The sequence below is a fragment of the Miscanthus floridulus genome, chromosome 14 (assembly GCF_019320115.1).
Source record: "Miscanthus floridulus cultivar M001 chromosome 14, ASM1932011v1, whole genome shotgun sequence".
NCBI classification, from domain to species: Eukaryota; Viridiplantae; Streptophyta; class Magnoliopsida; order Poales; family Poaceae; genus Miscanthus; species Miscanthus floridulus.
In genome coordinates, this window is record NC_089593.1 from 61424722 (window position 1) to 61496810 (window position 72089).

Here is a 72089-nt window from a genome sequence, read left to right on the forward strand (position 1 = left end):
TCTCTATACTGTATCGTTAAATTTGCAAAGGCGACCCCGACGGATGCGTGAGACGGCGAGGTCTTCTTCTCAGAAGAGGACGACCTCGGCTCGTGCTCTCACGACAACAGACAGCTTCGTCGCGCCTTGTGAACTAAGATAAGTGGCTGAAATATCTTGGGTGGAACCTATCCCACTTATTTGGCCATGTTGGTCAGTCATAGGCATGCTAATCTGTGGTAAGCTATATTGATAATTCGTTACTGATGAACTAAGATGTGAAATATCTTGTTGCATATTAGCAAAACTATTACAGCGTGATGCTTCATAAAAATTGGCCAAACTCATCACGCTAGTTTGCCCTTGCTGATTATACACCGGCTTTTGGGATTGCCGCAACGCCTATATATATATATATATATATATATATATATATGCCCTTGCTGATTATACACCGGCTTTTGGGATTGCCGCAACGCCTATATATATATATATATATATATATATATATATATATATATATATATATATATATATATATATATATATATATATATATATATATATATATATGAGAAAACACATATGGATGATTTGTATGGCTAGGGGGGCACTATTCGTATTATTAAAAGCATGCATATTATTTGACATAGGATTTTGCATATAATTTTCAGATTCATATTTTGCATAATTAAAAATATATCTGAAAATTTTCTAGCCAATGCAAATATAATCGCACTTAATATATCTTTTTTTGACAGGTAGCACTTAATAGATCTAGCAACATTAATTAACATGAGAGTTTATGGTATTTGCAACATAATTATATGAAATAGATGGAGTATTTGTAAATTGTACCTCTGATTTGGTGTTACATGATGGCAACGTAGCACTTTGGTACCCTTCCATGTGATGCTGCTTGATTATCTATTCTCGTATAGGCTTAGCCAAACAGCACAATAGTTCTCTGATCTGTAGATCAGTACAGCGGCACCGTACCAGCTTTTGATCTTCTTGTCACTTGGCGTGTCAACCCGTTGCCACACGGCGCAATCAGCACCACGCAGATAACACGCGACGACGACTGTGTACAGCAGGGGCCTGATGGGGTGTCAAATTTTGGCAAATATAGATCGTTGTTCTTAGAATAGTTCTGAACATTCGGCTCTAACTATTAACCGAGTTTATTAATTAATCCCAGCAAGGAAAAACTACACGCGAGTTGCCGATCAATCTAGTCGCTGAATTCCAGTGGAAAGCAAGATAAACAAAGTCGGCATTGAGGCCTCATGTGTGGCGACGGAAAACAGAGAATAGTTCTATTTGATAATTATATAAGATAAATTCGGCTGAATTACAGCCGAATCAATCGAGTCCCCAGCGGAGTCGGTAAGCTATGTTGATGTCGGAAATCACCACAGGAGATGCTGATAACTAGATTCACTTTTGTAGAAGTGCACATGACTAGTTTTTCAACAAACTAGCAAAGGCATAATTTCTTCACTTGCGGCGAAGAATCGAACCGGCTATTTTATGAGCAAGAACAACAAAGGATGATACTCCGATGACACTGGAGCTCACCGCTTGTTTGCGAGAAACTAGCAAAGTATGACTACTGACCTACATGCGAAAAGAAAGTAAAGAACATGATAGTAATAAATAGATTTTTTTTTCTGTTGATTGTGTGTTCCTCTTAATCGGCCATCACCCTTTATATTTATGAGCCAGTTGGACTTTCTAATACAATAATCCATCTCAGATGAGATCCTATATGAATAAAATACTTCCTGCTATCGGCCACGGTATCGGTGACGAGTCCGTTCCTTTGTTCGATTATGTGGCTGCTTTTGTACCCCTATTAAAGAGCTTGATTAAGTTGACGTACTTAAACAGTGAAGCATAACTCGATCCCACTAAATAAACAAATCGTCTTCGGTTTCTTTGCATGGGCACGATCCGTACCAAAACCGGACTCTAGACCTCTTCTGGCACATACCTGGACATACGTTCCTGTACCTCCGACGTGCCTCACAAGCCTCTCACTCTCAGTTCACGTTCACCGCTCGAAGCTGCATGCATGCATGCACCAGATGCCTGTACGAGCACATAATAAATTAAAGCAATAATCCAACACTGATCTTTATATTTGTTTTACCCTTTCTCTCGTCCTTTAGTTACTGATCAACACATTGTTCACCAGTTGAGTCAATTAATCGGCAAGGGATCATGAACACACTTATTGGTAGCCGAATTAATCAAAGTGAAGCATCAATCATAAATCATCTCAACAGTTAGATTTGGCTACTTAGCGTTATGATTCGTGTCAAAAGGCACGCGCTAGGCTTCTAATTTCAGCATACTTTAGCCAAAGCAGGTATAGCACCCGGTTTTAAGAACAAAATCAGATACACACCATATATGAGCCCAAGAAGTCAAATCTCACATATAGCTACAAATAAAGGTAATATCATAAGACAATGCTTATTACATAGCGTATTAGTATAAAGAATACAACCTCAGAGTATAGATAGCGGAAAGACAACTCCGATCTTCGGGTGAAGACTCCACTTCCACAGGGACAACTGACTGGTTGATCACAAGTCTAACTCCTCCAGACTAGCAACCTGGTACCCATCCGGGATTTTTTTCCAAATATGTGAAATATAAAGCAAGCGTAAGTACATGTCGCACTCAACAAATATAACATGGGGTTCATGAGGCTCAAAAGCTTGACACTGGTTTAACTGTGATTAGCTTTTAATTATCACAATTTTAGAAAAGGAGTAGCAACAAGTTTATCACAAGCCCGTATAAACACATGATCGGGTAAACATGAATAATGAATAGCATAAACAATTAACCATTAATAAGCATTTTCATCATCCATATCATTAGTGTTCATCATCTATTCCGTAAATGTTCCAAGGCCGCTCGTGACCGTGAGCACGGCTGATATACCAGTTTTACACTCTGCAGAGGTTGTACACTTTCACTGTGAGTCATGATTTACCCTTTCGCCCGAGGTCACGAGCCTCTTGACCCACTATCAAGGAAGGTCGATAGGGTTCACTATGAAGCCTTTTAAAGGTTCATCTAACAAGTTAGGGCCGCTAAGGTTTCCCCATCAGTAAGCATAAATCCCCCTCCAAGGAGTGACTAACAAAATACAAAGAAACCAAAGTGCACCCTCTTGGTAGGCTGAGATCATGCAAACCGGAGCCCCTCTTGCGCCATAAAAGTAACCACTAACAAGCTAGAAAAGGTCCTCATACTGAGCTAAAGCCAGAGCCATATAGCCCTCACAGCTGTATTGTAAGTCCTGGATGATCACTTATATATAAGTCCTTAGGGAGATGAATCTAGAGCATTTAGAAAGTAGCTAAACAATCTAGCTCCCTGTTTTCATGTTGCTAAAAAGCATCTTTTAGTTTTTATTGCAAATACTATTAGTCAAGTTACAAGATCATGGTTGTAATTGAGCACTAGCAAAGCTACCCAATGCAATAAACCAAAGGCACCAAGGTACAAGGTACAAAGTACTAGGAAATCCTTAGTGGTAGTCAAGGTAGACACATGCAATATGAATTAAGTGATTAAAGGTGTATAGGACAACAAGGAAGATCCCATGCTATACTTGCCTCAAAACACCGATCTTTCAGTAAGCTTTAATCCTCAACGTACTTCTTATTGTTGTTGTTGTTCACCACGTATATCTCACCGACTGGACACGATCATAAAGCACCACGCAAGCATCCATACAATCATACACGAAGTAAACAATAGATCTAAATTAGAACAGTACACCAAACATAAAATCAAGATGAGGGCTTTGTTTAGATTGAAAGTTTTCTGAACCTGATGAATAGTACCACTTTCGTCTTATTTGGCAAATATTGTCCAATCGTGGACCAACTAGGCTCAAAAGATTCATCTCGTGATTTCCAACTAAACTGTGTAATTAGTTATTTTTTTTTACCTACATTTAATACTCCATGCAAGCGGCTAAAAATTGATGTGATGGAGAGAGAGTGAAAAAACTTGGAATTTGGAGGTGATCTAAACAAGGCCGAGAAGTTTATAAAACGAATCTACATCTTGCTATGAACACACAGTCACAAAAAGCATGCTAATCGGAGCAACGGTGAAAAAGATACATCTACCGATAGATTTTGCTTTATACGTGAAAAAGAAAACTATAGGCTTCATTTATTTTAACTATATAAATTCATATGTATAAGATATTTTATAAATATTACAAATTGAATTAAGTCAAATTTAGGTTTGATTTATAAAACTAAAGTAAAACAAATCATATTTTATTTATAAAATACAGTTACCTATTTATTATTCAAGTTAGAGTTTAAACCATGAAATTTCAGAAATAATGACATGCTAAATATTGTTACTAACACGTAGATCTCATCGTAATAGATCTAGCACAACTTGAACGGATCAATTCGGAGCTAAAACATAGAAGATATGAATTAAACAAGATTTCCTTTATTAAAATAATAGATTAAATCTAACCTCGAATATTAAAAGTTGAAAAAAATATCTAACAATAGCATGAACATGTAGATTATGAGATTACGAACCGAACACAAGTTGAACGGGTTAAATCGGAGTTAAAACGGAGATTTTATGGCCAAAACAAGATTAGTGGCAAAACTGTAAATAGATGAAAACGTATTTTGAATCTAATCCGAAGAAACTACGCTTTCTAGAGAAGAAAACGTATTACAGGAATACATCATGGACTGCGGGTTAATTTGCCAAAAATAGAGGGGCTCTTTAATAAAAATACCAACGAAAGGGTATCTTCTAATCTGGGCCATAGATCTCCAGATGGACGGCTCAGGGTGATCGTAAGTATATGTTTATTTCCATTGTATTTCTGGATTTATTTTTGTAAAGGAAAACGGCCACAAAACATATACATGATATCATGTGATGTCATCAAGCTAGCTAGCAACTTGAATCACGGCAACGCATGCATGGCTCACGGCCGGTGGCGCCATGTACGGCGGCGATCGGAGCAACAGAGATCAAAAGAGAGAGAAAGAGAGTATTGGGGCTTCATCACCTTGAATCAGGGCTCGGCAGCGGATGACGAACATTCCTGCAGTGTTCGGCTGCGATGGGCTAAAGACAGAGAACGAGAAGGAACAAGGAAATGGCTCCGGCAGCTTCTTCACCTCTACGTGGAGCTCGGCAACAGGTCGTGGATAGCTGCGAGAACCACTAGCGCGGCTGCGGCGGCTGCACTCCAAGCTCGGCGAGATCCAAAACGAGCGGCAGAGCTAGCTAGAGCAAGGCGGCAATGGGTAGATGGGAAAAGGAGATAGGGCGGCGCGCATCACTTGGGCTCCGTTTTATGGAGTGCTTCGCGTGGGGCGCACGGCAAGCGAGCGAGGCGGGGCGGCGTGAGACTCTCTACTGCCGTCGCCCTGGTTGGGCCGGCTGGCTTGCTGCTGGGCCGCGGAATGGGGAAGTGAGATGGGCCGCGCGATTAGAGAGAGCTGGGCTGCGAGATCGGGAGAAAGAGAGCTGGGTCGTTCGGCCAGAAGAGAAGGGGAAAAGTTTTTTTTTTCATTTTCAAATCTTTTTTCCATTTTGTTTTTAAATTCAAATCCAAATGCAAACCAAATCAAATTCGTATATGATTTAAAATTCATTTTTTTAATTCTAATAAAAATGAGAATTTTTATTAAGTTTTCCAAGAATAAATTTTACAACTTGTTGAACTCTTTTATTTTCATATTTTCTTTTCCATTCTTTTCTTTTACTCAAAGCTATTTTTAATTTCATTTGCAAAAGCAATTTAAACCATTTTAAACTTTCCGTCAAAACCACTCAACCAAATAAATCAAATGTAAGGGCATGTATGCTGAAACATGTTGCTACCTTATGATAATTTTAATTTAATGAAAATTTTTATTTTCCTATATTTCATGAGCATAAAAATACAGAATTAAATCATTTTAATTCTATTTTCAAAAGAGGCAAATTTTGGGATGTTACAGCAGGTTAGGGCACTCCTAGCCTAGAAATTAGATGGTTTATATAACAACCCTGAAAATCGCAGAACTTAAAATCCCAACTTTCAAAAACTTTTTTCCGAAATCTTGCTTAGTGAGTGAGCATACTAGGAACACAACCCATAGTATGACCCTGTTTAGATGTGCGAGCATGTGCATTAATCAACATGTGTGTTGGTTCTTATTGGTTCTCATGATTTGTTAATAATTAATTAACCAACCTTTATGAAAATAAATTACTTGTGTGTGTGCCAAAGACCTTTGCAAGGCTAGACCGCCTAAGGTTGACCAAGTGAACCACCCTAAGGTGGTATACATGTATTTGCATACATGTATACAAGTGTAGGCTTAGAAATAGGAAAATAGAAGTAGAAAAGAATTAGAAATTAGAAAGGAAAAATAGAAAAGAGGAAGAAGCGCGCAGCCAAGCCAGCGCCAGCCCAGCCTAGCCTCGCGCGCCCTTGCCGGAGGGCGCACTTGCTAGAGTACACCACCCACGCCGAAGACGCCCGTGCAGAAGCCGCTCGTGCCCCGCGCCCGCATCCCCTCTATCGCAACCGCTGACGAGTGGACCCTGCGTGGCCTGCCTGTCATCCCCCTACCTCGCTGCTTTTCCCCTCCTCTCCTTTTCTCGCAATGACGCCGGTGAGGATCCAAGGCGCCTTGCGCCTATCCCTATCATGCGCGGCCCGACCCCACCTCATGCAACCCCCGGATGACAGCAACATCCATGATCCAGGGCGAGGGCACACCGACACCAGCAGGAGCGGCTGACACCCGCTGCCATGGTCCCCCGCCATGTTGACACCACCACCAGCTGCCCCGACCTCGCCCTTGACCGCCCATCGTTCCAAAATTAAGAGTGGTAGAGCCCACGCAAGTTCCCCGAGCACTCAAAACCCTAGCACAATGCCTCTATCTACCCTACACGTGCCCACTCTGCCCCTCCTCGCCATCCGCCATCACGCCATTAGAGGACGCGGCTAAAATTCGAGCCCCCTCAACTACCACTCGCACACCGATGCACCGAAGGACAGCCAGGAGGAGGAGAAGAATGGTTCGCCGCCGCCAGAGCCATTGGAGCTCGTCGGGGCGGAGGACGTCGCCCCGATCTGCTACATCGACGTTGCGGCTCGGCCTGCACTACACCAACCCTCCATAGCCTCGACTCGCCACTGCCCCGCTATTCTATCCCCTTTGAGCCCTACGGTGAGAACTCGCCACTGCCCCGCTATTCTATCCCCTTCGAGCCCTACGGTGAGACCCTGCGCCCTCCTCTGTCTGCACAGCCGCGTGCCGCCATTCCCGCCACCGAGCTTGCCAGCATGCCAATGTCATCAAACACATGTTGCATCGCCCAATCCTTAGTGGAAGGATCAGTAAATGGGCATATGCACTTATGGAATATGATTTGGCCTTTGAACCATTGAAAACTTTGAAAGGTCAAGGTTTAGTTGATTTTATTGTTGAGCATAGTATTGACTTAGATGATGTCAATTATATAAATTGCAGTCCATGGGAGCTTTAGCAGCTTCAGTGGGTACTCTGCCGGGACTTTCGTGCCTTGCGCCTAAGAATGCATGCATGGATTCCTACTACTACTTTCACATTATTGTTGTTATTGCAGAGAATAAAGGTGAGTGCATGTTTCATGGCGTGATGGCACGTACGTACTGTAAGACGTCCTACTAGTATTGTACCGTACCTAAGCTCTATACATGCAGACATGGAAGGGAATAGTGTACGTGCGTGTCCATCTTGCTTGCCCCCCGGCCCGTTGTACGGTTGTGCATGTAATGTACATTTAATTTTCTCTCATGTCCTACCCCCTGCTGGCTCGAGGGAATATTCATGGTATATTTCGTTTTATTATGATACATTGTGCAGATTATATTCCAGAGGCAAGCATCCTGCCTGGAATTATTTCAACAACGTACTCGCTTTATACTCACAAATTGAATCTTCACTGACATGTAGTCGTCACTGGTGCCAAAAAGAAATCCTCTACTTCGTGTTTAGTAATGCCCAAGGCCAGCGGCGGCGAGCAGCCCAAGCAAGATAAGTGAAAGATAAAAAGGATCCTTTAAAATTAACACACAAAACTGTTTGCCAGCAGGTGAAATAAAACATCTCATCTTATCTGTAAGATTGTTAGGGATGATCGTCCTTGATTTTGGTCTAATTGTATTCACGCTCAATCCAGTAGAGGCATCCGCAAAAGGGGGCATTCAGCACCAACAATTAACTGCCGAATGCATCCACTACTACAAAACAGGCAATATGTAACACCCTAAAATTTGCTTCTTCTGAAATAGAGCTAAAATAATTTAATTCTGTATTTTTGTGCTCATGAAAATATAGGAAAATAAATTTTTTCATTAAATTAAAATTTATCATAAGATAGCAATATGTTTGTGCATACCTGCTGCTGCATTGGAGTTTTTGTGCTGAGTGGTTTGATTCAAAATTCAAAAGGAATTCAAAAATCCAATTGAAAATTTGCTTTGGAAATTTAGAAAAGAAAAAAAGAGGAATTCCTTTCTTCCCTCTCCTTCTTTTGGTCCACTCGGCCTGCTTCTCCCGATCCCACCCACCTTCCCCGCTTCCCTCCCGCTCGGCCTAGCTAGCCACTTCCCCGAAGGCCCGCGCCTCTGCTCGCAGGCCGGCCCGCCCAGCAGTAAGCCATGGGCGCCGCTCCCCACTTCTCCTGTTGCTAACGAACCGGGCCCACGCGTCAGCAGAGTCATATTCCACCTCCAGTTCGTGTCCGCGTCGGACACCACCGCCGTGCCAGAGTCCACTGCCGCCCCGTCCTCGCCCGGATGGCGTGCGCCCCATGCTTACCCGCCCCCTTAAATAGTAGCCCACACCGTGTTGCCTCCCATCAAGTCGTCGAAGCCGCCTCGCCTCGTCCCGAGCTCACAGCCGCCGAGCCGCAACCCTAGCGCGTCGCCGTCCGCCCCGCCGAGCCGCGCGCTGCCTCCATCCGCTCCGCGCCGCTGTGACCTACCTTGGTGAGTTCGCCATCATCTCCTCTTGCTCCCAATGCTTTTTCCGTGACCAATGATGGCCCAAGTCGCCGATTCGACAAGTTCCGGCGAAGTGCTCGCCGCCGGCCATGGCGCCATAGCCTCCTATCTCTGTTCCGGCCGGCCGCCCCCTCACTCACTCCCACCTATCTAATCTCCACCGTTCATTTTAGATCTAGTGACAGAGATCGGCCGATACCCCTTCGTCATGGCGTTTTTGCATAAGAGCCCCTGCAGTTTCACGAAATAGAACCCGCAGTCCAAGGCGTACTCCCAGAGTACGTTTTCCTATTCTGAAAGCGTAGTTTCTCTCTATTAGTTTTAAAATACGTTTTCTCTTTTAGAAAGCGTAGAATTCCTCTGTTAGATTCAAAATACGTTTTCTTCTTTCAAAAACGTAGTTGCTTCGATTAGATCCAAAATACGCTTTTATCTATTTACAGTTTTGCCACTAGTTTTATTTAGGCAATAAAATCTTCGTTTTAACTCCGATTTGACCCGTTCAAATTGCGTTAGATTCGTAATTGTGTAATCTACATGTTTATCCTATTGTTAAACATGTTTTCAACTTTTGAAATTTGAAGTTAGATTTAATTTATTATTTTATTAAAGAAAATCTTGTTTAATTCATATCTTTTTCGTTATAGCTTCGATTAGAGTGCTTTTAGCGTCTGTGTGTTCGTAGTAACATGTAGAACATCTTTAAAACCTTTTTACTTACTGTTTGTTATGTTTGATGTACTGTTCTATGTTAGTTTTATTGTTTGCTTCATGTATGATTGCATGGATGCTTGTGTGGTGATTTATGATCATGTCCAGTCGGTGAGCTATACGTGGTGAATCGAGAAGCAATTCATTGAGGCAAGTATAGCATGGGATCATCCTTGTTGTCTTATTCACTTTAATAATTTAATCATATGCATGTGTCTACCTTGGCAACTATAGTAAATTTTCCTAGCTATTTGATATCTTGGATTCCTTATCACCTATGGGGTATTGCATTGGGTAGTATGATGCTAGTGCTCAACTAAAGCCATGATCTTGTAACTTGACTAATGGAATATGCAATAAACACTAAAAGATGCTTTTTAGCAACATGGAACAAGGGGGCTAGAGCATTGGGCTATTATTATGGTGCTCTAGATTCCTCTCCCAAAGGACTTATCTGTAAGTGATCATGCGGTACTTACAGTACAACTATGAGGGTCACATGTCTCTGGCTTTAGTCAAGTATGAGGACCTTTTCTAGCTTGTTAGCAGTGTTCGCCTACATGGCCGTGTAAACCGATTACTCGGCGTGTAATCGCTACTCGGTAGCCGAACGTGCAGTTTAGGCCATAAATGGTAGGTTACACGGGATCGCCGTGTAAATGGTAAAAAACGGCCGTGTAATCGGTCTACACGGCCGTGTAGGCGAACACTGGGTAATATTTTGAAAATAAATTATTTTTAAAATATTACCAATGTTTTATGATGTGTAATAAGTACCATTAGATTAGTTGTGGAATATATTTTCATAATAAAATTATTTGAATATACAAATATTAATATTACTTTCTACATACTTAGTCAAACTTAAAAGAGTTTGACTCCTCGATAAGCGAGATGTGCACCTATTTTAGGATGGAGGGAGTATTTTATTAGGCACTTAGGCTATTAGGTCTAGCACTTAGGTTCTTAATTCTATATTATTGGACTAACCGTTGTTGTGTAATTCTATATTATCTATGTTATAGGAATATATACACATGTTATTATAGTTATTTTTACAAATAAAGTAAAAACGAGTAATCCGTGTAAAACCGTGTACACGCCGTGTACACGGTCTAAACGCTACACGAGACCTCACCGACTGTCTACCGTTTACCGTTTAGGAAAACATTGCTTGTTAGTGGTTACCTTTATAGCTCAAAAGGGGCTTGCCGAGTCGAGTATAGGATAGCCTCTACTCTTATGTGTATAGCTGTGAAGGAATTATGCCATTCGAAAGTAGGGGGTCCTACATCTGCTTGCCAAGTGAATCCTAGCGGCCCTAACTTGTTAGGTGAACCTTAGAAAGTCTTCATAGTGAACCCTATCGACCTTCCTTGGTAGTGGGTCAAGAGGCTGATCACCTCAGGCGAAAGGGTAAATCACGACTCACAGTGAAAGTGTACAACCTCTGCAGAGTGTAAAACTGTTATAACAGTCGTGCTCACGGTCACGAGCGGCCTTGGAACCCTTACGAAATAGATGATGAACACTAATGATACTGATGATACAGATGCTCACTTGAGATTATTGTTTTTGCTATTCATTATTCATGTTTACCTGATCATGTGTTTATATGGGCTTATGATAAATTTGATGCTACTCAACTGCTTAAAATCATGACTTATTAAAAGCTAATCAAAGTTAAACTAGTGTCAGCCTTTTAAGCCTCATGAACCCCATGTTATATTTGTTGAGTACGACATGTACTTACGCTTGCTTTACTTTTTAAATCTTTGGAAAAATCCTGGATGGGTACCAGATTTGCTAGAGTTTAGAGGAATTAGGCTTGTAATCAACCAGTCAGTTGTCCCTGTGGATTGGAGTCTTTACCCGAAGATCGAAGTTGTCTTTCCACTGTTTGTTGTCTAAGGTTATATCCTTTATACTAAGTATGTTATATACTAAGCATTGTCTATTGATATTATCTCTATTTATAGCTATATGTGAGATTTGACTTCCTAGACTTACATATGGTGTGTATCTGGTTTTCTTTTTAGAACCGGGTGCTACAAAACCTCTACATTAATATGACAATTATACCTCATAAGATGGATTAGATTATACGACACAACTCATCTGTTGTTCAGCCATTCCCTTCTTATTTTCACTTGTTGTCCATCATTCCTCCTTCTATAAATAGGATATAAGTCCTTTCCCTGTTGGGTAGTTTTAGAAAAGTTACGAGGACAATGAAAGCGGCAATTACCATCTACCATACATGGACAGTTACGGTTGAGGACACCACATCGTCCATGCATCATATGTTTGCACACAAGCCTATGCAATTCGGGATACTTCTTCTGGTCAGGAAGTTCTGCTGATATATATATTTGTCATAATCATTGGGACTTCGTACTTTGCTTTAGTTTTTCATAATCAAAAGGAAGTGTTCATGTGGTAATCCTCTTTTATGAAATTATGTGACATGGGCCCGTGCAGCAACCCTACCCAAATGATGTTTTTAAGAAGAAAATCATGGAGGTCTCATAGCTTTGCCCTATAAACCCATGCCACTGTATCGGCACGATCTTGCGACATTTGACCCAGTAATAAATGTTCGATTATCTTATCCCAATATGGATTGCATGTCATTGTCATGAAAAAAATCTGGCTTTCCAAACCTAGTAACCAAAGTTATGGCATCCATAAATCTTGAGTGCACATCACGCTCACTCCCTGGGAAATCTTTTGATAGTACAATTCTAAGACCAGCATGTGGCACACGTGCTTCTCCAGCGGCAAGAGTGTCTAGAAGACCCTAGTCAATTTGAATTTAAATAACATGATAACTTCATTTCCACAACAAAACGTTGTAGCAACTCTAGTGAATATGAATTTAATTTAACTTCAATTTCACAACAAAATGTGCTCACCTAATATAGATTAGCACGAATTAGATCTTGATGTGCTGGTTTTGAGTACCAGTCTAAACGCATTGACTCAACCTTGACATACATATCTACAGCCCATTGTTGGAAAAGACTCCCGCCATGAAACATGATATTAAATTCTCCTTCACGAATCTGTTGTCTGAAACATAGATACTCTCTAGTGCTGACGTATTGCCATGACTTTGTAATTTCTTTTGATAGCAACAAATAAATTAATTTCCATTGTTCGGAGAGTTTACTGATTGGCTAAAAATAATACCTTGTCCATCAATTATTATCTTCATTGTCATTTACATTCTCTTCCACTTGTTCAGTTCCATTTATCCTCGAAACATCATCGACCTCAACAAGTGTTGGACCTATAGAAAAGTAAGAAAATTGGTAATTGGTTGACAACTAAATTTTTAGAAGAAAATCAATTGTTTATGCATATAACAAATAAAGTCACCTTTTACTGCACACTTAGTATATTTCCTCTTTAGTTTTAATGAAGGTGAGTCTTGATATAAGATCTTCTTATCCTCCCAACCAGTTTCACTATTAGAGTTGAACAGAGGATATGCTAATGGATCATAGCATCCATGGTAAGACCTTATATAATGAGGTTGATTTTCTTTACCGTAAATGACTGCTTCGCTCAAAGTTTTGTTGTGGGTCAGTTCCATCAAACCATATAGCAACACTTGGTTCATTACGGGCACTTTGTATCTTCTCCGGTCAACAAAAATACTTGTATTCAGCTTAATAGTGTAGCGATCCAAGTTGGTAAGAGTGTCGAGACTCTTAAATATTTGAACACATGGATTATCTTGCATGATGTTCAATATAGTGCGGATGACACCAGTGTCAAGGTGTGGAGACCTTTTGATCCTATGATGCATAGTCTCATCTATGTCATAAAAGTACAACTGCATGTGGCATGGTCACCGAACACCAGGCACAAGTTGATCCAACTTGTGATATATTTGGCCATGAGCTTTAAATGTATAAATACCAATACCTTTACTGTTGTCAAACTATGATCAATGGAAACCCCCATGTTGGTGAAAGAAAAATGTGAATTGAAGTAACGAATGTTCCTTCTGAAATACTTTGTATCCATATCAGTTTGACTTGTGAACAATCGATGGAGCTTATCTGGCACTTCAGATATAAATATATTAACCCATCTGTTCCGATAATAAAATGTAGGGCCTTCACCTTCAAACGTCTTTGCGACAATAAAAACAGTTCTGCACTTTCTTAAAGACAAGATGGGCCTTAGGAAGACCCACATACACAAAGTTATAAGGATCATGACCATTCATTCTTGTTGTGGCTTGTATACAATACTCATACTTGAAATCTACAGTTATAAATCAAATTTTATGAAGTTTGCATGAGCATAAATAAAAAAATAATATATGTTTGCATGAGCATAAATATATAATAATATATATAGCAGAATATCCTCACAAGCTCACCTTTATCGTTAAACGTTCTAGCTTCATCATCCTCGTAGATGTCGGGGCCATCTTCATGTGGGTTCTGTTGATCTAAATCATTTTTTTACTGAAATAAATATTAAACCATTACTCATTCCACATACAATGTATTTTTTAATCTGCAATTACACAGTTTAAACATTTCATGCAATGTGTCTTCTGCTTCCTAAAGGCCAGAGTCGAAAGCTTCTTAATCATCATGGTTAACATTAACAACTTTTTTCTTAGCTCGATAATTACGTTGATACTCACGGTTTTTTATCAAGGATCTCATCCTTTTTTAGTTTTTTTTATTACCAGACACTGCACGCCTATACCTCTCCCTGGCCATGCGCTTTTCACGAGTGTCTTCATCTTCATGAGTGTCATGATCAAAAAGAGTAAAAAATAATTAAAAGTGAAAGTGAAGAGAAGAAACCAAAAGTGGAGAGCAGAAACCGAAACAAAATACCTATATTATCAACTTTTGAAGTCATGTCCCGTTTCCCCTGTTTCCCCTTACAAGTCGCTGCCTTTATCATCCATTATAGTATCAATTTCATCTCTTTGCAAGTTTAAATCATGGATAGCTGTGGTTTGAGATGATGCAATCAATTTGGATGCAACATCCTCGGCCTTTAGATGAGCCCGACGACTACGTTGATACTCACGAGTTTTGGCCCAGGCTTCCTCCAATTTGGATGCGTCAGCCATGGCTTTTAGACGAGCCAAATGACTACATTGGTATGCATGAACCTCGTCCTTCAAACAACCCAGGCGACTACGTTGATAGTTGATTTTTGGCCCGAGCTTCCTCTAATTTTGATGCATCAACCTCGTCCTTCAAACAACCCAGGAGACTACGTTGATAGTTGATTTTTGGCCCGAGCTTCCTCTAATTCTTTGTTTCCTGAAGCCTTTACTTGGCAAACTCTGTTTTTAAATTTTAATAAAGTTCAGTAGGGGACAACACCCCTCGTGTTTTCCCTCAAAAAAACGTTGATAGTTGATACTCACGATTTTTGGCCCAAGCTTCCTCCTTCTCATTGTTAGACAATGCAGCGTACCTCTCTCTACGTTGTTGTTTTTTACGCTCCGAACTTAGGTTGCCAACATATGGTTGTGATTACGTCGAGTTCGCTCTTAATTGGGCAGAATTCAGATTTTCATCGGAATCAACGCAGGTGTGGTTTATTTATCAGGAGAGCGACCCCGGAGCAAGAGATAGCCGGACGGTGTTCAGCTGAGCTGATAGCAGAAGCAAATCGCAACCTGGAGAAGTACGGAGTAGAGAACCTCTTCTGACAAAAACAATGATGAACCACTAATAATGCGACAGCGCGCATACTAACCATGATCGTGTTTTTTTTTTCTCTTGCGAATAAAGAACCATCATAATAAAACTATTAATGGAACAATCAACCTCCTACTACAATATTATTGATACGCGGAGAAAATCGAGTACGGCTCAATTCTCTACAACCATCGATCCACTTGTTAGAAATAATCCACGAGTACTATTTTGAGTCGTATGTGCCTCCTGGAGTCTAGTTCGTTGCACGATGGCATGCAATGGTTGAGTCAAAGTTAGGGAGCTAGGTGCTGGTTTGATAGAGTCTAGTGGGGTGCGTGGTTGCCTATTTGTACTGTGGAAGCCGTATTGTCCGTATGAGCAAGTGGCTCACGGCGTTGCTGAGCGGGTCCTGCGGATCATGGCGCGAAGACAGGCTGACATGGAGGTGTGCTCCGTGGCATGTCCTTGTCTATAAGTAGCCCCTGTGCTTCTCTGTATTCAATTGCCAAGTCCAGTGAATATGTAGCCAAGATACAAGCAAGTTTGTCGCCGCGGCGTTCGTCACCGGAAAATAGTGTCTGTGCTTTTTCTATATCTCGCCAAGAGTGTTGGCACGTGTGTTTGAGTGGTTCTTGGACGAGGCCAACACAACTCGGACGAATAATTTACAATGTTTTATTTAAAGCATGGCTATTAATTATTTAAACGAATCGTTGACCTTGAACTAGTGCCTCAACATTTTGATTCGCAGGATCTCAACTTTGTTATTAGCCACACAACATTTTGATTCGCAAGATCTCAACTTTGTTGTTAGCCACTCGTCGAACTCAACTAGTTAGACCAATGTCAATAATATAAAGTTAAGTGCTTGACACTATAAGTTAAATTGTACAGTATTGCACTAAGAGACGACAAAGCTATATATTAATTATCTTATACTTGTCTATACAATTATTATTATTATTATTATTATTATTATTATTATTATTATTATTATTATTATTATTATTATTATTATTATTATTATTATTATTATTACTACTACTACTTTTACTAATGTTCCACATTTTCTTTCCTATTTTCCCCCAGCACTATATGGATTCCAGTACCTAGTTTGTTGCTTGAACGAGGGTTTATTTGGTTTAGTTGTGAGCTGTAAAAAAAGCTGCTCATCTATTAGTTGTGAAAAAGCTGATCTGAGTTACGTGATGTGAAAAAAATACCTATTTAGTAATAAGTGTAAATTGTCTCTATATTTTCACCCATTTGAAAAAGTTGAAAGCCAAAAGCAAGATCCAAAGTTTTATCCAAATTAAGACAGCCGCTTCTAGTTCTATCCGTTTGGCTGGCTTTCTACTTCTTGACAATAGAAACACTTATTTTTAGAAGGTAAACCAAACACAGCTCGACAGTCAAGCTCTCGTCTCTTATCTTCTCTTTCTACGGTAGCAAAAATGCTAACTAGTTTGGCTATAATATAATACTATTATTTATTATACTTATTTCTAGTACAAGATAGATAGATAATAAATAGACAACGTACCTAATCTTTGTCGCAGGTTGAAATATGCTTCAGAGCATGCTGCTAGCCGTGCGTTCATCAGATCCACGACCACGACGCAGGCAGGACCTCCCGTCTCGTGGTGCCCTGGCTAAGGCGCCGAGCTGAAGGCTGAACCGAGCACCTCGCCCCGTCCAGTAGTCGTCGGCTCGTCGTCGTGCGACGTGCGCTGTGCCGCTGTGTGCAAGCCGCACCCTCGCTTTAAAAAAACCCGGAGGGGCGGAGGAGCTCAACGCTCGAGCGAGGCCAGGACACAAAGAAACCCACGAAACAGAGGCAGAATCCTGGTGGCAGAGGTACGGTACCAATCCTCCAAGATTCACAGCTTCTTTTTCCCTCCACAAAAGCGCTGCCAATTGCCAAGCTTTGCGGGAGGCGGGAGACTGAATCGGAGCTGTGTTTCGTGCCAGGACTGGATTAGTAGTGGATTGTGTACGCAGGGTTCTGGGAGGCGTAGGTGCTGCCGTTTTGGTGCCTCATCGCGGAGCTGCTGCTGCTGGTGGTGGTCGATTGGATCGGGTAGCGGAGGGATGGACGGGAATTTCGGAACCCAGGAGCGGATTCTGCGGGGCGTCGGTTCTTGCCGGCATCGTCATGTGCGGCGCTGTAAGCTTCCCTCGCTTGGCCCCTCCTTGTTTTTTTTCCCTGCCTTTCACTAGCTGAATTTCAAACTATCAAAGCAGTACATAATATTCACATCAAAGGAGTACGGAAAAATAACTCTATGGGTCACATGGACAAGGGAGTCCTTGGTTACAACCAACATAACATTGTTGACTACTTGTTGGCTCTATTTCTATCAGCTACTATCTTTCAATTGATAATGTCATTATATACCTCTGAAATTCTGAGCTTACAGAAGAGTGCCGTTTCAAGCTATTGGATCAAACTATTCCTGTAATACTCTGTATCATGCTATACTCACTGTTGTCCTTACTGGTGTATGAGATGACTCGAAAGGTCAGTTCTCGGTGTTTCAAATGTTACAATATGTTAAATAACACGCAAAAGGTTGAGTGGAACAATAGGTAAGATATGTGTAGACACAACTTTTTAGATACTTTTGCTTTTCTTATTATTTTTTGCTTTAGCTTTGTTTTTTTTTAAGAAAATGGCTTTAGCTTTGTTTAATCTGATTATATGATGCCACGTATTGGCAGGGGTTTCTCTACACTCCATGCATTGGTAGCTGCTGCCGTGTCTTTCTACTTGGTCATGATCTCTGATCTCTTTAATGAAGATGCGCACAATAGCATAATAATTGATAGAAAACCATGGTTGTCTGATTCCATGTTTGGGGTAAGCTCTGCATTTCAACTTTATTTCTCCCTCCGTTTGAAGACAATCGATTTGTTGTCCATATATACTGCATGTCTTTCAGAATAAAATGTGAACATGAAAATGTTACGAGTGTTTGATTTCTTTAATATATGTTAACAACAATTGGATTATTTACATGTGATGCTTCCTTACTCCATGTCTCTTATATATCATACGCATGACATAAGAAAAACAATTGTTGCCTCTGCAGGTTTCGATTGGTTACTTTTTGACAGACTTGACGATGATCCTGCTGTATTTTCCTTCTTTAGGTGGAAAGGAGTATGCAAGTATCACTCTGTCATAGCACATGCTCTAGCTCTTAACGGAGTTCTCCTATTGCAGTTCCCTCTATATCGGGAGTTAATATTGATGTTTCAGCTCTTGCATCATGGAGTTTCTATGTATGCAATTGGTCTTGCTTTGTTGAGTGGCAAAGCACACATGTACATACTCATGGTCCTCTTCACCGAAGTCACGACTCCCTTTGTGAACCTCAGATGGTAATGTACTTTGTTGCTAATCTGCTTATTAGTAAGAATTGGGGCTACCATTCATTTTTTTAAACATTGTAATGATCTCTACAGGTATTTGGACGTTGCTGGTCAGAAGACTTGTAACCTTTACTTATACAATGGCGTGGCCCTATTTGTTGGATGGCTGGTACAACCGCTGCTCTCATGAGTCATTAGTTTTTTTTTATACAATTTTCTATACAGTCGTAATGCATATGGTTCAGCAAGGTTGTCTCTAAATGCTAGAGCATTGCATAGCTAGGTTCCCTGGCACCTGTGGTTGTTACTGCTGTTTCTGCTGTTTACACACACCAGACAGCACATAAAAATATCCCTGTCAACTGCGAGACTATCCTTTTTAGGTTTTGACCAGATTCAGTGAAAATGTGCCCATTTTTATATTTTTTTCATTTACATTTTATATGTTTTTTTATCATTACAAATCAAATGGAAATCTAAAACTTCTGCTGGAGGAGCAGCTTCCTTGATATGTTTCTGAGTTGTTTTGAAGATGTGATAGCTGGGGGTAATGATTAGTGATGACTTCACTATACAAATTGATAAGGGTCATTTTGGATTTTTTTTTAATGAACACAAAAAGGGCCATTTTTTATTTTTGGAATAGGGGATTTGGTCTTAATTAAAACTTTTATGCTCTAGTTTGAATTAACCATAAGGATTTGGATGCCGCTTATCCCTTTCCAAATAAACCCTAAACGTTCTCTTTGAATGACCCTTTTGCTCTGGTGAATAGTTGATTAACATGTCTTTTTTCTGCTACAGATTGCTCGGATAATCTTATTCATCTATATGTTCACCCATATGTACTTTCATCTTGATCAGGTATGTGTATTTAATTTTTTTCATCCTGAAAGCACACTGTACTACCTACCAATTAACCTGGGAGTCAATGAAAACCCATTTATTTCTTGTAATGAACCTTTTTAGAATAAGATCTGTTTGGTCAGTATTTTTCCGTTAACATTAAAGGTAGTTCCTCAATGTTCTCCAAAAAAGGCTTGCAGACAATGTAAACCTTAAATTAAACTAGATTATTAGAAGTTATGATTGTTTTGGTGCTTCTGACCCTGATATTGTGAAGCTGAAAAAACTAGCAATCACAGAATTGCCAGTACATAAGGGTTCGTCAATAATAGCTTATCATACAAACTCTATAATGAATCTGTCTAGGGAGCACTCGGGTGTTTTGAGGCCCCCAAACACCTGATTTCTAGGCCGTTGATCCGGTCATCCAATGGCTCACAGCGGTGCTACACTATTCATATATCTTCTTCCTCTCCCCGCCGCTCCGGCGAACCCTAGCGCCCGAGGTGGCCGCTTTCTTCCCCTCCCCCCTCCCCCCTCCCCCACTGCTGCCATCTTCTCCAACTCCGGCGAGCTTTGCCGCAACGCCCCTGCCCCTCCCTGGCCCGTCCACCTCCACCACCGTCAGGTTCCCTAAACCGCCCGCCTACCATCCCCACCGCCTGGCCTGCCTACCTCCCCCCGACCGGCCCCTTCTATACCCGTCAAAGTTGGAGAAGAAAGAGGGGGAGAGGCTCGCCGGAACCCTAATTGGCAGATCCAGGAGGACGAGGAGGCCTACCTCGGCGAATCCGCCATTGCCAGGGCGGGATCCGCCATGGATGGCGAGTTCGCGCGTGGGTGGGGGCGTGGGCGTGGGTGGGCCTCGCCTAGAGGAGGTCGCCGGGGCATGGGTGGGGCTCTCCGGTAGGAGGTCGCCGGGAGGAGCTTGCCGACACCAGGGAGAGAGAGAGAGGGAGGAACATCAGGAAGAGAGAGAGAGGGAGGGAGGAGCATTGGGGAGAGCAAGTCGCATGGGGAGTCACGTGGGAAGCGAATCGGGTGCTGGAGAGTGCTAAAACACCCGATTGGTGTTTAGCATTACTCTTTTGTTGTAGCAGCATGGCTGCACACAACTGCTGAAAAAAATATGATATCTTCTGTTATGCTGCTACGGTCCTTCTGCAGCAGCATGGATTTATTTTTGTTAGGGTTCGTTTGGATTCTCGGAATTAAATTCATTCTAATAATTATAATTTAGGCATAGATTAATTAAGTTAATATAGTTGTATATAAAATATATTTGTATATTTATTGTTAGGCATACAAGGGCCATACTTATATGTTGTATTTCTACTGTAGAGAAGTGGGTGGAAGAGTGTGCTATAAGTTGGAGAGCAGAATTATAACATAGTGATCTATAGAATTCATTTCCATCTCTCACCCTATGAATTTGAGATAGGCTTATTTATGAGGTTGGAAAAGTTGTGGAATGTTAAATTCTACGCCAAATAGTATATAATTCATTATGTAGATTTTAATTCTTCTAAAATGAAGGGATCCAAACAGACTCTTAAAATAATCTTTTAAAATAATCTTTGGTGGGCTCATGGAAAGAAGTGTGATTGTTTTCAATAATCGATGCCATCCTTGTTCATGCGAGGTCCATCTTCACCTTAGGATTCTAGCAGTTCCATCGGTGGTTGCAGTCATGAACGTGTTTTGGTTCTGGAAGATACTTAAGGGGATAGTGATCGAAAACCTTTTCTCGGAGGAAGCTCAGCCACAGTGAGAATGGGAAAACAGACTAGAAGGAAGGAAGGATACTTCTAATAACTTTACACATATGAGATATGTGTATATATTCGTCTCTTTCTAGATCTCTACAGTTAATTCGTGTACTATGTACTTACAGAAGGGTACCTGTTCACCAGCACTACTTTCTCACACAAATTGTAATTATTTTGTGCTAGGTGACTTGCATTCAAAAATTCAAAGTTGGCATCCCGCAACTCTTAAATTGTTGCGATCACATAGACTACTGAATATATTGGCTACTGTCAGTGCCCACTTGGGGAACCTCTACATTAATATGACAATTATACCTCATGAGAAAGATTGGATTATACGGCACAACTCATCTATTGTTCAGCCATTCCCTTCTTATTTTCACTTGTTGTCAATCATCCCTCCTTCTATAAATAGGATATGAGTCCTTTCCTTGTTGGGTGGTTTCAGAAAAGTCACGGGGATAATGAAAGTGGCAATTACCATCTACCATACATTGGGACTGATATATATTTTTCATAATCATTGGGACTTCGTACTTTGCTTTCGTCTTTCATAATCAAAAGGAAGTGTTCAAGTGGTAATCCCTTTTTCTGAAATTATGTGACATGGGCCCATGCAGCAACCCTGCCTATATGATGTTTTTAAGAAGAAAATCATGGAGGTCTCGTAGCTTTGCCCTATAAACCCTTTCCACTATATCTAGACGATCCTATGGCATTTGACTCGGTAATAATTGTTCGACTATCTCATCCCAATATAGATTGCACGCCATTGTCACAAAAATTATGGCTTTCCAAACCTAGTAACCAAAGTCATGGCATCCATAAATCTTGAGTGCATATCACGGTCACTCCCTGGGAAATCTTTTGATAGTACTATTCTAAGACCAACATTTGATGCACGTGCTTCTCCAGCGGCAAGAGTGTTGTCAATTTGAATTTAAAAAACATGTTAACTTCATTTTCACAACAAAACATTGTAGCAACTCTAGTGAATATGAATTTAATTTAACTTCAATTTCACAACAAAATGTGCTCACCCGGTATAGATCAGCACGAATTAGATCTTGATGTGCTGGTTTTGAGTACTAGTCTAAACGCATTGACTCAAGCTTGACATACATATCTACAACGCATTGGTTGAAAAGCCTCCCACCATGAAAATGACATTAAATTCTCCTTCATGAATTTGTAGTCTGAAACATATAGAGCTGACATATCGCTGTGACTCTGTAATTTCTGTCGATAGCAACAATAAATTAATTTTCATTGTTCGAAGAGTTTATTGATTGGCTGAAAAAATGTACACAAGTGTTGGACCTATAGAAAAGCAAGAAAATTGGTAATTGGTTGATAACTACATTTTTAGAAGAAAATCAAATGTTTATGCAGATAACAAATGAAGTCACCTTTTAGTGCACACTTAGTATATTTCCTCTTTGGTTTTGATGGAGGTGAGTCTTGATATAAAATCTTCTTATCCTCCCAACTAGTTTCACCATTAGGGTTGAACAGAGGATATGCTAATGGATCATAGCAACCATGGTACGGCCTTATATAGTGAGGTTGATTTTCTTTATCGTAAATAACTATGCTTCACTCAAACCTTTGTTGTGGGTCATTTCCATCAAACCATATAGCAGCAACTTGCTCCATTGCAGGTGCATTGTATCTTCGCTGGTCAACAGAAATACTTGTATTCAGCTCAATAGTGTACCAATCCAAGTTGGTAAGAATGCCAAGACTCTTAAATATTTGAACATACGGATTGTCTTGCATGATGTTCAATACAGTGCGGATGACACCAGTGTCAAGGTGTGGAGACCTTTTGATCCTATGATGCATAGTCTCATATGTGTCATAAAAGTACAACTGCCTGTGGCATGGTCACCGAACACCAGGCACAAGTTGATCCAACTTGTGATATATTTGGACCTTTAAATGTATAAATACCAATACCTTTACTGTTGCCAAACTATGATCAATGGAAACCCCCATGCTAGTGAAAGCAAAATGTGAATTGAAGTAACGAATGTTCCTTCTGAAATACTTTGTATCCATATCAGTTTGACTTGTGAACAATCGATGGAGCTTATCTGGCACTTCAGATATAAATATATTAACACATCTGTTCCGACAATAAAATGCAGGGCCTTCACCTTCAAATGTCTTTGCGACAACAAAAAGAGTTCTGCACTTTCTTCAAGACATGATGGGCCTTAGGAAGACCCACATACACAAAGTTATAAGGATCATGCCCATTCATTCTTGTTGTGGCTTGTATACAATACTCGTATTTGAAATCTACAGATATAAATCAAATTTTATGAAGTTTGCATGAGCATAAATAAAAAATAATATATTTTGCATGAGCACAAATATATAATAATATATATAGCAAAATATCCTCACAAGCTCACCTTTATCGTTAAATGTTCTAGCTTCATCATCCTCATAGATGTCAGGGGCCATCTTCATGTGTGTTCTGTTAATCTAAATCATTTTCTATTGAAATAATGATTAAGTCCACTTTTGGCCCCTCAACTATTGGGTTCGTCTAATTTTGATCATCAACTACAAAACCATCCAATGCTGGTACCCAAATTGTCAAAACCATTCATTTTTAGCACCTGGGCGCGGGCGAGGCTGTTTTGACCGACGTGGAGCGGGTTTGACCACACCACCCGAGCATTGACCGCCACGTAGGACATCAACCTTCATCTTAGTGACATGTGGGGCCCACGTGTCAATCACTCATCCTCTCCCTCTCCTTTTCCTCTTCAGCCACCGTTGCTGATGGCCTCCACCCCGCCGGCGCCCGCCGTGGCGCCGTCGCTAGTGGACACCCTCTTCCAGCGCTCCCTAAACGACCTCGTCAAGTCCCTCCGCGCCGACCTGTCGGCCACCGGTGAGGCCACGGTCGTCGCCCACGCGCTCTCTGAGATCCACCGTGAGATCCGCGCCCCCGACGCCGCCACCAAGTCCGTCGCGCTGCAGAAGCTCGCCTACCTCTCCTCGCTCCACTTCGCCTCCGTCGGCTCCCACCCGCTCGCCTTTGCCGCCATCGAGCTCCTTGCCTCGCCGCACTTGCCCCACAAGCGCCTAGCCTACCTCGTCGCGTCTCTCTCGCTCCACCCGGCCTCGCTCTCGCTGCTCCCGCTCGCCACGCACCAGCTCCACAAGGACCTCTCCCCCTCCGCCTCCCCCTCTACTGGCGCCGCCCACCAGCAGCACGTCTCCGTGCTCGCGCTCCAGCTCCTCGCCTCCTCTGCCGCGGCCGCCGCGCTAGTCCTCCCCGTCCACCTCGCGTACGACCATGTGCCGCACCTCGCCCGCACCATCTCCGCCGCCGCGTGCGTCATAGCCGCCTCGCCGTCCGTGGCCGTGCCGGTCCTCTTCAAGCCGCTAGCGACGTGTCTCGCCTCTCCCGATCCTCGCGTGTCCACGGCGGCTGCTCACTGCACTGCCAGCACATGATGTCGTGGTCCGCCTTGCCATTTGGAAAGCCAAGGCTTGCGCCCCCTACGCGGCTTCATGCCGGATGCCTACGCGGGGGACGACGTCGGCGTCGCTCGGGTCAGAGGCAGCATGGGGGCGCTGTCGTGAGGATGGAGAGGGAGGGGATGAGAGGGTGATGCATGGGCCCCACATGTCACTGAGATGGACGTTGGCGTCCTACATGGCGGTCAACGCCAACGTGGCGTGGTCAACCCGCTCCACGTTGGACAAAACAGCCCCACCCGCGCCCAGGTGTTAAAAGTGAACGGTTTTGACAGTTGGGGTACCGGCATTAGACGGTTTTGTAGTTGAGGGTCAAATTACACGAATCCAATAGTTGAGGGGGCCAAAAATAGACCTAATCCTTGAAATAAATATTAAACCATTACTCATTCCACATACAACGTATTTTTTAATCTGCAATTACACAGTTTAAACTTTTTATTCCCTCTATTCCATGCAATGCGTCTTCTGGTTCCAAAAGGCCAGAGTCGAAAGCTTCTTGATCGTCATGATTAACATTAAAAACAATTTTTTTCTTGGCTCAATAATTACGTTGATACTCACGTCTTTTAGCAAGGATGTCATCCTTTTTTATCACTAGACACTGCATGCCTATACCTCTCCCTGGCCATGCGTTATTCACGAGTGTCTTCGTCTTCATGAGTGTCTTGATAAAAAGAGTAAAAAATAATTAAAAGTCAAAGTGAAGAGAAGAAACCAAAAGTGGAGAGCTGAAACCAAAGCAAAATACCTATATTATCAACTTCTGAAGTCATGTCCCGTTTCCTCTTACAAGAGCCGCCATTATCATCCATTTTAGTATCAGTTTCATCTCCTTGCAAGTTTAAATCATGGATAGCTGTGGTTTGAGATGGTGCAATCAATTTGGATGCAACAACCTCGGCCTTTAGACGAGCCCAACGACTACACTGAAACTCACGATTTTTGGCCCGGGCTTCCTCCAATTCGGATGAGTCAGCGGTCAGCCTCGGCTTTCAAATGAGCCAGATGACTACATTGATACTCACAATTTTTGGCACGAGCTTCCTCTAATTTTGATGCATCAGCCTCGTCCTTCCTTCGGACGAGCTAGACGACTACGTTGATAGTTGATACTCACGATTTTTGGCCCGAGCTTCCTCCTCGTTGTTAGACAATGCAGCATACCTCTCTCAACGTTGTTGTTTTTTACGTTTGGAACTTAGCTTGCCAACATTTGGTTGTGATGACTGCATCGCTTTTGGACCTGTATTGTATCAACCTGAATATAAGAATAATTATGCTAATAACATGGCTTCAGGCATATTTTCAAGCAATGAGGATGCAAAATTTCTCAAGGAATTTATTACTGCCCAGCTAGAATAGCACAGTTACGAAGGAAATAGATTAAGCACATAGCGTTGGTGGCCTGGCAGCCGTGGAGTCCGAAGGAAATAGCACAGTTATAGAGGAAATCGATTAAAATAGCGCTGAGTAGCACAGTTATAGAGGAAATCGATTAAAATATTGCTGAGTAGCACAGTTACGAAGGCAGCGGTGCTGCACCTGTGCGGTATTCCCGTCCGCCCGTGAACTCACACCAACACGCAGCAGCAGGCTGTGCAGCGCGTGTGCGTGCAGCGCGTGCCTGTCCAAGAGTAAGAGCACGTGGAGAGGTCAAACAATTCAAACATAAGTTTAAAAAAACAATTAAAACATATATTTGCAACACAAATATATAATCACTATAACATATGCAACATTCAGATAAAACACTTGCAACATATGTCTGAAACAGATAAAATATTTAAAATATTCATTTACAACATATGTGTATACACTACTACAGAATCATTTTTTAGGGACGGTTCGTAACCCTTTGTAGGGGCGGTTTTACCAGCCGCCCCTACAAAAAGGTGGCTACAAATCGCTGATTTGTAGGGGCGGTGTAAGGAAAATGGACCATAGGCCTATTCACTTTGGATTTTGATGTTTGATGACCAACACAACCAAATTGGACTAATGAATTTGTAATTGATTATTTTGTAGTTCAATAGGATGCAAAACGTGACTTGGACGAAGGCGACGTGATGATCCGATGATCAACACCATAAGTAAGACCTTAGAAGCACAAGAGAAGACCCAAGATATCAAGCAAAGTCCAAGCACGAAGATAGGAACCAAGCCGGACACAAGATCGCGAAGAAACGAGCTCACAGAGGTGACAGGACGCTGCACAGGACGCTGCATAGGATGCTGCACCAGACGCTCCGATGCACAGGACGCTGCACAGGACGCTGAGTGCCAGAGTCCGGTCAACATCAGTAAGGTTCCAGAGAGTCGTTTTCGTGACCGGACGCGTCCGGTCAGTGCTGACCGGACGCTGGTCAGAGTCCGGTCAGTAGCAGAAAAGCGGGATTTCGTCCCCAACGGCTACATTCTCAGTGGGGCTTATAAATAGACCCCCCAACCGGCCATTTGAGGTGTGTGGAGCTGAGGAAACATACCAAGGGTGTTGATACACCATTTTAGTGATCTCCACTTGCATAGTGCTTAGTGATTCATTAGGTGATTAGTGTAGGTGCTTTGCGAAGGGCTTAAGTTGATTAGACCACCGCTTATGCGCTTGCTCTAGGTTTTGGCCTAGTATTTAGTGAGGTTTATATACCTCTTACTGAAAGGTCCTAATGGCTAGAGCGGGGGTGAATAGCCTAATAAAAATTTCTATAACAACACTTAACAAAAGGTTAGACAATTATGAGGCGAAGCAAGTGTTGCGCTAGCCTACTCAAAGTGCAAGCCACCTACCACAATTCTAGTTTAGATAGTGTCGATTCACACAAGAGGTATGACACTACCCTATGTTAGTGTGCTCTCAAAGGCTAACTAAAGAGCCACACCAACCAAGTAAGTAAGCTCTCACAACTAGTTACACTAAAGAGCTTGTCAACTAGTTTGCGATAATGTAAAGAGAGTGATCAAGATAGTTATACCGCCGTGTAGAGGAGTGAACCAATCAATCATAAGGATGAATAACAATGAAGACCAATCACCTCGGAATCAAAGGATGAACACAATGATTTTTACCGAGGTTCACTTGCTTGCCGGCAAGCTACTCCTCGTTGTGGCGATTCACTCACTTGGAGGTTCACACGCTAATTGGCTTCACACGCCAAACCCTCAATAGGGTGCCGCACAACCAACACAAGATGAGGATCACACAAGCCACGAGCAATTCACTAGAGTACCTTTTGGCGCTCCGCCGGGGAAAGGTCAAGAACCCTCGGAGACAATCACCACCTCCGCTCGATGATCCTCGCTGCTCCAAGCCGTCTAGGTGGCGGCAACCACCAAGAGTAACAAGTAAAATCCACAGCGAAACACGAACACCAAGTGCCTCTAGATGCAATCACTCAAGCAATGCACTTGGATCACTCCCAATCTCACTATGATGATGAATCAATGATGGAGATGAGTGGGAGGACTTTGGCTTAGCTCACAAGGTTGCTATGTTAATGAAAATGGCTAAAAATATGAGCCACAGCCGGCCATGGGGCTTAAATAGAAGCCCCCACGATATAGAGTCGTTGTACCCCTTCACTGGGCACACTGCGCTCTGACCGGACGCTCCGGTCATACTGACCGGACCCTGGACACAGCGTCCGGTCCACTGATGGACGCCACGTGTCCCCAGCTTCAAACGCTGTTCGTCAGATTTCAACGGCTACGAACCTGACCGGACGCTCCGGCAAAACTGACCGGACGCTGGAGCCTCAGCATCCGGTCGAGTACAGTAAGGGTCGAAAACCGGTTTTCCTCGACCGGACGCGTCCGGTCCACCTTGACCGGACACAGCCCAGCGTCCAGTGGTAAACCCTAACCACTGTACCGCCAGTCAGCGCGACCGGATGTAGGCAGTCAGCGTCCGGTGCTTTTGGATCCAGCGTCCGATCACTTGACCGACGCTGGCATCTCCTCTGTTTTCACTTCTAACTTCTTCACCCTTGCTCCAATGTGCCAACCACCAAGTGTATCACCTTGTGCACATGTGTTAGCATATTTTCATAAATATTTTCAAGGGTGTTAGCATTCCACTAGATCCTAAATGCATATGCAATGAGTTAGAGCATCTAGTGGCACTTTGATAACCGTATTCCGATACGAGTTTCACCCCTCTTAATAGTACGGCTATCAAACCTAAATGTGATCACACTCTCTAAGTGTCTTGATCACCAAAACAAAATAGCTCCTACAAGTTATACCTTTGCTTTGAGCTTTTTGTTTTTCTCTTTCTTCTTTTCAAGTTTAAGCCCTTGATCATCGCCATGCCATCACCATTGTCATGCTATGATCTTCATTAGCTTCTCTACTTGAAGTGTGCTACCTATCTCATGATCACTTGATAAACTAGGTTAGCACTTAGGGTTTCATCAATTCACCAAAACCAAACTAGAGCTTTCACTTACCACTCGGTGCTTGTGAGCACCATTGTTGTACATTGGAGGGGCTTTTAGTCTTGCGAGATCACACCAACCGCGTTTGTGGTGTGGCCGCCATCGTGTACCGGAGGGAACAAGGCCCGCGGCGTTTCGGCCGGAAGCTTGATAGTGAAGACGGCGGGGAGCATCCGGGAGAGGCTTGTCGGAAGGCACGTCGGAGACCCACTTACGCGTGGGGAAGGCCCGAGGCTATCCACGGAGTTACCCGACCGGGAGCTTGGCCCTTGCGAGGGATTCCTTGCGAGGGGCTCCAACGAGGACTAGTGGGAAGCTTGTGCGCTTCTCGATACCTCGGTAAAAATACCGGAGTCGTCGACGGGAGTTTGCATATTTTTACCTTGCTCTTTAGCTTCCGCATTTACATTGATTGAATTACTCCTTTTGCGGTAGAGATAGCAACACACTAGCAAAACCGTAGTTGCACATTTAGATAGTTTATCTTTTGCATAAGGTTTTGCTAAGGTTAGAAAAAGAGGCCATAGTTTAGAGTTAGAATTTTAAGTTGCCTAATTCACTCCCCTCCCCTCTTAGGCGTCACGGTCCCTTCAGGCGGTTCCCAGACCGCCCCTACAAATCAATTTGTAGGGGCGGCTACAGTACCAACCGCCCCTACAGTACATTTTTTTGTCAAAAAAAAATCAAATTTACAATTCAAATTCGACCAGAACATATATACTACTCATGGATATATGGACAGATAGATTAGTCACATAAATCCATTACATACAAAGATGTCTTGTTTGCATCAACGTAAATACATATAAGATGTCCAAAACATTTAGCACCCCATTTAGTACTAGCTAAAGCTCTCAACATCCACACCACTAAGAACTAGCCAAAGGTTAGTACCAACCTAAATGTATGCATAGGAAAACACTTCAAAAGATGAACAACCAACATGCTACACAACCATTCAGTCTTGAAATGAGACCAGCACCAGCACCTGAACATGTGGCTTGATTCTGATGATCACCCTACAAAAGATTGTGATGCAAAAGATTCAACGGTGCAAAATTGAAAGTTCAGGCAGTTTATGCTAGTGTTGCCAACTGTCCTTATTTTCTCATAATGATCATAATAGATTTTTTCTATTAGAATATATTTCTTTTATTGCAAACACCATCTAGCAGAGCAACCATGAATATATCAGACAGGATATTAAAGGAAGTTTTTTTTGGAGAGGAACAAGTTTAATGTTTTAGAGCAAAAAGAGATGTACACTATGCTAAGAGTGAACGAAGCCAAATGGTGGATCTTATGTACTTACACCAGGCATAGAAAAGCAAAAGAATTAGCACAAAACCACCCTCCATTGCACTGCATAGTATAAAGAATACAAAAACTGAATAACAGGTGAGCATTGCTAGTGTGGAAAATACTTACCGAGATGATGATACGTCCAGCAGTGCCAAAGGCAGCATGTCCAATATCAGGGTAGGTCTCGAGGCCATCCTTGCTTTCTAGGCAACGCCACAGGACTATACTAGTGTACCATGCTAGTGCACCCAATACCGCCAGTATCACTAGTCCAAGCCAGCCACCTTGCTTGACATCATAAGGTGTTGACAGGATCCCCACACCACACAAGACATTCACTCCTGCATATGATAGGCAAGTAACTGAACTAAAGCTTTGTCTTACATAAACGAACATAGTACATGTTAAAATTTATATCTCTATTATGTAGCTTAAATACTGAAAAGAGAGAGTTTGGCATTCTCTATGATACAAACTAATTTATCTAATAATTGAGATGTAACCAAGGAACTGAAGCTGCAGAACCAAAACTACTAATTCTACCGACTTCTCTCCTAGGAATAAACAAAAAAATCAACTGACGTTGGTTTGAAATGTTTCCAAAACAAGAACTTCACCTATAACAAGATCCCATTCGGATGATTTCACCATCTGGGATGCTCAGAAAGGTCCCATCAAGGAGCGTGAGCCACGGGAGCTCTGGAGGGACTGTAGTCTAGCATTGGAGTGCCATGGGTGACAGACAAGGCCCAGGAGCTCTGGAGGGAGGTCTGACCAAGATAAAGACTCTGCAGCTGCCATCATCAAGTTCTGCAAGCGGATTCATAGGGTTCAGAGTTTAACATAGCAAATGGTTGCAAGTAACACTAAATAATTTAGCAGTACAATCAAAATATGAAGATGATCAGCAAACCATTATACCAGAAACAAAGTTAACTTGCTGTACACAGTGCTACTTATGCTTGATCATTGCAGTCTCTAACGGGAGCATCAGTTGCCCAGTTAGCAGGAAACAATCATATCCATTTGTTTGGTAACAAATAAGGTATTGCAACTACACTTAGGTTTGTTTAGAACTCATGGTGCCAAGCTAAACTGCTAAAGTAGAACCCACTATCTTCTCCAACGACAACCAGAATCAAGTAGAAGCAGGAGTACAACAAATTGCGAGGAAAATACAATCACATTTGCAATGACCTAACATTCTCACGATAGCAATGTTGCAAGGTATTCCACTTTTAGATGCAAAAGCCAGATTGGCCTGACTGTAAAATAACTTAATCTTATATGCATATTACAAGCATACATATCACCAGCAAAACATAGGAAGCCCATATAGTATGTATATAAGAGGGTTTAATTTCACTCCATATCAAGCACTCAACTAGGGACAGGACTTACTTAGACTTGAATCAAGCATCACATTTTCGAAGTTAAAATCAAAGGTTGGGATCCTAAGGGTGTCAAGCCAAATCGAACCTTTCCCTGCTGCTCTCCCAAATCCCAGCGACATATACCCACTCAGAGAATCAAGCCCCCCCAAAAAAATCAAAGAGCAGCACAGGCAATCCACCCAGAATTTGTTGTACAAATGTATTGTACTGCTTCGACAAAGGTGCAGACCCCAACCGGTAAAAAAATTCCAGTCACGCCTAAACTCGTACGGCTCGCGGAAACGCCGCGACAGATCTAGAATGAAGGAAATCTATCTGTTCAAAGGAGGAATCAAAGTCCAGCAGAGAGAGAGCTCGGAGCCGTACCTTCCATGAGGCGGCCGGGTCGTCGTCCTCGTCCCCCAGGGCGGGGCCAGGCTGGGTCGGCGGCTGCAGGGGCGCTAGATTGGAGCGCCTGCTGCTGGAGCTAGAGCGATAGGGCGACTACTCCCCCAACTGCCTCCGTGCTCCGTGGTGGCTGGACGGCAGCCCCAATTCACTCCAAGAAAAGACATCCGCGTCTCCCTCCGGCACCAGGCGAAAGCCCCGGCCTTGGGCGCCGCCTTAGCCTCCACCTCCTCCATGGCGTCCTCCGGCCTCGGCTGCATCCCGTCGCTCCGGGCGGGCCCCTCTCCGAGCCTCCGCTCGCTGCGTGGGGGTGGGGACCCTCGGCCGAGGCTCCGCGCTGCCGCAGTGGAGGCAAGGAGGTGGGCGGGGAGGTGAGGAGGAGGCCGGATCTGCCGCCGGCCACCAGCCAGCACCCGTGCGCTGCCTCGGCCGGGGCTCCGCGCCGCCGCAGTGGAGGTGTGGGAGGGAGGGAGGGAGCGAGCAGGTGGAGGCGGGGTGCGTGCGAGTGAGCGACCCGAGGAGAAGGGAGTCTGCGGCCTTTTGTACATGCAGCATTAGTAGAGACGACCGGTGATTGAGTCGCCTCTACAAATGATAATACTAGAGGCGGTTGGTGAGTGAGCCGCCCCTACAAATCAGACCTATTTGTAGGGGCGGCTCATATCACCAGCCGCCCCTGTTGTTCTATTTGTAGGGGCGGTTGGTCTCTGGGCTATCAAGCACGCCACTTTAGGGGCTGCTCCATCACTAGCCGCCCTTACAAAAAAATTATCCCGTTGCTACAAACCGTTTTTCACGTAGTGATAGCCACTGTAACATATGCAACATCCAGATGAAACAGCTGAAACATTTGGAAAACACACTTGTAACATACATGTATAGCAACTGCAACATATGAAACATCCCGATGAAACACTTGCAACATACGTTTGAAACAGCTGAAATATTTGAAACATACACTTACAACGTACGTGTATAACCATTGCAACATATGCAACAGCAGATCTACTTTGGCAATATCTAGATGAAACATACCCCCTCCGTATCGGAAAAAAACGTCGTTCTACGGCCTCGTGTGGTTTGCAGAATTAAGGTCATTTTAGATCAGTTAACCACGTTTTGGACTCTAGTGCCCCTGGACTCCTCGGTTGCCATCCGTGCAATTAAATCGGCCCCTTCGGTTGTCGCCGCTCCGCGCCCCAGTCGTTTCGTCGCCCACTTCGCCTCCCCTTCCTTGCGCAGCGTGCTTCGTCGCGCTCTCTCTCTCTCTCTCTCTCGCCATGAAGCCCGCTTGGGCCATGGGGGTGCTGGCGGACTCCGAGGTGGTGCTGGACTTCGTTGAATCGGAGGAGGAGGCTGGACTTCGTCGGGTCGGAGGAGGCGGCACTGGACTCCGTCGAGTCGGAGGAGATGGCACCGGACTCCATCATGAAGCTCCCTCTTGCCATGGAGATGGTGCCCCAGGACCTCGAGCAGGAATCGACGACGCCGCAGGAACTCGAGCTGGACTCCAGCGCCCAGCAACACTTTGTGCCAGATTCCTTGCTGCCGGAGTCCCAAACATGAGCAACCGGCAAAAATACGCGCCCAAACGGCAAAAATACGCGCCCAAACGTGAGCAACCGGCAAAAATACGCGACGAAACAGCAAAAAAAAGCACCCATATAGCCGCACAGTGCCATGCAACTCGCCACAGCGCCATGCAAATCCACAAGCTCTTAAAAAAATAACGCGCCTGAGAGGGATCGAACCCGGGACCTCTAGCCTCGGGCTGCAGCGCGCTTACCAATCTAGCTACGAATGTTTGTTGGATAGGCAATACCCGCAACCCTATTTAATAAGGGCAAACAAGAAAAAATACCCCTTAATTAATCACTCCTTGGTATGCTAAATTATGTTCTAAACGACTTTCTTTATCAGTATGGAGGAAGTATACAACAAACATCTAAAATTCATGAAACATATGGTTGCAACATATGTCCATCTACTTGCTGCCGCCCGAAGGCTCGTTGACGCGGGGGCGGGGGAGCGTAGCACGAGGAACGAGGCGCGGACGACGTACGGCGCGAAGTGGATCCGGCGCGGGACTCAAGGCCCAGGAGCGCGAGACGGGTCCGTCGCGGTGGAATCGATCACAGCGGGTGAATAAGGAAGAGAAGCGTTTAGATTTTTTAAATAAAATGGAGAAGCCATGTGACGGGAGTTGGCCCGGTTACAGCTGGTCTGCAGGCCCATCGAAGGTCAGCCTGGACAGATTTTAGCCGAAAACCGTAAACCGAACCGAACCGAACCGAACCGAAGTATCGGTTGTTCGGTTTCGGTTTCGGTTTCTGTTTTCAGCGAGTTCGGTGATCGGTGATCAGTGTCGGCTTCGGTTTCTGCGTCGAGTCGAACCGAGCAACCGATCCACCGAGATTTGCAGCCAGAATCGTAGAAAGTCACTCGCCGTCCTCCTTCGCTTCCCATCCATTTCATCCCCCCAGGCCCCAGCGACTCCAACCCCACCCCTCTGGCCCTCTCTCAGTCTCTCACTCATTTTCTCTCTCTCTCTCGCTCCAGAAGCTTGCTTTCCTCGCCCCGTAGATCTCCCATGTCCGGCTGCGCTGCCGACCCGGCCATGGCGGCGCCCAAGGGGAAGCTCGGTGAGCTAGTGTGGGAGCACCGGGTGCAGGCGGCCGTCGCAGTGGCGTTCGTGGCCGCGGCCGCCATCTCGATCTCCGCCGTCGGGCCCAGCCTCAGCGTCGTGGTGTCATTCTTCTGGCCGCTGCTCCTCTCCACGGCCTTCTTCCTGGTGGCCGTCTCCGTGCTGCTCTGGATCTCGCCGCCGCCCGTGGGCGACGCCGACGAGTCCGGGAAGGAGCTCATCGACTTCGTCGCCGGGTGCCGCCCGGACCACCTCGCCCCCCCGGATGCTGCGGCGACCGTGTCCGTGGCCGCCGTGGAGGCCCCGCCGAAGCCGGAGATCTAACGGACTGCAGTGCCGAAGGAGGAGACGGAGAGGAGGCTGACAGCAGCCGAGCTGTTCTGTCTGTGCAGGGAGGCCACGCCCAGACGCGACGACGAGCAGGACTTGCAGCGGCGGCGGTGACCAGCTGACCAAGCTCGGGTTAGTTCGGTTAAACCGAAAAACCGAGCCGAACAAAACGAAACCGAATGCGTCGGTTTTCAGTTCTCTCACAAACCGATCAGTTGTCATAGCTTGGAAACCGAAATTTTTTGAAACCGAACAAACCGAACCAATTTATCGGTTTAAACCGAATGCCCAGGCTGAATCGAAGGCGTGCTTCCAGCTAGACGGACGCTCGATAGAGAGCATTACCGATTAAAAAAACCAGACCAGAGAGGAAATCGGTGATCGACCACAACACGGAAAGGTGTTTCGTGATATAAGTAAGGTCCTTCTTGCTTTTGGATCCGCCTGTCTGTATATCAAGTGTTAATGTAAAATTGAAATACGTCTAGTGGAGACCTTAGGTGAGTAGGGGGTTTCAGGTGATAGTTATTATTTTACAATTCCTTCTCTCTTTATAGTACGCTGAACAAAAAGATGACGTTACACAGAGGAAAAAATAAAAAAAAGACGACATTACTGTTAGTTTTTAATAAACAAAAGCAAAAAATAAAAAAGCGCAGCGCGCGTTCGTTTATCACGCGCGACGCGGTGGCGGACGATTCCCATGATCAGCGAGTTTAGTCAGGCTTTGCCTGCGTGCCACAGGCGATGCCACCACGAGTCAAACTCGTCATTAGCGTGTGACTTGTACGGTCACACCGCATGCGCCCTTATCAAGCGGCGCGCGCTCGCCACGCTCCGCGGTACGGGACTATTATTATCCAAGCCTGACTCACGCGGAGCCTAGGGCGAACAGGAAACACGACACGAGCCTTGTGTCCAGGCTGTCAGGTCGGAGGCCCACCGATCGGCAAGGAGGGAGGGGTTAGAGAATAGCAAAAGCACAGCTCTGATTTCTTCGATCCAGTGTTTTATGCTCGGCATCATGCCTCTGTTTCTTATCGGCTGATGATATTTGGTCTTGGTGTTGATCTGGGGATTAAGGAAAACAAACCTTGGAAATTTCATGCCCCCTCCTAACATATCATACCAAAAAAAAAATTTGCTACTATAACTCTATATTTTTTATTTATATTATTTTTTTTGTGATTTTTTTTATTTTTTATTTATTATGTTAAAGAGAGAGAATATAACAAAATTCTTGTCATATATACCTACCAATGTCTTCTAGATAAAAAAAATCACACAAAGCACAATTATATAACAAAATCACCTATATGAGCACATCCAAAAGGCAATAGATAATAAAATTATCCCTATAAGAACATCTGAAAGACTAGACGACTGGATCTTGAGATTTTCAAAATCATCGTAGAGCCTCGCTATCAATGGCCATGTCGTCTACCACTAAAACAATAGTGTCTTAAATCCTAGAAGTACATATATAAGAAAATCCGAGCAACCGTGTGAAGTCAATAAATTAACCCAGACGATCAACACGAGGAACCTAACCAATTGAACTTTTGCTCGATTTTTACAAGTTGAATCTTTATAGCTTGCCCTAACCAGTTGAGCCGTGCTCGATTTTACAAGTTGGATCTTTGCATCTGCCCCCCCCCCCCCCCCCACCCCACCCCCACTATGCATGGACGGACCTACAGTTGTGCCTGGGTATTCTCGGGCATACCCAACATTTTTAAGAAAAAATTTAGTAGTTCTTGGAGGTATATACATGTACAATATAGTTAAGGTCTCAAAATTACGATTCTTCACTATTTTCTCGCTGTAATTCGCGTCTAACTGAAAGCAGCCCACAGGCCACACCTAGCCGGAAGGACCAATGGCCCATCTGGCATTCCCACTCCCAAATCCCCAATTTCCCAATCCCCAAACCCATCAGGCTGGGCAGCCAGCAGCTTGGACCGTTCGACGGACGTGGAATCGCACCGCGGCGCCGGCGCCCCCCTCCCCCCGTAGCTGCGGAGCCAGAGCTGCTCGCTCGGCGCGACCCGAGCCGCAGGAGCTGGCGTGCCCGACTGCTCCAGTTCTCTGCTCCGAAGTGCGACTGTCCGACCTCGATTTGATTTCTTTGTCCAGAGGTAATCAAAATTCAAATCCCTTTTGCCTTTGCTATGTTCTGTCAAATCCAGAGATGAACTTTTTAGGTTGTTCATCCAAATATTTTCTTGTCATGGGTATACCCTACTCTAAAATCCTGGGTCCGCCACTGCCACTATGTATAATTCGGCTCTGCCACTGCGTATATCGCAATTACAACCCAACATGTCTCTCTACTAATCGCTAAGGTTGCACTCCTCAACTAACGATATACTAATAACCTTACAAATGATTAGACATTTCTCGATACCTCGTGGAAGCAAACCAAGAAAGCATGGAATAAACAACTTTCTAGTTAGTAGGCTAAAATAACCTCTAATGAATTATGCAAAATTAAACCGAGCTACAAAGCTAGGGTAACCCAAAGTGACCAGCAGCTATGAATAAACAAAATAAATCGGACAACAGCTCATGCAAGAGATGGGTCATGTTCGGCTTACCCCATATTCGACTCGTTCAACTTCTTTTTTCAGCCGGAACAGTGTTTTTAAGCCAGTTTCAGACCAGCAATGGGGCCACTGTAGCAAGAAAAAATGCTTAAACATTAAAACATGCTACGGTGGAGTATAATGGCTTATGCGCACAGATCATGAATGATTACCCGTTCGGCTCGCTAAAACTTAGCTGAAACTGGCTGAAAAATACTGTTCTAGCTGAATTATTGTGAGAAAAAAATACTGTTCCGGCTGAAAAAACAAGTCGGTTTTTTTGGTAAACCGAACGGGGCCAGAAAGTTGTTGGTGCGGTACAGCTACAGACACAAGCTGTCGAGCTGCTGAACTACTCTGAACATGAGACTCAGAAAGCTCCTGGTCCTGAATGAAGTTGTTGCTGCTTCGGTAAAAACCGAGTTCACACTGTCTCGTTCGTTTGGTTGAAAAGCAAGGCTAAAAAGTAATGTTCGCTGATTTATTGTGAGAGAAAAACGCAGGTAGACTGCTGCTTCTCCTGCTGAACTGCTACTGTGCTACTATCTGCTAGTACTCTGCATGAGCTAATGGGAACCTGCAGGGCCTGCAAGAATGCCAAAAAACAGAGAAGAGAAGACAGAGAGGTGCACTGATGAAGAAAATTTTAGGGCCTGTTTGAAACATGGGATTTTTTCCCCTTGTTTCTGTGTTTTCATGTGAAACTGAACTGTTTCTTTTGAAATATCTGTGTAAATCCTGTGAAATTCCGTGTTCTAATCAGGCCCTCAACAGTCTGGCTTCTAGGTCCAGTACAAACCCGAAATTACTAATCAAGAAATCTAGCGGAAATTACTCAAATGTTTGGTACTTTCACCCTTCAATTGCAATCGGCAATAGCAGAAACAAACTCGACAGACTAGAAAGGACAGCTGCTATAGGCCATCACAGAGGAAACAAAAAACTGTTGAAAAATAAAGCAGCCTGTAGAAAGAACCACCCGAGCTCTACTGAAAATAACTCAAATCAAATCTGATTGAAACAAAATTGGAATCACAACCTTGTCATACCATAAGTGACCCATTCCAACAGAGAACTCCCAACCACAACCTTGCCATAACATGAGTGATCCATTTCAACAGACACCTCCTGGAAAGATTGAGATTTTGTCACCAACATAAAATTCCGAACCTTGCCATACCATGAGTGCTCCATTCCAAAAGAGAACTCTTGAAAGGATTGAGGTTTTTTCATCACCATAAAATCTGGAAAACCCTAAAAAATTGGGGAGCATATGTCATAGCACCAAAAGCCCTTAAGAAATTTGCCCCAAATTGCACTCAAATCACAAGAACGTAAAATCCCAAAAATAACTCCGAAAATCACGAAAATAACAAATTTCAGATTCAGAAAGAAGTGAACAAGCTTACACAGAATTGATCTTTGGATTGCTTTAAGATGTGCGATCACAAACCACTTCTAGCGCTAGTCAAATCGAATAAAATGAACATAAGCTCAAATCAAAGAGTTTCATCTATCTCTAACTCTAGCCTTCTCTCACAAAATCTTTAATCCTAGCCTCCTCTCACACCACATAAATGACAGTGAGTGAACCTCCAAAGGCTTAGTCATTATCACTAACGACTGAAAATTTTCACCACTCAGGGTCGATGCAACTTTCACCGCTCAAGGTCTGACGCATTTGATATAATGCTCATCCAGTCATCTTCTTCATCACGACCTTCGCAATCCCCGGACATCCTACGACCCAAGACCACCTTTAGGTCTTGTTCAGTTAGTCTTCAATCCGAGGGAATTGGTTACAAGTCAAAATCTCCTTCAATCCTCTCGACCGGAGACAATCCAACAAGCTGTCTAAGGTCAGCAAAAATTGAACACTTCATGGGAAGGCGTCCAACTGTACTTTTCCCCCAAATTCAGTACACTGACGTCAGGTATGAAAAAGAAAAACAAAGTAGACAGCAAGAAATAAAGAGCTCCAGCAATGAAGTATAAAAGGTGCTCCTCTTCCACGATCACACTGTAACAGACGAAAAAACTGGCACAAGATCCCATATTTTGTACTACTTCCATGAACACATATGTACTGGCACCATGAACAACCATGACCAGACAGCTAGCTCCCTATCTCTCTTGTGGTAGCTAAGGTACAGGGAGTACCACGGTGGGTAGCTAACACTAGTTGATGTACTGTGACACCCACTTAAACCCATCGCCGTACCCCATCTTGCGAACAACGCTGCACATGAACACCTCCAGGGGGCGGACGTTGGACTCGCCCAGGTTAACCTTGCCCTTGCCAGTGGTGAAGTTGCTCAGCCCCATGTGGTAACGGAGTTCCTCCTCTGAAGCGGCATAAGGGATGTCGATCTTGTTCCCCAGGATCAGGAATGGGACAGTGGCCAGGGAGTCATCTGACAGGAGCGCATCTAGCTCCTTCTTTGACTCAGCAAACCGCTCCTTGTCATAGGCATCCACGAGGTAGACCACTGCATCCACCTATATCAGAATGAAAACAGGAAGGTTCAGCAAACCAGATGTCGAAAGCACACACGTCCAGTTCCACCAGCATTCACAGTAAAACAGTAAATTAGGAAGTCAAGATTTGATCATGAAGAATAACAAAAGTAGGCTATACAAATACAAGTATGTGGCAGGACACCAAAGCAGAATCTCTAAGGAAGTGCCATAGTAGGATATGTTTCATCAGTCATCTGATCATTGCATGATTTTGGTAAAGATATGCTTCAAACCAAAAGTGCTTTGGATATAAAGTGAGGACCTAATGCTTTATCTAAGAAACAATTTCCCAAATCCAAATACCTCACTAAAACCCTGTACCTTCTAAGGTTCAATTTAGACATATAAAGTCAAACATTTGAAGCGGAGGAAACAGCTTTGTTTTCATCCAAGACAATAGGTACTAGCAATCCAAGTGTAGTAACATAACAAATTCGGCATAGGTGTAGCAATGTAAGTCCTCCCTATGAGCACCTTGCAAGGAAGATGCATTTCTGTCAGGCACTCCTAATTGTCTCATATTCCTAATGTCTCTTCTATCAGGAACTCACACTTAGTTTCTTGTTTGTGGGCTTAGTTTATTTGCAGTTTCTAGTTTGGACATTCTCTGGAACCTACCCATCCTTGGATCCCTCTCTATACCTCCCCCATCTTCAAACCTTTATCCTCTGCCTTTTTACCTAGAGTAAACTCCAGACTCTAGTTCAAATGTTTCTCTATATTGGCATATAGTCACTTTATTTAGCATTCTCATATTACAGAAGAATATCCCATCATATTACAAAAGAATATCCCAATGACTAAGCCAACTCCACCACCTCATCGAACAATAGAAAGCTAAAAAAGATGAAAAGTATAAATATTACTTGCAAGAATAAATGCTAGTTGTACCTTAAAAGCCAGCTTGTTTGGCTTCTTTTTTCAGCCGGAACAGTGTTTTTCTCTCACAACAATTCAGCTTTGGCTTGTTTTTTCAGTCAATTTCAGCCAAGCGAATGGGGCCAAAAAACAGGCAAAACCAGAAGTCCAGAAGAGCGTAATTCCAAAAGATCATGGAATCTACATACCATCAAGCATATCTCCCACTAACAAACTAAAAGTTAGATGGCAGCACCAAGGTGACTAGCATATAGGGGTGGGCAATGGGCTACTTACTATTGTATGCACTAAGCCCACTGACCAAAAATCTGGTAATAAGCAACAGGTACTGCAAGTGGGAGCAAAAGTGAAGGCCAACATATTCAATGTCCTCTGATAATGATGCCAACTAAAACATTTATCACTAGAAACGAAGCATGGCTACTAGTACTTCTAAATTACGGAACTGGAGAATTACAAAAGGATAGCATGAAACCACCAGAAATCACAAGCATAGGAGAAGAACACATTGATACAACTACACACCAAGTTATTAATAAGAAGGAAAAACAAAAAAACAAAAAAAAGAGGAAGGTGGGACCTTAGCATAGTAATCCTTCCAAACACGGCGAGCAATCTGATGTCCTCCTAAATCAAATGCCTTGAACTTGATCTTCCCGATACTCAGCTCTTCAGAAGTTGGATATTGCGTAGGCTGATGCTGAACCAATCTCTGCCAAAAGAAACACAGATCCCAAATAGAAATTCCATGAGCCTACAGATGTTAAACATAAACTGCATAGAACTTTCCTTTGCTATCTGCTTAGCTTCAGCACATACAATTTTTCAGTAGGATTCTAGTAGTTATAATAGCGATAACTGTACAAGTAACAGATCTAAAATTGAAGTTTTGAATGAAAGAAACAACCTTTCCCTAGGTTTTACACCCTAGAATTCCAGAAATTTGATATGGAATCTTAAGCCCACATAACTGAAAGAAGCAAACTATTCTTCAGAACATGGAACTTTTCCAGGTCTAGCAAGCAATCCAGAGAGCTCAGAGAAATGGTTAAGGCACACCAAACAAGGCAACCCTGATTCTACAAAACATGGAACCTTTTCAAGTCTACTAGAAAGCAATCCAGTGATCAAAGAAATGGTTCGGCCATACCAAACAAGGCAACCCCGATACCAACATAAATCTGTACTTCCAAATCTGGGGAAAGGTACTGTTCTGTAGATGTTATCCTCAAAGGGAAACCTTATCCAGAGTAGGAAATGAAATATGATCGAATTGTTCTCAGTCCACAATTTTGAGAGATTTCCAGTATCACTTTTGCAAGGCATGCACTTGAATCAAGAAGGGCTATACTTTGAATTGTTACATAAAAAAATGACAAAGAACACTCAACCCTTTAAATGGACATCTATACAGGGGTAGAAAACTAAAATCGGAGTGGAAACAAAAACCCTGAACCTAAAGAAATGCGCGCTCGTCCACTTCTATTTGCGCTTAGGCCTCTACGATTTTACTCCCTAAAGGATATAGCCACAGTACCGCAGAATTCCCCCTGAAACTGCACGGAGGTAAGTAACACACAAGGATCCACCAGATCATCACAATTCCTCCAAGTCTCACCAAAACTAAAACTGTGGGCGTTTCAAACCGAAATAGAACTCCGCAATTCACAAAAAGCATCGACCGTATAGCTCAAAGGGGATTTTTTTTTTTTTTGGTAGACATATTAACCCTAGCCATTCAGCCCATCCAACCATCCCTGGAAGAACCAACACACAGCGGTAGTTTGGGGGGAAAAACAGAAGAGATATTCCATCCCGACCTCGTCCTTGAGCATGTGGAGGAGCGTGGTCTTGCCGGCGTTGTCGAGGCCGAGGAAGAGGATCTTCGCCTCCTTCTGCCACAGCCCCAGCGACGCCAGCACCCCGTAGAACCAGTCCACCAGGAACATCTCCGCCCACCCGCCCGCCCGCCCGCCTACTCGAAAGCCGGCGTCGCGCCCTTCTCTTCCCTGCCCCTCTCTCTAGGTCGCCGGAGGAGGAGGAGAAGGCGGCAAGCGGGGCGGCGGCAGCGATGAGGAAAGTCTTCAACTTAACGGATCTTGGCGGCGGACGGAGGGGAGGGAGGGCAGCAAAAGAGATGAGGACATATGTGAGGAGGTCCCTGATGATGACAGGTGGGGTCGGACGCCTGGTGGGGCCGGCTTAGCAGATGGGGTAAGTAGTGGTTGGTGGTTGGTTGGTTTGGAAAGCTACCGCGGGCCGCGCCGGGCGCACGCGGCGGATTCCCATTTCTTTGTCTACGTGGAGCATATTTCTACGTATGTCGACGATACAGCCATACATACGGGTAGGGTTTTCTACGGCGGCTGTCAAAACACTCTGACTTCATTACTGTATGACATCATTTCAAAATTTAAAACTACTCCTGCTGTTTCTCGTGATTTTTCTTGAAAGGATGGCTACGTTTCTGGAGACTTTGGTGTTGTTTGCTCGGCTTATAAACCGTATTTTTTCAGACGACGGATAATATTTTTCTCTCATGATAAAATAGTCAATAGTACTGTTGACATAGAATTTCGTCCCGTGCCGAGGACACACGCAGCAGGTCGGAAGGGTCCGCTCGATGGAGCAGATCCGCCTAGCTTCAGCGCAAGGGTGGTCGATCATACGCAATCCTCCCGAGGCGTGCCAGTCAATTTGACCCTGCAATTGACAAGGAGAGAAAGTTCATCAGTAGTTAAGGGCGGAACTTGCCGGTGTTGCCAGACAGTCCCAAATATACGGCTGTGAGAGCCGATATGAAAGGAAATCGGCTAAATAGCCGATTCTAGTATATTCATGAGAATAAGTTACTTAGAGCTCATGGGGTCGTGTGAGTAGAATCGGTTATCATTCAGGATAAACATCATTTAAACGAATATTAATCAATGGTAATAAGATATCAATAATGATCGGTCCATACTGAGCCAATGATTATGAGTAACCGAACACCTTTTTATATAAAGAAATAATTCAACATCACTTAATCATTTAATAAAGATAAATCTAATGAACATGTTAGATCTCATCTATCGCCATAACCAGTGGTGCATGAGGCAGAATCATGCAGGCCGTAGAAACAACAATAGACTCGACGACCCTAACTCATTACTAATATCAGTGGGGCATGAGGTAGAATCGTGCAGGCCGTAATACAATAACAAGATCATGGGGCTAACACATCTTTCAACTTATCTCTACTTCAACGATCTCGTGATGTGAACTGTTCGTGAAAGCATTCGATATCGGCTAAATAGCCGATTCATGCATAGCGCACGGTTAAGGTCATGTCTTCTCAGGAACGGGTCTATCAATCAACGATCCCCATTCTACGATGCCAACAGTGGAGGTGAGAGGCAGAATCCCACAGGTCATGATGACGGGCCATGAAACGGTTCTTGCTAACCGATAGATCTACTCAAGATCGAACATGCCTTAACCGCACGTTATGCACGATTAAGATTGACGCAAAACAGCCGATAAAAACATAACTCATCATTTAAGGTGTAGATTAGATCAGTTTTAAATTAGCAAACGATGAGTTAAACAAGATATAAGGCCGATCCAAATCAATCTCAATCGGGCAAAGTGATATTGCTGTAATTAGATAAACAATGAAAGCAATAAGCAATATCGGTAACTTAATAAATCTACCAAAGACTGCCACTCTAAGATAGAGCCGATAACTTGACCTTAATCCAATTCAAGCATAGGGGGGGTGAGGCAGAATCACACATGTCATACTTGAATTAGGCAAGAGTCGATAACTAGCTTATACCAGAGCCGTAGTGGGGGTCGACCGGATCGATGCAGCTATACGAACAGAGGTATAAACCATGACGGTACTTACAACAAGCAGTGGAGGTCGACCGGATCGATGCAGCCGTTCTTGCCGAAGAACTCATCGAGATCTACTCTACTCCTACTCCTAAGGGGTGGCCGAAGCCGAAAAAAGTAATTGACTTATATTTGATTGATTGGTTGGTCTCTTACAATAGCTGGGGTTTGGTATTTATACCCGGAGCCTAAACACGAGTCCTACTCGAGCACAATTTGTTACAACCTTTGGCATAAAATGAGAACATTCCTAATTTAAGATAACTTGAACTCCAATTTTTTTCCTTTTTATAGAGTCTGACATGTAATTTCCCGGTGCCAACCGTAGTTCATCATTGCTGTCTGCTGACGTCACCCTAATATATCCGATTCCAGAGTTGTATTTGAATCGGCTGACATCGATCTTTCTTGACTGGCACAACCTTGAAAGCCTACGAGTTTCCGCGTTCTTTCTCCTAAATTTTAGTGTAAACATATGCCCCCCAATTTTGGGAAAAATAGTTTTATCCCAAAATTCTGACTCATCGGTTTACCATGCCGCAACCGTCCTTATCCGAGAAATACGCATAACTCCTAACTTTTCGGCCTGAGCCTCACATAACATCTATAGTGCCTCTTTCGACGCACTCAGCCTTTTTTATTTTCCCCTCTTTTCTAGAGCCAACTTCAACAGCCGACGCCGCCGTTACCGAGGACCCAAACCCTAGCAAATCCGTCGTTCCGTCAAACCGTTTATTCGAGGTATCTTTGTTAGATCTGAACTTGCTCCAGCTATGATGGCGACCTATGATCAAGTTCCTAAGGTATGTTTCCAGTTTCTGTTCTCCAGGTGTCGACCATTACCCCGTATTTCTGCTCCTTTGAATTTATTTTATCCGATTTCTAGGAAATGAAGAACGAGATCTTGATTCCATCGGCTGTTGTCCCTAATGCTTACTTCCTCGGGCCGATGGGAGACCCTAATCCATCTGATTTTATCTACCAAGAAACCCACCAGATCCCTTTTAAAAGGTCCATAGTGGACTTGTCTTCTTGGAACAAAACTCCCTTCAGAAACTGGCCTAAAGCGCCTAAGGGATGGGGAGACTGGTTTTGTAGGGTATCCGCGAAAAAGGGTGGAGATTGAGAGCTTTATGATCTGAACTAGTGTCTGACACTTTCGTTGTCCGAAATAGAGAGAAACGATTCACTCCTGATCTCTACTTCTTATTTTTGGTCCAATGCTCTAAATGCTTTCATTTTTGGCCATGGCCCAATGACCATTACCCTGGCCGATGTATACATGTTGACTGGCCTTAGAACTACTAGATCAATGCAATCTTATGAGTACTTGAGTGCTGGTTCCAAAAGACTGGCCAAGATAGCAGACTGTACCGGATGGGCGAGTTACATTCTGAATCATGTTGAGGATGGATCATCTATTAGTGAACAAGAGTACATGGACTTTCTAAATATGTGGTTGAAGACATTTATCTTTTGTGGGTCGTCTTGTGGCCCGACTTATAATTACAAACTTATGGTAGAACACCTGGCATTAGGTAAGGATATCCCTCTTGGAAAATATCTGCTGGGAGCTGCTTATCATCTGATATACCAAGTGGCTGCTCAACTGCTGAAGAATGAACCAGTACATACTATCAACGGCCCTTGGCGGCTGATACAATTGTGGCTCAATCTGTACATGCATAAGTTGATAAGGCCTGATCTTAGAGATCTGAGTTTTTCCTCCAATTTTGGTGAGGAATACAGAGGCAAAGAAGGAAGAACCCGACAGTGTATGAATTATGGTGAGGCTACATCGGCCATAACCATTGACTTCGATGTTGGCCACTTCTTCAAAAAGCTTTACAGAGGGTTTGATGTAGCCGTCCTGACTTGGCTACCTTACAAGGAGGAGGATGAACTGATCTTTCCATTCAAGTTCTGATTTGAGTCCGGCTGCTCAGACGAGATAGCGGCCGTGATCTTTAATACCTTTATCAAGCCCTGTGTTCTTCTGGCCGAATTTCATCATGGTCGTGGCAAAATGGTCAAAGGCTCCTCCACCCCGGGCAATCTTCCAACCTATGAGTTCTACAACCCTTCTTTTGTGGCCCGTCAGTTTGGTCTTGGCCAACTTCCCCCCCCCCCCCCCCCCCCCCGCCTGTTCTTTGAGAACATCTTGAAGCCGAGGGAAGATGTCAGCGACGTGCTGGAAGCTTCTAGAATCTTTCAATTGGGGTTAGACCTTCCTTCTTTTTCCTTGCACGACTGGGTCATAGCCAGTTTCTCTTCTAGCCTCTTCGACACCTGGTGGCAAGAATGGTGTTCCCATCTTTTCTATGGGCTAGTCCACCCTCTGTGTATAGCTCTAGACAAGGAATTTGCTTCTGGTAGTGAGGTAATATTTTATTTCCCTTTTTAGATAGACTGCTTGGCGAATCCTTTTGCCAATCATTCTGATTGATCCTTTCAGGACATCGAATTCAACCCTCCAAGCCTAGACAAGAGAGGGCGTCCCATAGATTACCAACCCTCATGCCTAGTTTCAAGGATGGGATCAGCTGCACCTTCCTTGAAGAGGTTGATGAGAACCCCTGCTGCTCCCACAATTGTGACACGTCACCCCCAAAGCGCAAGGCGTCTCTAGGGGTAACTCAGAAGGCTACTACTGGGAAGAGACTGCGTAGAATGAGACCATCAGTTGTTCAGGTAATCAATTCTCCTTTTCCTTGGATTGGTGTTTAACTTTCTAATCTCGTTCCTTCATAGTTATCGAGCATTACGTCATAGTCTACTTTGGGCGCCGGATTGCTATCCTAGGCATTTGATTCAGCCCCAACTGAACCTTCATCAGCTGATCCACGAATGGAGCCAATCTCAGCTAAAATAACCGATACTCCCATAATGACAGAAAATGTAAGTTCCATCTTTGAAATTTACTGGAGCATCCTTCTTGATTTCTTGATTCATTGTTATCCTCACCTCTTATTTGGCTATTCATTATTCCAGACATCTTTTGATGAAACATTCGTGCAAGAACAGGAATGTGGTAGTTCACCTATTGGCAAAGATCCAATTGACATTAGGAATAATCCTATGGTCGGTGTTCAGACTGCCGATCCCCCAATCTGGCACACACCTGATGGTAAGGAAACTATACGTCTTTTCAATCGCGATGATCGTGAACTAAAAATTTCCCCTATCATTGCAGATGCCAACACTGGAAGTTTAGAGCCAACTCAGCTGGATGTTATTGGATCATCATCAGCTGCCCCTTCCCCTCCGATAGAGGCCACTATAGAGAAGGCGCCATATCTTCTTTGTTGTTCACTTTGCGATAAATCGAGCCAAACCTTCTAATCAAGTTTTCTCTTGTACACAGGCATCCATCCTTCTAGCCTAGATCCATTCTCTCAATTTTGAGGAATATTTTGATGAGGATGAAATCAAGTTGTCAGCTACTTCTCCTAGTGAAGCCCTGTCGGAAGAGACCAGAAAGCGGCTAAGACATATATTGCCAATGCTCGAGAAGGACGTAGCCGATCTGATCCAAGACACCAACTCGATGCAGAGAGTCTTCTTGGCTGTAAAGGGTGATCCATCTCCAACCCTCTCCATAGTCTTGTTATATTTGTCTTCTTTTGAAGATCAGGCTCTGAAGGCGAAAAAGATTCAGAGAAACTTGTCCAACCACAAAGCTTTGATGGCCCAGGATAGCTCCAACAAGCAAGAGGCTAAAGAGTTGATGCGGCTAATTGATGATCTAAAAAATTCCTCCTCTAGGACCGATCCGGAGCTCTCCTAGCTAGAAATCAAACGTGCTGAACTTGAGAAGGAACTGGAAAGCGTGAAGGCTGCTATTGACCATCGCAAGTTTACTCTGGCCCAGATCCCCGATGCCGTCAAACAGAAGAAACAGGAATTGCTGGCCAAAGTAAAAAGAAGTAGAGCCATTCGTAGTAGTCTTGAGAACACTATTGGAATAGCTGAAGAGTATGAGCAAAAGATTGCAGAAGTCGATGTCGTCCGGCTAGAACTATTGAAAATTATCCAGGATGTCTTGAACTTGTAATTCATAAGTTAATGCATGTATGACCATACTTTCCTATTGTCTCGTTGTATCTTTGTTTTGACTAAAGAGCCGATTTAAAACAACCGATCTCAGACTTCTTATCTTAATCCAGTTGAGTCTGAAAACACGACTTCTATTAAGAGAATCCTTCGATTTCCTTCCTTCAGCCGTTTGGTACCTTTGCGTATGACTGTTTTTTCTTTTGTCTTTGTTCTATATGCGATACATATCATATCGGCTTTTACGCCTTCGAAGATCTTTATTTTTTTGAAGTAGAGGAGATACTCCTTTGTTACCGGCTATTAGAGCCGAGAATGAATTGGCTATCGATTGTTGCCTGGGTGTCAGGACAACGTACCATAGAAACTTTCACATCAAAAGTCGAACGAGCAATCAACCCAGGTCGAACATCCTGTTAAGTGAAACATGACTTCTTCAAATCCATTAACTCTGAATTCGCCACCTTATCTAGCATTCATACATCGGCCTAAACCTCATAACTAATACTTGTTTTCTTTTATTCCAATGGCTGATATGAAGCCGTAACCCTTTTTACTAAAATAAACTCTCAGAGCCGATCGCTTGCATCGGCTGTTGGCTTTCATTGCTAATCTTAATGAAGCCTCCTTCCCATGACTTGCTAGAAAAACACTCAAAATCCCCTAGTTCCCAAAAGACTGGATCGGTCGTTGCGATGCTTATGGACTCATCAGCATGAACCAGTTTTTGACATCATCTCCATGCCATTAAATCAAACACTGATGCATGGTCGACAGTATGTAGCAATTTGCATGAATTCAATCACGATCGAGGAGTAAACTGTATGATCCTTTCCCATCAATAACAAAGAACGTGGTGAGCAGAGTTTTACTCCCGATTGTCAGTTCGACGTTTATTGCCCCTAGGTCTTGGATGTATTTCCTCTGAAGTCTCTAAGCATCATGTCGGTCTCAAGCAAATCTCCTAGTCCCTTGCCAAGCTTACGAAAAGTGGTGTATGGCATAAGATTGACAGAAGCACCTTCGTCCACCAACATCTTGTTCATCGGCTTCCCGTCAACAAAACCTTTCATATATAAAGCCTTTAAGTACCGATGCTTGACTGGCTTATCAAATATTGCTTGTTGCACAACCGTTAACTTGGCAACCATCTCTTCATACTCTGACTCGTTGAAGTCTGAATAAACTTCCTGATCTACCGGAGCTCTGAATTCAGGTGGTAACAGAAAAGCCATTTGGATATTAGCCGATGGTCGCCTCTTATCAGCTATCTGCTACATACGTCATACTTGAGTTTTACCAGGTGCCTGAGCCTATTCCATCTCTCTGTTCCTTAGGCGCTGCACCCTCCTCTTTTGGCTTCTCATCAAATCTCCTGGCACCACTGGCCTTTCTGCCACGTGTATCTTCTTTCAGTGCCTTCCTCTTCATGATCAGCCCAGTCCTGTCCAATGACTCTTTTTCCCAACCGATCATGAACACTTTCGTTTTTAAGCGCCGATCCATGGACCGGCGGTTGGTTCGAGATTGCCTATACTCCCGATATTGATTGCTACATTCTAGACAGTCGTGTCTGATAGGCAACTTCAAACCTTCATTCCAGCAATGCCTAAAAAGGGACAATTCCAATGTAATTCAGCTTGTTCCCTCGCATACCTCTCTTCTTCTAATTGATGCTGGTATTCTTGATCCTCTAGCCATCGCTGATAATCCTTTTCCTTCTGCCACTGCCACTTATTCAACAGGATCCGAGATGTAACTCATGGCTTCGTCGCTCCACTCTTCGACGCTTCCTCTTGCTCATATCGGCTCTTCTGCTGATCACGACGTCGTCTAATCTCTCTGTATTCGTCAGCCGATATTTGCATCTTAGGATCAACTGCTCTAGCTTCTTTCGATCTGGCCGATGTTAGGACCTTAGTCTTTCCTTTGAATATCTCAACATCAACCATATTTTGATCTCCTAGAAAAAGATTATCATCTACTTTCATCTTTCGAGGCATATCGAATTTGAGCCTCCCTTGCTGAATAGCCCTCTGTATATGCTGCTGGAAAATTCTGCACTCATTATTGGAATGAGAAGTAGCATTGTGGAACTTGTAGAACTTCTTATTCTTCAACTGTTCAGGGGGTAACATAACATGATTGTCCGGCAATTTGATCTGGCCCTTCTCAAGTAAGAAGTCAAAGAGCTTGTCCGATTTTGTGACATCAAAGTCATAGCTCTCCTTAACTCCTCCTCTCTAAGGATTTGACACCATTACTATCTTCTTGCCCTAATTCCATTTAGCTGCAGCAACCTCATCTTCTTCATCTTCATAGCCGTCTTCAATTGAGTATGGATCATAAGCTTAGGCTACTGTGGTGCTCTTCTGGAATCGGGTATCTCTGCGCATACTCTGGAATTGGTTATTGAGCGCTACTACCCGTTGAGCCAATTGTTCCAAGTTGTCAAACTCTTATCCTAGCAGTTTTTCTTTCCACATTGGCAGCATTCCTTGGATGGCTAAAACAGCTAGCTGATCATCGGCCAAGCTCAATGAGAAACATAGATTCTTAGTCTCTTGAAATCTCTAAAGAAACTCAGTGCCCGATTCATTAGTCCTCTGTCTTATGGTTGTCAAATCGGTTATTTTCTTCTCTCCAGTCCCAGTATAAAAATATGTATGAAACTTCTTCTCCAGGTCAGCCTAATTGGTAATGGAGTTGATTGGTAATGACGAGAACCAAGTGAAGGCCAGCCCTGATAGGGACAAGGAGAAGAAATAAACTTGATGGGCATCCTCAACTGATGCTTCGCCCAATTGTGTAAGATACCGACTGATATGTTCTATTGTGCTTGTACCGTCTTGACTAGTGAACTTGGCGAACTCTGGAGGCCTGTAATTTGCAGGAAGAGCGACTAAATCATACCATTCTAGATATGGGCATTTATACGAAAAAGTCATTCCTTTTGGCTTTAGACCGAACTGATTCTTCATCATCTCGGTCACCTTGAGCAGCAACTCGTCAGCCTGTGGATTTGGATTTCTCGGTAATTGCTGACCCATCTATGGATTGAAATCCCGTGTGCCTTGATATCCTAGATTTGGTATCATGTAGAGGGTGTTATAATCCATGCCATAGTGATAGCCTTGTGGAATCTCAATCTGTTGGGTCCTTTGCTGGCTTGCTGCTTAAAGTCTTTGATTATAGACATAAGGATCTATATCTCTACGGATCCTTTGAATTGATGGTGCTATCTTCTAAGCCGACGATGTTATGTGGCCTGATGTGCCAAAATTGATCATCTGGTTTTGACTTTGCCCCGCCGGCTGCTGCACATGCTGTACTAACGGTCTAGGATTGTACTGTATCTGATTTGTAGCAGTATCCAAAGTTTGTTCAGATGAACCTTGAAGTGTTTGGACGTCACCATTACCAGCTGGTGCTGCTTCTTGATGGCTGGTACCGACTTGATTAGTCCCTTGAGTCGATGGATCTGGAATATTATAACAAGTCGATCCAATCTGACCAACTGGAATTCCATGAATCACCTCTTTCATGGCGTTGTGAAATGCGTCAACAAAAGCTTCATTGCGGCTTGATATGACATCACGAACAAACTTGTCTATGGCTTCCGTAAAGAAATGCCTATCTTAAGCTTCGACCGTATCTGTCTATCCATATAGTAGAACTCTTGGTAGTGGAAATTTCTGAATAATTATGTTGTCACGTGTTTTGGTGTAGGACAACAAACACTTCTTCTGAAATTCTTCCGTAGCTTTGTTGATGGTATCCTTATCTTCATCAGGTAGGTCTTCATAATGTACCATAAGGATGTTGTCGTTGTTGTGAACCGCCATGACGATTGTGGTGTCCCACCGGGCGTGCCAGAAACGTGTGTCAATACAGAATTTCATCCCATGCCGAGGACACACGCAGCAAGCCGGAAGGGTCCGCTCGATGGAGCAGATCCGCCTAGCTTCAGCGCAAGGGTGGTCGATCCCGCGCAATCCTCCCAAGGCGTGCCAATCAATTTGACCCTGTAATTGAAAAGGAGAGAAAATTCATCAGTAGTTAAGGGCGGAACTTGCTGGTGTTGCCAGACAGTTCCAAATGTACGGCTGTGAGAGCCGATATGAAAGGAAATCGGCTAAATAGTCGATTCTAGTATATTCATGAGAATAAGTCAGTTAGAGCTCATGAGGTCGTGTGAGGAGAATTGGTTATCATTTAGGATAAACATCATTTAAACGAATATTAATCAATGATAATAAGATATCAATGATGATCGGTCCATGCTGAGCCAATGATTACGAGTAATCGAACTCATTTTTATATAAAGAAACAATTTAACATCACTTAATCATTTAATAAAGATAAATCTAATGAACATGTTAGATCTCATCTATCGCCATGACCAGTGGGGCATGAGGCAGAATCATGTAGGCTGTAGAAACAACAATAGACTCGATGACCCTAACTCATTACTAATATCAGTGGGGCATGAGGCAGAATCATGCATGCCATAATACAATAACAAGATCATGGGGCTAACACATCTTTCAACTTATCTCTACTTCAACGATCTCGTGATATGAACTATTCGTGGAAGCATTCGATATCGGCTAAACAACCGATTCAGGCATAGCGCACAGTTAAGGTCATGTTTTCTCAGGAACGGGTCTATCAACCAATGATCCCCATTCCACGGTGCCAACAGTGGGGTGAGAGGCAGAATCCCACAAGCCGTGATGATGGGCCATGAAACGGTTCTCGCTAACCGATAGATCTACTCAAGATCGAACATGCCTTAACCGCACGCTATGCACGATTAAGATTGACGCAAAACAACCGATAAAAACATAACTCATCGCTTAAGATATAGATTATATCAGTTTTAGATTAGCAAACGATGAGTTAAACAAGATATAAGGCCGATCCAGATCAATCTCAATCGAGCAGAGTGATATTGCTATAATTAGATAAACAATGAAAGCAATAAGCAATATCGGTAACTTAATGAATCTACCAAAGACTGCCACTCTAAGATAGAGCCGATAACTTGACCTTGATCCAATTCAAGCAGTGGGATGTGAGGCAGAATCACACATGCCATACTTGAATTGGGCAAGAGTCGATAACTAGCTTATACCAGAGCCGTAGTGGGGGTCGACCGGATCGATGCAGCCATACGAACAGAGGTATAAACCATGACGGTACTTACAACAAGCAGTGGAGGTCGACCGGATCGATGCAGCCGTACTTGCCGAAGAACTCGCCGAGATCTATTCTACTTCTACTCCTAAGGGGTGGTCGGAGCCGAAAAAAGTAATTGACTTGTATTTGATTGATTGGTTGGTCTCTTACAATAGCCGGGGTTTGGTATTTATACCCGGAGCCTAAACACGAGTCCTACTCGAGCACGATTTGTTACAACCTTTGGCATAAAATGAAAACATTCCTAATTTAAGATAACTTGAACTCTAATTTTTCCCTTTTTGTAGAGTCCGACATGTAATTTCCCGGTGCCAACCGTATTTCATCATTGTTGTCTGCTGACGTCACCCTAATATATCCGATTTCAGAGTTGTATTTGAATCGGCTGACATCGATCTTTCTTGACTGCCACAACCTTGAAAGCCTGCGAGTTCTCGCGTTCTTTCTCCCAAATTTTGGTGTAAACAAGTACTTTCAGCCATGACTTATCAGCCAAACGAACAGGGCATTTGACAGCGATATAAGACTAAACATGCATTCATTTATGAGGTTTATAATATTTATATATTTTTTAGTTGGAACAGGCGGCCGTACAGTGGGTATAAGTTCACTTCAACAAATAATAATAGAAACAGGGTTACCAAAAAATTAATAAAACATTGGAAGTTAGTAGATACCGAAAAACTCAGAGCGCGGCGTTGCCACGCCACCTTTGAGATGGCCAGTGGTGTTTTCACTATTGTGGATAAATATAAGTGCAGAGATACTGAAAAAACAAACTTTATGTTACCGATGCTGGAAAAGGCCCGGAGGAGGTGATGAAAGCATATCTCAGAAATTCATCAATTGTAGGTTTTCTGGAAGCATATTTCAACATAAGAATACACGTAAAACGATAGAAATAAGGGATATACAAGGTCTGCAATTTTGGGCTTGCAAAGATGGTTTTATTCGGAGCATTTGTAGCACAAGCTGAAACTACATATCTATTCTTCATATGCTTGCACAGCAGCTATGGCCATCCCTTTGGACTTCAGTCTCTTCCTCATCAAGAATTAATCCGTGGAAAAAGTATGCAGCAGCCTGGAAAGAAGGAAAACAAAAACAAAATTACACTATTTAAATGTACACGGATCAAAGGATAATTACCTGTCGGGGAAAACATTTGTGCTCTGGCCAGGAAATTAATTAAGTGGCTTGTCAATGATTATAGATGCAATTTAGAAACCAAAGACATAAGAGCAATGACATAAAGAAGAGGGACACATCATACATGGTATCTGAAAGTGAAGTGAGCCATACTGTGAAGAAAGCAAAATTGGAAGTGCAAGAGCAGGACATTTAATTGAGAAAAATTTTGAAGCAATACAAGGATGCAAACCTTTGGCGCCTACTTAAGGATGGAATCGATCGACTAATCAAATTATCAAAGGCCATGGAGTTTTGGTGTAAAATCTTGTTACTTATCGAGCAGCAGCAACACGGCTGGATTTGCTCGCTCCCGGGCCAAATCTGTACTGTGTGTGTGTGCCTCGTCCAAGTCATTTCTACCTGCCGCGCCCTTGCATCGAGCTAACGCCACTGTCAGCCTGCCACTGTATCGAGCCGCTGTCGCGCGTCTCTCCATCTGGTCCAGAGGTTCTTCCCCCAGTCTGCAGATCGAGCAACTCAAGCCCTCGATTGTTCCCGGCCATCAGCAGGTCGCTGCATGCTCACCTCCGCGAGTACCGCGTGCCTCTGCGCGGCTGCGCCAGCGCTTATCCATGGCCGTCGGGGTGCGGCGGCTCGAGGATGACCTTAATCTTGCGTCGCTGTGGAAGGTGTCAGGTGATCAGGTCCCGGAGGAGTGCCATGGAAGAGGCCGGCCACCGGCGGGCGGCGCGGCTTGTTCGTGCATGCTCGCTGTCATGGCCGGAGCTTACATCGGAGGTAGCTCTTGCCGGGGTCTGGGGGCGAGGCTGGGCTCAGTTGACGCAGCGGGAGTAGCGCGGGTTGGAGACTTGCACAGTTGCACGCTCCTGGCAGCGAACCCAAGCCTATGCACGACCGTTCTGGACATATGACGTACTTTCTAGATTAGTGGCTGCACATGCAAAGGAATCAATGGCTGTAGATGTACCTCGAATTAGATCAAACGGTGAAGAAAATATAGATGACGTGGCCACATATGATGCCGGAGACGTGGCAAAATGTGATGCCGGAGAGTATGGTGCGAAATTGGTCAAGTAAAAGATTGTGTGCATGTCTTTCGTGATGGCATGGGTGAAACAAAAAGGTAACTATTTTTTTCCTCTAAACTGAAACTTTGCGTGAAAGTTTGTTCACATATCACAAACAAAATAATATGTTGAAAATGAATTTATATGCATGTAAAACAATTCTTATTTTTTAGTTTCTTTGCGAAATATGAACACCTCCCAAAGACTGTATTGGAAGATCCTGAGATTAACCAAGTAACAACAGGCATCGCTGTCAACGGGCATGCCGTTTAGCAAAGCTTAAAACTTAGGGTAGGCTCAGGTGGTTCTGAACTCGGATCAAGCTCGACTTAATCCTCTAACAAGCTCAAGCTTGATACAATGAGCTTGCTCCAGATACACTCATTTAGTGAACCAAAGAGACCATACCTAATACAATTAATTAATAGTAAACTCAGAATAATATATTAAGGAGATTAATAGTTTGATTTACGAGTTGGGAAGAAATGTACCTATATATAGAGTATCCATATAAAATACAATTAGTAAAGGCAAAATTTAAATAAAAGTGATCAAAATTAATAGTTTGATCTTCAAATTAATTGGCAAGAAAAAACTAAATGAATAGTCGATATAAATTATAATAAAATATCTAAATTCAATATTGAAAAGGAATCGGGATTAACCAAAGTTTAAGTTTACAAGAGGACCAAGGAATGGGAAAATATTTCTAGAGATTCGGATAGTGGTTTTATCAATAAACTGAGCTCACTAAAAAGAAACTTAAGTCTTCCTTGGTTTGGCTTCAACTCAAAATGCACAACCACATGATAGGAGTGGGAAAATAAGGAATTGGAGATGAGAATTGAGAATAGTTTTAAGACAATGAATTGGTTGGTTGTAGCTATTTGTAGTGTATGCTAATATAAGCATCATGTGCATAGAGAGAAGAAAATTTACAAATAAACAACTATCTTTAAAAAAAAATTGAACTCAAAACATCTAGATGTTATTACGATGAAAGAAAAGCCACCCACACGGGCCACCTTGCTAGTTGGTAGCATACACTTGGGTTTTTGTGTACAAAGTTTATATTAAAAAAAGGAATAGTCAAAACAAAAACAGAAAAAAAAACTAAGAAAATGATCAGTCACATACTCCCTCTGTCTAGAAAAAAATGCAATTACGGGTTATGTGCCATTAAAAGTGGTTCATGTTTGACCAAATTTCTAGTGTATACTATTCATATTTACGGCTCCAAAATAATTTATTATTGAAATATATTTCATAATTAATCTAATGATATTTATTTGATATCATAAATATTGATAATTTTTTATCTATAATTGATCGAACTTAAGATACTAAACTATGACACTGTGCTACAATTACATTCTTTCTTGAAAGGAGGGAGTATGAAAAATGGAGGTAGTATATGAAAGGATCAAGATGCCCAAGAGGAGGTGAATTGGGCTAATTCTAAATTTTTTGCAATAATTAAGCCCTACACTTAACCCATTTCACCCCCTTGTGCCTAAAAGTCTTTTAATTGTTCTACCGCACAAAAATTTTGCACCCTAAGTTCCAATCTTACTCTAGCATGACAATTCTAAGAATGTAAAGATATGAATTGAATTGCTCAAATGTAAATGCTCAAAGTAAAGAGAGGGAGAGAAACACGACGATGTTTTTCTAAGGTATCGAAGAGTCGTCCCTTCCCACTAGTCCTCGTTGGAGCACCCGCGCAAGGGTGTAGCTCCCCTTGATCCGTGCAAGGATCAAGTGCTCTCTACGGGCTGATTCTATGACACTCCGTCGCGGTAAATCATCCACAACCGCTCACACCATGGCTTGGGTCATCCATAAGCTCCGTCGGATTATCACCAAGCTTCTAATCACTACCGAGCCGTCTAGGTGATGGCGATCACCAAGAGTAACAAGCACAAACTCTCACTTGACCAAGACAAGCCTAATGAGAAAGGTGGATGCACACTTGCTACTCCCTATGCACTAATAAGGTCCTTAATCTTGGATTATCAAATCTCAATCACCTCACTAGGCTCTTGCTCTCCCTTGCACTCCAAAGTGTTTCCTCAGCTGAACAAATGGGCAAGAGAGGAGAAATGGACGAGTAGGAGATGTATTTGTACACCTCCATTCAAAACATGATCGTTGGGGCCCAACTCAGCAACTTTTGGGGTGACCGGACGCGCCGATCGATGTGACCAGACGCGTTTGGTCAGTACACCATGGCTACAAACTCGCCAGCGCAAATAGTCGACCGATAGAGTGACCGGACTCACCGCGGAGTCAGGTCCACCCTGACCTGACGCATCAAGTCCTTGAAAAACCTCTCTAGATGCATTATGTTATTGACTGGACTCACACACGCGCGTGTCCAGTCACTATTTCTTCTCAGCGTCCGGTCCTTCTTAGTACAGAGACCCCGCGACTATAGTTGGTGGCACCTGCGCATCCAGTCCTAGCTTTGCGCTAGTGTCCGATCGTCCTTCTGCCCTTGCAGCGCACGCCATCAACTCACCGGACTCACTAGGACCGAGTTCGGTCAGGGCATCACCATGCGTCTGGTCCTCCTATCTTGCTTCAAATCACTTCCAAATAAACAATCTTTGTGAATGAAGTTGACTCCAATTGATCTTTGGGTTGTCCCTGAGCTACCTAGTGCTAAGTTTGACAAGTGTGCACCACACCTAACACACTAGACTCACCTAGGTCAAGCTACTAGTTCATACCCCCCTTAATAGTACGACCAAAGGAAAAAATAAAGCCCTAAACTACTCTAAGTGTCTCTCCAACTTCAAACGACACTTAGAACTAGTCTGTCCTTAACCTTATCGTCCATCCTTTGAAAACCGAAACGATTTCCATCGACAGGGGCATGAAAACCATAATTGCCCAATCAATCACCATTAGCATGAGCTAACTCAAATTGCCTCTGCAAAACACACGTTAGTCACAGTAATCTTGTGTCATCATTAATCACCGAAACCCAACTAGGGGCCTAGATGCTTTCAATCTCTCCCTTTTTGGTGATTGATGATAACACAACCTCAAGTATGTGTATAAGAGATGAGTGAGGTTTTCAACATGCTTCGCTCATATAAGAAATTGACAATAAGAGCAAAGGGATAGGAATTCTTAAACGAACCAAGCCAACATAATGTACTCAAAGGATATGAATTAAGCAAGAGTACGAAATATAAAGCTCATTTGGATCAGAGTAGAACGCGGAAGCAAAGCAAATGAGCAAAAACAAGTGACATGACATATATATATCAAAGTAGAGAGCACACATGTCACATAAGTCTCACAATCACACATATATCATAGTGCACAAAAAGTAAACATGATATGCATGAGAGTAGCACGCAAAAGAACGAGTCCATCTCACATGCTCCCCCTAAGTCTAACATATTCGCTCACTCTCCCCTTTGGCGTCAAGCACCAAAACCTAAGGGTCGGTCGATGGGACATGAGCAAACGAGTCGGGCGCTAAGGTGCAGTGAGAGATCTAAAACTGAGTAGGATCATCACCTGACTCTAAACTCAGAACTATCGGACCTGCTGGAGCTAGCTATGGCTGACCCTTTGACTCTAAAACTATAAGTGAAGCGGTCTGGGTCTGCTCCATAGTCTCAGAAACTAGATTGGCTGGTTGGGAAGTAGAAGCTAAAGCTATAGCCTGACCCTGTGGCTCTGAAGCTGTCTCTATCGTTGAGGCCTGAAGTGTAGGAGTGACTATCGGAGGTGGCTCAGACGATGCAACAAAAGATGGAATCGTCTCTATAGTCCCTATGACTAGAGCTACTACAGTAGTAAGAGCCACTCGATACTCTGGAGGTGTGGGCTATCCGGTAATCTCACTGAAAGTGGCACCCAAACTCCTGGAAACCGGTGTGTCTGTCACTAACACTGACTCTGAGTAGGAGTGAATCTAGTAACGATCAGTGTGAAACCCTAAGCCTACTCTGTCGTTGGTGTAGCGAACCACTAAGAAACCTACTCGGAGAGCGAGGCAAACTATGCTGCTAGCTGCCCCTAACTCTGTAGGCCGCTTAGCTATAACACTGGAGTCACTGGGGTAGTAGTCACTGTTGAAACATGCTACAACATCGGCTGATAAGGAGCAACACTTGTAGAACTGAGGACACGCTGCATGAAACCAAATGACGTCTGCTGAAAATTGAGAAGTTGCTGCTGGATAGCCTACTACTGCTGCTGAAAGGCATGTTGCTGCAGCTGGAAATGGTCCTACTAAGTCTGCATCTGCATAATAGCGGTTGTTGTGGCCTATGTTTGACATGCCTGGTCCTGTTGCATCCTCTCAAGTATAGCAATCAGAGCAGGGTCTGTCTATGGTGGTTGAGGTGGAGCTAAGCAGGAAACACTAGCCTCTCTATCATGAGCCCATGAGGGCATCTGTGGAATAGGCTGGTAGTCCTCGTCTAAATTGTCAGACGGGTCGTTCTCGACCTCATCGTCCAGCTGTGCCTCTAAGTCTACAAGCTCTAACTCTACAATGGCCCTGATGGTCTCGTCCTACTCGGCCTCTGTCTCTAGCACTTCTGGCCTCTGGCAGCACTGCTGCCTTGGTGTCCTGCTACTAGTACTAGAACCCATCAGCTGGCGCATGTTGTACTCGGGGAACTTAGTAGTAGTGCCACTCCACTCTTCCACTGCCTCAGGAGGCATATGAGAAATTACCATGTAGATAAGAAAGCAAATCCAATGGCCATAAGGCAGCTGACGGTGTCCCTTGAAGCCCTCTACCAAGGTGTCCTCCATCTATGAAAGTATCAAATCCCAAATATCAAACTCAGTCTAAGAGATCAAGTGGTGGACTAACCAAAGCTAAATACGAGTCAATCCCTCTCGATAGCCAGCCCTGGGAAGCAATGTCCTCCTCATGACCATGTCTAGGAGACGGGCCATAGGAGTAAGGGCACCTAGAGTGCACCTCGAACCCTCTCCAGACGGCTCTCGAAAGCAAGCTCTAACTAACTTTGTAGGTGGCTCTTCTCCACCATGGGGGCATCTCAGTGGCTGTGTCTGGCCATAGCAAATCTGGTGGATCCTAGTGGCCTACTCTAGAATCCTTAGTATCTCTCTGACCCTGTTGCTATATAACCTATGATCACATCCTCTGAAGGAGAAGTGAATGAACCTATGATCGGGGTCAATCCACAAAGAGGCATAGTACTCTCTGACCCAACTAGCAACATACCTGCTAGTCCACCCTAAGAGATCTACCAAGCTAGGCAGAAAGGTGAGGTGGGGACATACCTGCTCTCCTCTAGCTACCACAATAGCTTCTAAGGGGCACACTCGCTGAGATCTGAAAACAAGTCCACTGTTGACATAAACATTATAGAAGTCCTCCTACAACATAGTGTAGAAGCCCTATGAAGCTCTCTCGTCCCACTGAGGTGGGAACCACTGCTCAACCTCTACAAAGCAAAGCTGCTGAACCTACCGAGCTATGGTTGTCCTCAAGTCCAAGTGCTCTATAGGCGGTAGGCCTCGTGGTCTGGGAGGTGGATGAGCACCCCGCCTCTGTGTCTCAGGCCATGGTGACACCAGAGTACGAGCATGACTAGAACTATGTCTATGGTGTAGGCTCCTATGCCGCTACCTGCTCTGTCTCCTCAGTGCTAAGCTCTCTTGCCTCAAGGTGAAACTGAGCCTCACCAATGTGAACACCACTACCTTTGCCACCTCTCTCAGCACGCTCGGCTGCTGCTACCACTATTGCAGCCCTCTTTGCCTCTATATAACCACGCTTGTGCTTCTTCTTTGCAAGCATCTTTTTCGGTCCCTTCTCCATTTTTTGCGCTGTTCGACGAGGTGAATGCCTCTCATCATCGTTGAGACCATCCCTGATGTTCTTGCACCTAGCCATGACTAACAACTGAGAAAACAACTGCCACTGAAGATCAACTGCCACACAAAAGCTCCCCCTGACTCACTGCCACTGACAAGAGAGATCCACTATCACTGAGAATCACTATTAGTTGACACTCATGAGGCTTGGCCTCAATCCATACTCGCGAGCTTGACCCTGAGTTCAACTGTCACTGCCAAACTGACCAAGCACGGCGACACGACCCAACTCACTATAGGAAATAGATAGGGAGATATACATAAGCACATAGTAATCTAGAGATAAGTGAAGCCCTATTAGAGCAAGCAAATTGGGTAAGAATGGAGTAAATGGATTGCTACCTTTAGAATGAGGAGAATCCCTATGAATAGGAGAGATGACTGAGCACGGGGGCCCCAAGCACCACAACAACCATGCTGTAGAGGAACAAGGTTGAAAAAAAAATCAATGACATGTGCTAGAATGGTTGTGGCAATTAACCAAACACATGAGGGCAAGACAAATACTCACCCTAGAGAGCAAGTACTATGGCCAAGAAGTCACCGGGGCACCGCACACAAGGTTGACAATCGAACTGCAAGGAAGATAGTCGAAGACAGGGTCAAAAACTTGTAGTAGACTTGGTTGAGACAATCTGTCGAGCACCTGGAGGGCAGTGAGGGTGCTCACCTTGGAGGAAGCCTCTGTGGACCAAGGAATTTTCGCAGATAGAGCACTGGACACCAAGGATATGAGCACGATGTCGCTGGTGCCGAAGGAAACGACGGCGAGGTTGAAAGCGGGACTCTCGGCGGCGGCAGCGAGGGCACACGGTGAGCAGGGGCACGCCCAGGTGTAGGTGCATGGAGGTCATAAGCATAGGACGTGTGGGCTATCGAGTAGGTGAGGGCGCTACTCCGCGGGAGACGGCCGAAGCTGGTGAGGGCGCGCGGTGGCCGGAGAGAGCAGTGCGGTGGCGGTTAAGGTTAGGGGTGCGATCGTGGCGTACGGAACAGAGGCGCTAGCGGTTCTGATTTAGGAAAGAGGGATGAGTATGGGCCCGTCTTGACAGAAGAGAGTGAGGCTAGAGATGGTTGCCAATTTTGGGAAAAGAAAGATGTGGGCCCCACGTGTTAGTATGGAATTTGAAACATATCGCGCATTGACTATAGCGACCGGACGCGATGCTGGAAATGACCTGGCACGGCTCGCTCGGAGTCCGATCACAGACAGAAAGCTCTAGAAAGCCTCCCAATGCGACCTAATGTGTCCATTTTCCCTTGACCGGACGCAGAACGAAGTCCAGTCAATTTTTGTGAACCATCTGGAGACGATCAGACGTGGCTTGAACTCCACACCTAACGCCGAGAGCTCACTATTCATGTGTTAGTTCACTAGAGCACTGACCGGATGCTAACAAGGTGTGAGTCCGGTCCTGCATCCAGTCATCCTTCAACTACAGATTTCACCTTCTTTCTTCACGACGCTTTCTCCCAATCGAGTCCCAACATCAATAAGAGTCAAATGAACACCACTTGGGATTGATATGAGAGACCTCTCTCAAACTCTCAAAATTTTTAAAATAATTTATCTTTGGTTATAATCTTTTTAGCAAAATAGGTGAGAAAACAGGGCAAGGAGTCATCATGTGGCCACACAATAGGGATTTCAACCATTAGAAGTTTCAAATGTTCTCCCTATTTGTGGACGAACATAGCGGATGCTCAAAACTTAACCGAAAATAAACGACAAAGCAACACACAAGCATATGCAAGCAATACAAGAAAGTAAAACTAGTTGCTTGTCAAGTTTGATCCAAGGTTAAGCTTTTTCATAGGCTTTTTGGCGGTTATCTTAACCATGTTAGACAAGCCCTAAGTGCATTACTAAAAACTAAACATGTTTTATATTATAATGCAATGCAAGGGTCAACACAAGCTCATTTTTTTAATAAAGTTACTTAGGTCAAGCACATTGAGCTCATTCCTCAACCTACAAAACATAGCCTCATCTAGCGGTTTTGTGAAGATATCCGTCAATTAATCCTCGGTCTTTACACCTTCTAGTGATATATCATTTTTAGCAACATGATCTCTAAGAAAGTGATGACGGATATCTATGTGCTTGGTGCGAGAGTGTTGAACCGGGTTATTAGCAAGTTTTACCGCGCTCTCATTGTCACACAAAAGGGGTACCTTTTCTAGAACTACACCATAGTCTAGAAGAGTTTGCTTTATATAAAGAATTTGTGCACAACATGCTCCTGTGGCAATGTACTCTACCTTGGTGGTGGACAAGGCAACACTATTTTGCTTATTAGAGGTCCAAGACACTAGTGATCCACCAAGCAAATGGCACCCTTTGGATGTGCTTTTACTATCAATCTTGCAACCCACGTAATCCGAATCGAAATACCCAATGAGTTGAAATCTAGCTACTTTAGTATACCAAAGGCCAATGCTTGGTGTGTACTTAAGGTACCTAAGGATTCTCTTAACGGCAACTAAGTGAGCTTCCTTAGGACTAGCTTGAAATCTAGCACACATACACACACTAAACATGATGTCAAGCTTAGATGCGGTCAAGTATAACAAGCTATCAATCATAGAATGGTAGAGAGTTTGATTAACTGATTTACCTCCCTCATCTAGGTCGAGATGTCCATTTAATGGCATTGGTGTCTTGATTGGCTTACATTCATCCATTTTAAACCTCTTGAGAAGAACCTCATAATGGCAAGCCAAAGCATACTATTGAAAGGGCCTAATGGCTAGAGGGGGTGAATAGCCTATTAAAAATTTCTACAACAACACTAAGACAAATGATTAGTCAATAAGATGGCGAAGCGAATTTTACGTTAGCACTGTACTTGGGGTTGCAAGCCACCTACCCAATTCCATTTTCTATGATATCTAGTATATCACAACAAAGCTATGTCGCTAATATACACCTAGGTGATCAACCTAGTGAGAGTAATACAATTAAATGATACACTATCTAGTCTTAACTACCACTAGCTCTATCCAAGTGAATGTATAATGAAATACAAGAGAGTGGTAGAGAGGTATACCGCCGTGGCAAGTGACCAATGAGTGAATACCAACGAATATCAAGGAGACAATCAAGACACAATGATTTTTCCTCTGAGGTTCACTTGCTTGCCGGCAAGATAGTCCCTGTTGTGGCAATTCACTCACTTGGAGGTTCACGCGCTAATTGGCATCACACGCCAAACCCTCAATAGGGTGCCGCACAACCAACACAAGATGAGGATCACAAAAGCCACAAGCAATTTACTAGAGTACCTTTTGGCTCTCTACCAGGGAAAGGTCAAGAACCCCTCATAATCACCACGATCAGAGCCGAAGACAATCACCAACCTCTGCTCAACGATCCTCGCTGCTCCAAGCCATCTAGGTGGCGGCAACCACCAAGAGTAACAAGCCAAACCCATAGCAAAACATGAATACCAAATGCCTCTAGATGCAAACACTCAAGCAATGCACTTGGATTCTCTCCCAATCTTACAAAGATGATGAATCAAAGATGGAGATGAGTGGGAGGGCTTTGGCTAAGCTCACAAGGTTGCTATATCAATGCAATTGGCCTAGAGAGCGAGCTAGAGCTGGCCAAACAATATTTATAGACACCCCCAAATAATAGAACCGTTGGCTCAATTATTGGGCTGACTGCGGGATGACCGGACACGTAGGACATGTGCACCGAACGTGTTCGGTGTGGCGACCGGATGTGTCCGGTTTCTATGTCCAGTCACTGCTTGACCGCCATGTGTCCCATTCAAACAAAGTAGCCATTGCCACCCAACGTCCCTCTCTGACACGCTCTGACGCGACGCATTGGACGGACTGCAGTGAAGTAATCGGACACAGGAGGGGCAGTGTCCGGTCGAGTCCAGAGAGCTCCTAGAGCCACTCAACTACGACCGGACATGTCTGGTGTGGCCGACCGAATGCAGGAGGGGCAGCATCCGGTCGAGTCCAGAGAACTCCCAGAGCAGCTCAACTATGACCGAACGCACTCCTACGTCCGGTCCTCTCTAGACCAACACCCACGCCCCACGTCACCATGACCTAATACTAAATAGTGATTGCTCAGCATCCGGTCACTGCTATGAGCCAGAATCCGGTCACCTCAGCAACTCTGCCCACGCCTGGCCAGAATACTAGACATGTCCAGTATTGATATCGGACGTGTCCAATCACGTCGGGAACACTACCACCTGAGATAGATACCAGACGCGTCTAGTCACCCCGTGACCAGCGTATTCAACTCCTTTTCTTCACCAACTTCTTCTCCTTTGCAAATGTGCCAACACCACTAAGTGTATCACCTTGTGCACATGTGTTAGCATATTTTCACAAATGTTTTCAAGAGTGTTAGCACTCCACTAGATCCTAAATGCATATGCAATGAGTTAGAGCATCCAGTGGTAGTTTGATAACCGCATTCCGATACGAGTTTCACCCCTCTTAATAGTACAGCTATCGATCCTAAATGTAATCATAGTCACTAAGTGTCTTGGTCACAAAAACAAAAAAGCTCCTATCAAGTTTTACCTTTGCCTTGAGCTTTTTGTTTTTTTTCTCTTTCTTCTTTTCCAAGTCCAAGAATTTGATCATCACCATGCCATCACCATCATCATGATTTTCACCATTGCTTCGTCACTTGGAGTAGTGCTACCTATCTCATAATCACTTTGATAAACTAGGTTAGCACTTAGGGTTTCATCAATTCACCAAAACCAAACTAGAGCTTTCAACTATGATTAGTGCAATTACACCTAATAATCTTGGCTAAGATCAACTTCATATCTACACATAAGGGATATTACTAAGGAAGATTAAGAGCAGAGCATGACTTCCTTTGTAACTAGATCCTACTTGACCTATATTCGGGGAGTGGACTACAAAGGACTCAACGGGAGTGTCACATTCGTGATCTACCACATGGCCCCGAATATAGGGTGCATCCGTAGGTAAACAACATATAAGCACCATGCTTACACAATGTCAACCACTCACCCCATGTACATTAGAGCGAGAGCTATACAAACTTATGCTTGAATATAATGATAATCTAGCTATACTAAGCATATAATCAAAGTATATGATGAACATGATAACTAGAAATATGAATAATATTAAGAACAAACATATGAATAATGAAAGATACAAAAGAGGGTACAAGGGGCTATACCAAGCCATGCTCTTGACAACATCAGGAATCCAAGCGAAGCTTGCCTCCCTCTAGATCTAGCGTAGCTAGCTGTGCCCTAAATATGTTGAAGCTTTGAGGATGATCAGGGTTTGATCTCTTGAATGATGGAGGATTATGATACCCTAGAAGGTGGCAGGGGCTAGTATATATAGGGGAGAGCATCAATCCTAAGCCCTCGGATCAAACCAACTTGAAAGAACAGCGTTGATGCAAACCCTAAGGCAGTGAAGAACCGACGTAGCGAGATGGGGGCTAAGAGGTGGGCCCATAGGCTGATCGGCCTATAGATGGCCCCACCTGGCGGTGTCTCACCCTCTGCTTTGGTGATTTGCCTTTTGGTGCCTTCTAGAGTCTTCTAGAGTTGATTCCATCGCGAATAATTACGATTAATTCTGACGTTTGGGTCCACCTTGATGGTTTTCTGGATAAACCCTGCTGAAAACATAGATTCACCAAAACTTATGGAATTTATTAGTTTAAACCCCTAAACTTATGTTGGTGATTATATTCATGTATTATATTGATAGCTTATAATGGTTGTTAACTACCGTCAACAGTTTGCTTGCCTGACACAAGTTTTAAATTAAAATCTCATGCTTATGTGGTGTATGCTAGTTGTAGGTTTGATTGGTGAAATGAAAAAACTAGCATGCATAGGTGATAGATAGATATGCCCTGCTTTGTTTTCACAAGTGGTAGTAGAGCCTTGCATATAATATTGATCTCATGAGGTATCTAGTGTTTGTGTTTTGCAAGAGTTATCTAACTAACCATAGTGCTAAGGATGGTATATTTGGTGCACTCCGATTGGTATCATGCTTCAAAGGTCTATCTCTTATACCTTAGCATCATTTGGTAGACATTACTCTCCCATAACTCTAATTCATGCATATGTCCAAGCTTCAATCCAATCTCTTAGCACATATGTAGGGAGAACAAATGCTACCAATTCAGGTTCATGAAACTTGTCCAAATCTTTTACACATGGTAAATATGCTTGGGCAAGCAACATAGATTCAAATGAATTTAAATTCATATCTTTGTGAAAGGGTTGTCATCAATTACCAAAAAAGGGAGATTGAAAGCTCTAGTTTGGTTTTGGTGAATTGATGAAACTCTAAGTGCTAACCCATTGCTCTAAATGATCATGAGATAGGGTAGCACATTCCAAGTGGCGGAGCAAATGGATAAAGATCATGATGATGGTGATGGCCATGGTGATCAAATGCTCAGACTTGGAAAAGAAGAAAGAGAAAAACAAAAAAACTCACTTTGTTTTGGTGATCAAGACACTTATCGAGTGTGATCACATTTAGGATAGATAGCCGTACTATTATGAGGGGTGAAACTCATTGTGAAATGTGGTTATCAAAGTGTCACTAGATGTTCTAACTCGTTGCATATGCATTTAGATCCTAGTGAGTGCTAACACCCTTGAAATTGTTTATGAAAATATGCTAACACACGTGCACATGGTGATACACTTGGTGGTTGGCACATTTGAGCAAGGGTGAAAGGTCCTAATATGGCTAGAGGGGGGTGAATAGCCTATTTAAAAATCTACAAATTAACTAGAGCAATTTGATTAGTATGACAAATGGCGTAATGCAAACTTGCTCTAGCTCTACAAGGGTTGCAAGCCACATATCCAACAATTCTAGTTGCAATGATTACTTAGGCACACAAACTTGCTACTCCAAAGAGCTCAACTAGATGAATGTAAATAATAAAGCAAGCTCTCAATTCTAACTACACTAAAGAGCTTGTATCAACTAGTTTGCAAGAATGTAAACAAGTAAGTAGGGTGATTATACCGCCGTGTAGGGGATGAACCGATCACAAGATGAAGATCAAGCCAATCACCGGGAGAATGCAAATGACAAGAGACAAACCGATTTTTCCCCCGAGGTTCACGTGCTTGCCAACACGCTAGTCCCCGTTGTGTCGACCAACACTTGGTGGTTCGGCGGCTAAGAGGTGTTTCACAAACCTCGTCCACACGATAGGACACCGCAAGAACCGACCCACAAGTGAGGTAACTCAATGACATGAGCAATTTACTAGAGTTACCTTTCGGCACTCCGCCGGGGAAGGTACAACTCCCCTTACAATCACCGGAGATGGCCACGAACAATCACCAACTCGTGCCGATCCTCCACCGCTGCTCCAACCGTCTAGGTGGTGGCAACCACCAAGAGAAACAAGCAAAATCCACAGCGCAACACGAATACCAAGTGCCACTAGATGCAATCACTCAAGCAATGCACTTGGATTCTCTCCCAATCTCACAATGATGATGGATCAATGATGGAGATGAGTGGGAGGGCTTTGGCTAAGCTCACAAGGTTGTTATGTCAATGAAAATGTGCAAGAGTTTTCCTTTGAGCCGGCCATGGGGCTATAAATAGAGCCCCCATCAAATAGAGCCGTTATACCCCTTCACTAGGCAAAACGCGCTCTGACCGGACGCTCCGGTCATACTGACCGGACGCTGGCCCTCAGCGTCCGGTCGCCCGATGGATGCCACGCGTCACCGGCTTCAAACGCTGTTCGTCAGATTTCAACGGCTACGAAGCTGACCGGACGCTCCGGTAAAACTGACCGGACGCTGAAGCCCCAGCGTCCGGTCATTTCTAGTAAGCTCCCCGAGGCATGTTTTTTCGACCGGACACGTCCGGTCCATCTTGACCGGACACAGACCAGCGTCCGGTGCTCAACCCCAGCGACTGTGCAGACCCGTCAGTTTGACCGGACGCAGAAACCAGCGTCCGGTGCATCTCAGGTCCAGCGTCCGGTGTAACACCGAAACTGGCGACCTCTCTGCCAGCTCGATCGGACGCAGCCTTTCAGCGTCCGGTCGCTGAGTGACCCAGCATCCGGTCAGTAGACCGACGCCAGCATCATTTCGACCAAATCCATTTCAACTCTAACTTCTTCACCATTTCTCAAGTGTGCCAACCACCAAGAATTTTGCATTCGGCGCAATAGAAAATAGACATTTCATTTCCCCAAAAGCGCCGAATCCCGCCTCGCAAGCTCGGCGGGAGGGAGAGAGGGACCCAAACCCATCTCAACCCTACAAACACCTTGTGCACATGTGTTAGCATATTTTCACAAATATTATCAAGGGTGTTAGCACTCCACTAGATCCTAAATGCATATACAATGAGTTAGAGCATCTAGTGGCACTTTGATAACCGCATTCCGATACGAGTTTCACTCCTCTTAATAGTACGGCTATCTATCCTAAATGTGATCACACTCACTAAGTGTCTTGATCACTAAAACAAAATGGCTCCTACATTTTATACCTTTGCCTTGAGCCTTTTGTTTTTCTCTTTCTTCTTTTCCAAGTTCAAGCATTTGATCATCACCATGCTATCACCATTGTCATGATCTTCGTCATTGCTTCATCACTTGGAGTAGTGCTACCTATCTCATAATCACTTTGATAAACTAGGTTAGTACTTAGGGTTTCATCAATTAACCAAAACCAAACTAGAGCTTTCAAAGGGTGGTGAAGTTTGAGAAGTGAAAGAGTGGAAATAGGGTTGTCGGACCCTAGTTCTGATGGTTCCCCTATGCGCACGAACAAAGACTGAGACCATGAGCTCAGCATCAGACCGAGCAAATTAGTGGCATCACACCGGTCGAGAACACTGTTCATCACACCGAAGAGAGTGTGGCTTGCATGGGTGTGACACGGGGCAGCGTTAGACTCACCCCTAAGTCCAATGATGGGCGTCGGACTAGGGTCTAATTGTTTTAACTATCTCTGGACCTTACTAGACCACATCGGACCCTCCTGGTGTGGAGTCCAATGGTGGATCCGGCGGCTGGGTCGGAGGCGTTGATCAGCACGTGGTAGGTGACCTTTGGCGGCAACGGTCGAATTCCTTTAACTAGGACATGTGGCGCCACAACAGTGGCCATGTAGGGCATCGGACCGGACCCTGCCTAGGTCTGACGGCCTCGACTGGCTAGGTCCCAATAGTATGTTTATGTGAGTAACGGTTGGGTGGCTTGAGGGTCACCTATATAAACGTATTGGCCGGCTTGGGCTTAGTTTCTTAGCCATTTTCATTGACATAGTGACCTAGTGAGCTGAGCCATAGCCCTCCCACTCTTCTCTATCATTGATTCATCATCTTTATGAGATTGGGAGTGAATCCAAGTGCATTGCTTGAGTGATTGCATCTAGAGGCACTTGATGATTGCGTTTCATTGCA

At 43.8% G+C, this 72089-nt stretch overlaps 3 protein-coding genes and 1 pseudogene across 3 annotated transcripts; 3 read left to right on the forward strand and 1 right to left on the reverse strand.

The window, feature by feature from the left end:
* Positions 1-17423: 17423 nt before the first annotated feature.
* On the forward strand, positions 17424-21648 carry LOC136506109 (uncharacterized; annotated as a pseudogene).
* LOC136505588 (uncharacterized) lies at positions 19754-20908 on the forward strand. Its single transcript, XM_066500749.1, is given in 4 exon segments — positions 19754-19774; positions 19895-20045; positions 20747-20798; positions 20800-20908. Coding segments are annotated over 4 exon segments (333 nt in total).
* Positions 21649-35044: 13396 nt separating the features above from the next.
* On the forward strand, positions 35045-35422 carry LOC136502886 (uncharacterized). Its single transcript, XM_066498138.1, has one exon. The coding sequence runs from the start codon at positions 35045-35047 to the stop codon at positions 35420-35422; it is 378 nt and encodes a 125-aa protein (XP_066354235.1).
* A 4576-nt stretch (positions 35423-39998) lies between these two features.
* LOC136504594 (small COPII coat GTPase SAR1A-like) lies at positions 39999-43511 on the reverse strand. The gene is made up of 3 exons (XM_066499545.1): positions 43233-43511; positions 41993-42124; positions 39999-40512 (listed from the first exon to the last, which is right to left on the reverse strand). Exons 1-3 carry the CDS (start codon positions 43359-43361, stop codon positions 40192-40194), a joined length of 582 nt encoding a protein of 193 aa, XP_066355642.1. The 5' UTR covers positions 43362-43511; the 3' UTR covers positions 39999-40191.
* Between the last annotated feature and the right edge of the window lie 28578 nt (positions 43512-72089).

What these genes read in the sequence shown, in the direction of transcription:
- LOC136504594 (XM_066499545.1), bottom strand. Translation starts at nt 43,361, where the DNA reads ATGTTCCTGGTGGACTGGTTCTACGGGGTGCTGGCGTCGCTGGGGCTG. An exon ending in TCCACATGCTCAAGGACGAG is followed by an intron (nt 42,125 to 43,232) that starts GTCGGGATGGAA and finishes TTCTTTTGGCAG; the next exon opens with AGATTGGTTCAGCATCAGCC. An exon ending in GGAAGGATTACTATGCTAAG is followed by an intron (nt 40,513 to 41,992) that starts GTCCCACCTTCC and finishes ATTCTGATATAG; the next exon opens with GTGGATGCAGTGGTCTACCT.
- LOC136502886 (XM_066498138.1), top strand. Translation starts at nt 35,045, where the DNA reads ATGTCCGGCTGCGCTGCCGACCCGGCCATGGCGGCGCCCAAGGGGAAG.